Consider the following 66,291-nt stretch of genomic DNA (forward strand, 5'->3'; position numbering starts at 1 on the left):
GAGGCCACCCTTCCTGGCTGTCTGTCCTTGGGCACGTCACTTTCTAAGGTCAGCCTCACCTGCAGGAGCGGGTGACAGCGTCCGCCTCGCCAGGTAGAGATCAGCGGCTGCGAGCCCCGCCGGCCTCCCGCCGCCAGAGAGCGCTGCAGGCCCCGCGGACCCTCTCGCCTTCTCGCATTCCCGCCCCTGCCGCGCTGTTTTGCTGCCGGGTGTTCCGGAAGTCGGGCTCCGAGGGCGGCTTCCGGTTCCAGGGCGGCCGTGGCGGTGGCGGGGCGCTGGGGCGATGGGCTAGAGGTGATCTCGCTAGAAGTGATTGGGCAGCGGCTGCCGGCGAGACAGACCCTCCTGGGGTCCGAGGCGGGGAGGCGGAGTCGCGCGGCTCCTTCGGGAGTGGCTGCGCGCGGCGGGGCTGGCCGTTCGCCCCGAACCCCAACCCCGGACGGTGGATCCGAATGAATGGGCGAGCGGCGGACGACTGACTTAAGCTGGTCTTCTCCCAAGTGAGGCGTCGGCAGCGAGGAGCGGCGAAGGGACGGGGACAGAATGAACCGGGCCAAGCCCACCACCGTCCGCAGGCCCAGCGCTGCGGCCAAGCCTTCGGGTGCGCGGCCTCTCCCGGCGGCGCGGCTTCGGGGCTTCCGGCCCGGCTCCTCTGTCGGGTCGCGGCTTCGTTACTCCGAGCCGAACGCGGTTTCCAGGAATGGGGTCTCGAAGAGCAGCCCTTGGTCCCGGCGGCTCTGGGAGTCGCGAGCCGGGAGGAGGGGGCAGCACAAACACAGTGGTTAAAAGCAGGCTGGAGCTAGACTGGCCTCCGCCCCGCGCTTTGCCGCTCCCAGCTGTGTGGCGTTGGGCACGTTGCTTAACCTCTCTGTGCCTGGTTGTCCTCACCTGTAAAGTGAGAGTAATGCTGCCTGTTCCAGAACCTCGTTGAGGATTAAGGGGACTGACACTTGTCAACTAGAGGTGGCCTGGTCGGTAGTAAGCTCCGTGTGGCCGCTGTTGCTCCCGTCGTACGGTCCCAGCTCTGCCGTGGACTTGCTGGGTGACTGGTTTCTTGCCTCCCCCAGCCCTTGTTTAATCCCCTCGGAAATCACAGGAGGTTGGAGTTGGTCTCGGACACCCTCTCCACCTCGGCTGCTGTGTGAAGGTGCCCGTTTCTCCACGTCTCTTCTCTGCAGGGCACCCTCCTCCAGGAGACTTCATTGCTCTGGGCTCGAAGGGTCAGACCACTGAATCGAAAACGGCATCCACCCTGCTGAAGCCTGCCCCTTCCAGCCTGCCCTCGGAGCGCAAGCGGGACGCTGCGGCTGCTCTGGCAGGTGCCTCGGCCCTGACCGGGCTCACCAAGCGCCCGAAACTCTCCTCCACACCCCCTCTGAGTGCCCTGGGACGCCTGGCTGAGGCCGCAGTGGCAGAGAAACGTGCCATCTCTCCCTCGATTAAGGAACCGTCTGTGGTCCCGATTGAAGGTAAGGTCAGCCCCTGACGTCCCCCAGAGAATGTAGCCCACGCCTTGTCTGTGCACCAGGGGTTCGGAACGGCCACTTCCGGCTTAGCACTGTAGGTGGACTTTGGAGAATGGAGGGCAGGAGTCCTCTGTGAGTTTGTTTTTCAAAGCACCTCTCATAAGGGTGCCTTCGCCCCGCTTGTGCTTCAGACTCTGTGACAGTGATGGGAAGTGCTTGTGTCACTCAGGGCAAGGTGGCACAGGTAGGTCTGGGGCCCGAACGGGCTGCTGCCACGTAGGCACCTCAGTGGCCTTCTCTGTGAGGTAGACGGAGCGTGCGCCAGGGCCTCCTGGGTTGGAAAGCCTTGTACGGATTTCCGTTGTCCCAGCTCCAGGGGCGGAGCTGGTGTGAGGCTGATGCGCTCCTGGGGGCCGCCAGAGCCTGCCCTCTGGGAACGGGCTCGTTCCACTGTGACAGGCTCTGCTCCGAGCATGGCGGGTACAGGGCAGCGCACAGACAGGTGCTGTTCTCGGGGGCTGTGCGTCTCGTGAGGACCCCTCTCCCCCCGGGACGAGGAGGCTTGTGCTGCCTCCTCCTTTCTCCCGGCTCCTGACAGCGAAGGGCTTGGAAAGGTAACACGGCAGCATTGAAGACAGGTTATAGCTGATCCACAAGCCCGCTGTTTACACGAAAGCTTTTAATTTTGTGTGCACCTCACGTTCCCTTACTTCTCTGTACCATCTTTCCGTGGATTATTTCTGGTGGCCCCACGATGCCCTGTAGATCAGGTCTGTTAAACATCACACCGGTCGCAGGTGTTGTGCGTACAGGTGCTCACGGGACAGCCTCGGGCGAGGGAAGGCCCATCAGGGAACCGCAGCGTGAAATTGAGCCTGAAAGGCTGGATGGGATCTTAACAGGCAGTGCAGGCTGTTGGAGGAGAAACCACTGAGTGGAGGCCCGCGTCCTGGAGCGGGGACCTGTGCTTGGGGAACAGGGCACGTGGTGGCCAGAGCCGAGGCGGAGGACGGGGCTGGAGCAGTGCTTTGGGAGCCGAGTCAGACCCTCGGTTCAGGGCCCTCCGCTGGCAGCTGGTGCCGGTCAGGAGTGGAAGCGCTTGCGGGGCCGAGTCCTGACTCAGGCCACGGTCCTCTGCACTGATGGCTGTGCTTCGGTATTGTTTTACCATCGCGTGACTCCCAGAAAGGGTGGCTTTGAAGGTTGGATGGAATATGATTGTGAAAAGCACGTCCAGAATAATAACGTATTTTACAAACACCTTTAACAAAACGGAGAAAAGGCTGACTTGAGCTACTTATAGCGTCTGGTGTTTGGAACATCTCCACAGCCAGGACCTTCCGTAGCTCTGGTCCATCCTTCCTGCCTATTTGTCATTTTCCCCGGCACGTAGACGGCACTCAGGGGCTACTGCTGAATCCTCTGTTTTCAGTGCAGTTAAGTTAGAAATCAGTAACAATGCCTCCTTCCGTCGTTTGGGTATCTAAAAACACAATCCTAAAAAAAGCCTTGGGTCAGAGAAAATATCGTAATGGAAGTGAGAGAATAGGTAAAATGGAACAATCACAAACGCAGCACGAAGCAAACATGGGATGGAGCCGAAGCCCGGCCGAGAGGGACCCTCAGAGGAGCGGGGACTCAAGTACGGGTGGGGGGGCGGGGGGTTGTGCCGGAGCTGCGGTTCCCGTCGAGAAGGAAGGTGGGGGACAGAGGACGCACAAGGAAGTGGAGAGCAGAGCAGAGCAGCGGGCAGCCGTGCAGGGAGAGGGGTGAAACCCCCGGTGGGTTCCCTGCAAAGATGGAGCAGAAAAGCCTCTGCGGGACAGACCCGGGAGGGACAGCAAAGAAGCGGCCACGACAGAAGAGAAGGAAGGCTGCAGGTACATTGTGCCGGCTAACTGAAAAGCTTAGAAAAAATGTCCAACTTGTAGGAAAATAGGTGTTTCAAGAACAGATCACCCTGGAGTAGCCGTGTGGTGTGGCGAGAGGGCTCTGGTGGCACCTGGCTAACGCCGACCCTTCGTGGTCTTGGTCGTTCCCGAGGGTCGGGGCAGCATCTGCCCGGCGGCGTCCTCCCGGGAGACCGGCTCAGCCCTGAGACCCTCGCTGGCCAGTCTCTGGTGGTTGGCCCAGTCAGCCCGTGGCCTGGGGCCCCCACGAGGCAGCCTCTGCTCGGAGCTGCCCGCCTGACAGGGCCCCGTCTCCCCGGCCAGTCCCGCCCGCGGTGCTGCTGGACGAGATCGAGGCGGCCGAGCTGGAGGGCAATGACGACAGGCTGGAGGGAGTGCTGTGCGGGGCCGTGAAGCAGCTGAAGGTCACGCGGGCCAAGCCGGACAGCACCCTGTACCTGAGCCTCATGTACCTGGCCAAGATCAAGCCCAACATCTTTGCCACGGAGGGGGTCATCGAGGTGAGGGCCGGGCGTCCCCTCCTCCGTCCTGGGAAGGGGCAGGTGGAGGCGAGACGGGCCTCCCCGGCCACCACGCCGTCTCTTGCAGGCTCTGTGCAGTCTCCTGCGGCGGGACGCCTCCATCAACTTCAAGGCCAAGGGGAACAGCCTGGTGTCCGTGCTGGCCTGCAACCTCCTCATGGCCGCGTACGAGGAGGATGAGAACTGGCCCGAGATCTTTGTCAAGGTGAGTGGGCCTCTCCCGGGAGATCGCTGTTTTGGTGAAGGGGGCAGAGGGCCGTGGGAGGTGGGGTGCGCCGCTGGACCCCCAGGGCGAAACAGGGGCAACTGAATGCGTTCTTTCCGGAGGGCTGTGTCTGGCGGCCCCGCTCCTGTCCGCTGGGGCCCTGGGGAGGCACCCGGCTCGCTCCTCCCGCGGCGCCGCTGGACGTGGCAGAGGCCTTGTGCTCGCAGGTGTACATTGAAGACTCCCTGGGGGAGCGGATCTGGGTGGACAGCCCGCACTGCAGGACCTTCGTGGACAACGTCCAGACGGCCTTCAACACCAAGATGCCCCCCAAGAGCGCGCTCCTGCAGGGGGAGGCGGGGCGCAGCGGAGGGGAGCTCAGTGCCGGTGAGAGATGCTGGGCGGCCAGGCCGGGCTTCCCCGCGGGGGGTGGGGGGGGCCGGGGCGGGCCGTCTCCCTCCACGGAGCCAGGTACCGCCGGGGGCGTGGGTGCCCGAGGGCCGGCTGGGCGCGCGTATCCACAAGGCACTCGTGTGCAGGGAGCAGCCCTCACCCGTCCCTCACCGAGGAGGAGGACAGCCAGACGGAGCTGCTGATTGCGGAGGAGAAGCTCAGCCCCGAGCAGGAGGGCCAGCTCATGCCCAGGTAGGTGCGCCGCGCAGCCCCCGGCCCGGCCCCGCGAGAGCCCGCCCGCCTCCCCGGCCGCCCGCCTTCCCGCCCGCCTGCCTCCCCCCTCTGGCCTAGGTACGAGGAGCTGGCGGAGAGCGTGGAGGAGTACGTCCTGGACGTGCTGCGCGACCAGCTCAACCGGCGGCAGCCCATCGACAGCGTCTCGCGGAACCTGCTGCGGCTCCTCACCTCCGCCTGCGGCTACAAGGAGGTGCGGCTGATGGCGGTGCAGAAGCTGGAGATGTGGCTGCAGAACCCCAAGGTGAGGGGTGCCGTGCGCGTGGGGTGCCCCTTGGCGGGCGAGGCGGCGGGGCTGACGGCGCTGCCCCCGCCCCGGCCACCCCGCAGCTGACCCGGCCGGCCCAGGACCTGCTCATGTCCGTGTGCATGAACTGCGGCACGCACGGCCCCGAGGACATGGACGTCATCTCCCACCTGATCAAGATCCGCCTCAAGCCCAAGGTCCTGCTCAACCACTACATGCTCTGCATCAGGTGCGCCCGGTGGGGAGGAGCGGGCGGGGGTGGGCTGCAGGCGGGGGCAGCCCAGCCACTCCAGCGCCGCCTGCTTGGCCCACGTCCAGGGAGCTGCTGAACGCGCACAAGGACAACCTGGGCACCACCATCAAGTTCGTGATCTTCAACGAGCTCTCCAACGCGCGGAACCCCAACAACATGCAGACCCTCTACGCCGTGCTGCAGCACAGCCCCGCGCTGGCACCCAAGGTGGGAGCCCGGCGTGGCCTCACACCTGCGACCCCCACCCCGCGCCCGGGCTGGAGACGAGGGCACGGCGGCGGCCGGCGTGGTGCCAGGCCGTGTGTGAGAGGCTCGGGGGTGGGGGGGCAAGGGGCCGGGCCTGGGCGTGCAGCAAGAGCTGGCAGGGGCCTCGTCTGGGGGCTCTGGGAAGACCTCCTGCAGCCTGGTGAGGACGGAAGCTGACGGGCGGCCCCGGCAGCTGCTGGCACTCTCTCTCCCCCAGTTCCTGGCCATGGTGTTCCAGGACCTGCTGACCAACAAGGATGACTACCTGCGGGCCTCGCGGGCCCTGCTGCGCGAAATCATCAAGCAGACCAAGCACGAGATCAACTTCCAGGCCTTCTGCCTCGGGCTCATGCAGGAGCGCAAGGAGCCCCAGTACCTGGACATGGAGTTCAAGGTGGGCAGCCCCCCCTCCCCTGCCCCCCATGCCCCCCATGCCCCAAGCCCGGGCAGGCTACCTACTGCTTGGGTCTTGCCCAGCGGTTTCCCCGGTGCCGTTCGGAGTGCACCAGTCTGTGATGGGTGTCCCGCGTGCACGGTGGCCCGTCCCGGAGGCAGCGGAGGCTCCATCCTGCGAGGTCCAAGGAGGGGCTGGCCGGGTGCCCCCAGGGGAGCCGGTGACCTCGGGGCTGGGTGTGGAGGTGGGAAGAGCTGTAGCCGGCGGGGCTGGGGAGGCCAGGGGACGGCGTGAGCAGGCAGGGCGACGCAGACGGTGCACAGAGGGCCGTAGATTTTGGGGTGTTTGGGGGCAGTGGGAGGTGCCGCTGGAGAGCAGGACTTGGGGCCGGGGGTGGAGGATCTTGAGTGCCGCGCGGGCAGGTCGGCAGACAGCCCACAGGGCGGCCCTCTTCTCGGGAGGGCGGGCTTAGTCCAGCCCTGTTGGCTGAGCCGCCTCGCTGTGGCCCGGCCTGGCCCTGCTGCCGGCCGCTTCTTGGTCCCAAGGCCTCCTTCCGTCCAGCGTCCTCCTGTCCCGGCGGCTCGTGTGCCCAGGGCCTGGGCAGGGGGTGCAGAGCCCGCTGAGCTGGGCTGTGCTTGCAGGAGCGCTTTGTGGTGCACATCACAGACGTGCTGGCCGTGTCCATGATGCTGGGCATCACGGCCCAGGTGAAGGAGGCCGGCGTCGCCTGGGACAAAGGAGAGAAAAAGAGTAAGGCTCCGGGCCTGGCAGTGGTGGGTGCTTCCGTGGCTGTAGGCCGTCCCCGAGGCCCAGGCAGGGGGCGGGAAGGGGCGCTCCCACGGCACAGCTCCTAGAGACCGAGGGAGCTTCCGGAAGCTGCTGGTTCCTGTTCCTCCCGTCTGGGCTGAGAACACCAGCTCCTGGTCCAGGCCCGTTCTCTGCCTGGACGGTTTGCTCACGCGGATCCTGGTGCCGTTGTGAAGGCGTTTCGGGCTCGCTGCCCTTGGGCCAAGGGTAGGTGGGGAAGCAGGGCGGTGGTGTTTGGGTCAGCCGGCTTTGGTTCGTGGCTGACCCTGGGCAGGCCTGGCTGCGTAGGCCCCGTAAGCGATGGGCTGGAAGGACACTTGGAACCTGCGGGTTTCAGCTCCCCGAGCTGCCCTGGGTACGTGAGGATGGTCAGGCGTTCGCTGAACCTGATCCTAGCCGAGTTCCCCGCTCCATCTCAGGTCTGCCTTTCTAGCCTGCAGACACTGCAGGAGGCTCGTGCCGCCCAGGCCTCCTTCCTGCACCTGGCCTCGAGCTGGACCCTCCGGCTGCCGTGCGGGCTCTGTAACTCTCTCGTCCCCCGCAGACCTGGAGGCGCTGCGCTCCTTCCAGAACCAGATGGCCGCAATCCAGCGCGACGCCGTCTGGTGGCTGCACACCGTCGTCCCGTCCGTCAGCAAGCTCGCCCCCAGGGACTACGCGCACTGGTACGGCCCGCGCGCTCCTGCTCGGGGCGCGGCCGCTGCCTGGCCTGCCTGAAGGCCAATGACGGCGCTCACCACAGAGGTGACAGGCCGCCGGCTGGCCCCAGCCTCTCAGGAACCAGCGGGGCCGGCCCTCGTGTGGCGTCAGGGCCTCGGGCAGAGCCTTCTCTTACAGGGGAGGTGGGGTCCTGTCTGACCGGGGTTGGGAGCCCCCTGCTGGGGGGCTCTGTCACCTGCCAGCCCCCCAGGCCTTATTGGGGGTGGCTGGAGGCCCTCCAGAAGTGCCGTGGGGTTGCCAAGCTCAGGAATCGGGCGGTCCCTCTGCACGTGCGGCTTCGCAGCCAGTGGGGGCTGACGGGGTTGGCGGGGGGCCCGTCTACTCCAACCCTGATGGCTCTCTCCCCCCTGCAGCCTTCACAAGGTGCTCTTCACGGAGCAGCCCGAGACCTACTACAAATGGGACAACTGGCCACCCGAGAGTGACCGCAAGTGAGCGTGCCTTCCGGCCCTGGGCCGCGAGGGCTGCCCAGGCCAGGCTCGCTGAAGCCAGCCCAGGGGCTCTGTCTGGTCTTGGTCAGGGTCACCGTCCCTGTCCCACCCTGCACACCCTGTGCCGCATTTCCCAAGGGCGCGGTGTCTCTGCAAAGTCACCTGCACCCTCCCGGGGACTCAGCCAGTGCCTGTGCCCCGGGGCCCCCCAGCTCAGCACCCCCGGGATATTTCCAGCTCCCTGCCCCTCCTCGCTTCCGAGCAGCTGCACACACGTTTTTCCTCCCTCAGCCAGTGTCGTGCTCTGTCCCCTGAGCCTGGGGACACCCTGCCCTGTGCTTCTGAGCGGTCGCTCCCGTCCGTCCCCACTGTGGGCCCGGTCAGCGTGCTCGTCTCACACCCGCCTGTGCTCCACACCCGTCTCGTGTCACAGTCCGGGGGCTGCGGGACGAGGCTGGGCTCCCCTCACGTTCCTCCTCGGGATGGCGGGGCATGGTCCACGGGGCATCGGGCACAAGTGGCCACGGGGAGGGTGGGCGGCCCTGCGGGTTCGGGGTGGGCTCCCGCCAGCCCGGCCTCTCCCTGCCGCGCCCGCAGCTTCTTCCTCCGCCTCTGCTCGGAGGTGCCCATCCTGGAGGACACGCTGATGCGCGTCCTGGTCATCGGGCTGTCGCGGGAGCTTCCGCTGGGCCCCGCCGACGCCATGGAGCTGGCCGACCACCTGGTGAAGCGGGCCGCAGCCGTGCAGGCCGACGGTGAGGGCCTGGCGCTTTGTCCTGCCCGCTGTGGGCGACGGCCCCCCGCCGCTGGGCTCCTCCCTCCCCGCTGCTGACCTCACGGGCATCGGGCATCAGGCCGTGCGTGTGTCTCGGACGGCAACCTAGTCCTTAGGCTGATTCTGGAGCTCACCCTGGACTCGTGCCCATTCTCCACATGGTTGAACTTTGGCAGGAGTGTGTGTCTCTCGCCTCTTTAACGGGCCACCGCGGTGGCCTTACGCAGAGCGGTCCCCGTCCTAGAGCGTGCGTATGTCCCGTTGCCGATGGGCCTGGAGCCGACACCTCGGTGTGGCGGGGCTCGCTGCCTCCCCGGGGGCTCTGCCCTGGCGCTTCTGCTCCAGACACGGGTGTGGTCACGTCTCGGCCCTGCCCTGAGCCCAGCTGCGCTGTGCTGCCCACGGTCCGGTCCTGCCTGCTCCCCGGCCAGCTCAGGTGCCACGTGGTGGAGACGTGCCCCGGCTCCCCAGGCCAGCTCGCGCTGGCTGCGTGTCATTGCATCCTGCCCTGTGCCCGTGTCGTCCCCGGCCCCCCCGCCCCGTCTCCTCGCTCTCTGATGTCCACAGCCTGAGTCTGGGCCGGGACATCCACCGAGTGAGCCATGTGTGGTTTCTGGGTTTCAGACATGGAAGTGCTGAAGGTGGAGAGGATCCAGCTGATCGACGCTGTTCTCAACCTGTGCACCTACCATCACCCGGAGAACATCCAGCTCCCGCCCGGGTGAGGCGCCAGGGGCCCATCCACAGACACCCGTGAGGCTGGGCCGTGCGGCGAACGACCCAGGGCCTGCTTGACTGCCGTCGCCTGGCTCTCTTGACCTGCTCCCTTGTTCTCTCCTTTTGGTCTTCGTCACTTAGATGCTTGCTTCCCGTGTGTGTGAACACATTCACAGTGTTTTCTGGACGACAGTGAGCTCGCGCTCTGTTTCCTTAAGCCACTTGACTGAGATACAGTTCTCGTTTCTCATATGCTTCACTCATTTAAAGTTTGTGATTTGGTGCTTTTAGTACATTCGTGGGGTTATGCAGCCATTGCCATGTCCCCTTAAGGAACCTGTTCCCGCTAGCTGTTGCCCCCCCTCCCCCCTCCCCCAAACACACAGCCCTTAGACCCCACGAATCAGCTCTGTCCCTGTGGATTGGACATTCTTGGACACTTCGTGTAAACAGAATCATAAAGCGCGTGGTCCGGTGTGGCAGGCTCCTTCCACTGAGCGTCACGTGTCCAGGGCCCCTCCGAGTCTTAGCTTGCGCCTGTACTCTGTCCCTCTCCGTGGCCAAGTGCAGGCACTGCGTTTTGTGGATCTGTTTGCTGGTTGACGCACACTTAGGTGGTTTCCGCTGTTGTTAACCGTGCTGCTGGGAACTCCACGGATACGTTTTTGTGAGGATGTATGTTTTCAGTTCTCGCGAGGATACCCAGGGGTAGAATTGCTGGGTCATGTGTTTAACCTTTTGTGGAACCACCAGACTTTCCCGCAGTGGCTGCGCCGTTTCACTTTGCCAGCAGAGGGTCCGAAGGTTCCTGTTTCTCCACATCTTTGCCGAGACTGATGGTCCATCTTTTTATTTTAGTCGTCTTAGTGGGTGTGAAGTGGCATCTCACTTTGGCTTTTTTTTTTTTTTGGCCGCAGCATGTGGGATCTTGGTTCCCTGACCACGGATCAGACCTGTGCCCCCTGCAGTGGAGGTGCAGAGCCCTAACCACTGGACCGCCAGGGAAGTCCCTCATTTTGGCTTTGATTTCCATTTCTGTAATCGCTAGTGACACTGAGCAGCTTTTCACATGCTTGTGGGCCATTTGAACACCTTCTTTGGAGAAATGTCTATCTGAGTCCTTTGCCCAGTTTTAAACTGGATTGTTTGAATATTGTTGTTGAATTGTGAGGGCTCTTTATAGGTTCTGGAGTGAGACCCTTAACATACCTATAATTTGTAGATATATCCCTTCTTAGTGCCGTTTGAGACACAGAAGCTTTTAATCTTGATAAGGTCCAGTTTATTTTTCTTTGGTTTCTTGGGTCTTCGTGTCACGCGTAAGAAACCATTGCCTCATCTGAGGTGTCAAAGATCTATTCCTGTGTTTTCTCCTAAGAGTTTTATATAGTTTTAGCCTTAATGTTTAGGTTTGTTATCCATTTTGAATTTATTTTTGTATACGGTGTGAGGTGCGGCTCTGACTTCATTCTGTTTCATGCGGATGCATCATGGTCCTTCATGGGTAATCAGTTGACCTTAAACATATGGGTTTATTTCTGGATCCTCAGTTCTGTTCCACTGACCTATATGCCTGTCCTCACGCCCACACTTCTGTCTTCATTACTGTGACTTTGTGCTGGGTTTTGAAATTGGGAAGTGTGAGTCCTCCAATTTTATTCTTTTTCAACATTATTTTGGCTTTTCTGGGTCCTCGCATTTCCACGTGAATTTTAGGGTCCTCTGGTCAATTTCCACAAAAAAGCCAACTGGAATTGTGGTGGGATTGCGTCCAAGCTATAGATGAGTTTGGGGAGTGTTGCCAAGACATCATATCAGGTTTATTTCATTTTTCCTAACGGCTTCTTAGCTGCTTTCTGTTGCGTCATCTGAAAGGACTGTAATCACGATAGCATGATGCGTGACTTTTGAAAGTTATTATGGTTACACGTCAATGGATACTGGGGTGTTTTCTGGTTTTCTGATGCAAAGAATAACAACAGTAGTTAGCATTATCGAGTGTTTATTACCTTTCCCATGTTCCCGTGCTATAGGGTGGGAGGCCAAGGCTGAGGGAAGTGGGGCACGTGTCCCGGAGCCCGGGGCTGGGGTGTGGGCCCGAGGGGTGTGCTGGGTACAGCCATGCACATCCTGGGGGCGCAAGTCCCAGAGAGGAGTGACTGGGGCTCCAGTACTGACGTTCGGGTCTGTGAGGCGGTTGCCGCCCTGGCCTGGACCCGTTCCCGTCGGGACCTCGTGGCCCGAGGCTGAGCCATCGGCACCTTGCGTCCCAGGTACCAGCCTCCGAACCTCGCCATCTCCACCCTCTACTGGAAGGCGTGGCCCCTCCTGCTGGTCGTCGCCGCGTTCAACCCAGAGAACATCGGTGAGCCCCCTCTGGCCAGCCGTGGTCCCCTGGGCCGATGTTGACCTTTCCCCCTTCTGGGCTTCCTGCCTGTCAGGGCCTGGAGCAGAGCCTGGCTGGGGACTGGAGGATGGGCGGGGGAGGGGGTGGGTCTTCCGCCGGGAGTCCCAGCTACCACCTGCTGTCGCCTTGCTCCCTAGGCCTGGCCGCCTGGGAGGAGTACCCCACGCTGAAGATGCTCATGGAGATGGTGATGACCAAGTAAGTGGCTTGCCGCGCTGGGAGCGGGGGGGCGGGCCCACCGGTGCCGCGCTGGGAGCGGGAGGGCGCGCTGGGGCTCCCGCTGCTCTGCGGTCTCCCTGCTCTGCGGGGCTGCCCCCTCGCTGGGCTGGGGGCAGTGGCATCAGGCGGCGCCCTGGGCCCTCCTGGGCAGCACTCGTGTTGCCGTGGGCGTGGGGACGGTCAGGCTGGTGACGCTGTGACATCGCGTAGAGCGGAGGGGAGCCAGAGGCTGCGGCGGGATGGGGACGGGGCCAGGTGCGGCGTGAGCGCTGCCGGGGTCAGCAGCAGGGAACTGCCTCGGGACGCGGCGGGCGCCAGATGCCAGGGCCGCTGTGACTGTGCTCGCTGCGAGCCATGAGCTGAGGAAGCGGCGTGGGCGCCTGGGCGGGTGGCGTGTGTGTGCTGTGCTCCTGCGGCGGGGGTGGGCGCGGCCTGCCGGCGCACTCGGGGGCAGCGAGGGTCGCTGCGGGACACTGGCTGAGGTGGAGTGGAGCCTGAGGCCGTAGCGTGTGGGAACCGGGCGCGCGGGGTCTGGGTGCGGCCCGAGGCTGCACGCGGCAGGGCCATCCTGTGGTGTCACGGGAAGCTAGGTTAGATTCAGGACACGTGACAGGAGTGCAGCTGCTCGTGCCCCCAGAAAGCCGCGTGTGTCTTTGAAGCCGTGAGTCGGTCTGGGGTGCCCTGTACGCCCTGGGCCACCTGGCCTGTTGGAAAGGGTCCAGGGGTCCCGTGTGGCCATCCCGGACAGACGCCACTCGGGTCCAGGATCCTGACACACGTGGGCCGATTTTGGAGGCGCCAGCACTCGGCTGTGTGGGAGGAGAGGGTGGCCGGCTGTGGGCTCTGAGGGCTGCCCAGCTCTCTCATGGGGGTCTGACTGTGACCATGTTGCTGACGCCCTCCCCCCCCACCCCCCCGGGTCCCTTCCACAGCCTGACGGCTCGAGCTGGGCCCGGGCGAGGGACGCCGTCCTAAGTTATGACCCCCCACCCTGAGCGCCGCCTGGTGGCAGCCAGCCTCTGGTGGCCCGGCGACAGGTTCCTCCCGCTTGGTCCCCAGCAATTACTCGTACCCGCCGTGTACCCTGACGGACGAGGAGACCCGGACTGAGATGGTCACCCGGGAGCTGCAGGTCTCGCAGCGGGAGAAGCAGGAGATCCTGGCGTTCGAGGGGCACCTGGCCGCTGCATCCACCAAGCAGACCATCACTGAGAGCAGCAGCTTGCTCCTGTCCCAGCTCACCAGCCTTGAGCCCCAGTATGCGCTGCGCGGAGCTCGGGGCCGGGCCTGGGCTGGCAGGGGCGGGCGGGGGCGCCGTGTCCTGGCCGCTGTCCTGGCTCTCCGCGCGGCCGGGCCGTGGTGAAGCCGAGAGCCCCCGTGGCTGGGCTGGGAGGGGAGGGACCGTGGGCCTTGGGGAAGACGGGCAGCTGCCCACAGGTGGGAGGCAGGCAGCCCCGCCCTCACCCGCCACTGTCGCCTGGGGAGCCCTGCGCTTGCGGCTTCGACACGCTTGGGTCTTGTGGAACTTTCAGAGGGCCGCCCCGGAGGCCTCCCCCTCACGTCCTGGAGCAGGTGAAAGGCCTCAACCAGTCCCTCCGCCTCGGGCACCTGCTGTGTCGGAGCCGGAACCCGGACTTCCTCCTCAACATCATCCAGAGGCAGGTGAGTCCCGCTGGGGTCTGGAAGGAGGAGGCTGGCTGCAGGCGGGCGGGCGGGGAACCTTCTAGGGGCGTCAGCGGGCTGTGGCGTTAGATGAGACCGTGGCCAGAAGAGGGCACACCCAGAGACAGGGCTACGTGGCGACGGGCTCCTGGGCGTGCACATCGCTCCCAGCACAGCTGGCGGCCGTGGCACGTTGCCGGCGGGGCGCACACAGGGCCGCCTCGGGAGTCCCCGCTGGATGGCGGGCAGGTGGGTCGGGAGGGGCCGCGGCAGGATTAACCGGAAAGAGCCGCGTGGCTGCCGCCCTGCCCAGGCCTCCTCCCAGTCCATGCCCTGGCTGGCCGACCTGGTGCAGTCCAGCGAGGGCTCCCTGGACGTGCTGCCCGTGCAGTGCCTGTGCGAGTTCCTGCTGCACGACGCTGCCGACGAGCCCGCCTCCGGGGAGGAGGAGGAGGAGGGCGAGAGCAAAGAGCAGAAGGCCAAGAAGCGGCAGGTCGGCCCCCGGCCCCGCCCCCGGCCCCGCCCCCCGGCCCCGCCCCAGCCCCGGCCCCGGCCCCAGCCCCAGCCCAGCCGGGTCCCCACCGGCCCTGGAGGCCCACCCTGAGGCCCCCTGTCCCTGCAGAGGCAGCAGAAGCAGCGGCAGCTGCTGGGCCGCCTGCAGGACCTGCTGCTGGGCCCCAGGGCCGACGAGCAGACCACGTGCGAGGTGCTGGACTACTTTCTGCGGCGCCTCGGCTCCTCCCAGCTGGCGTCCCGGGTGCTGGCCATGAAGGTGCGACGGCCGGCCTCGGCCCGCTCTCCCCGCGCTCCCCTGCTCGCCCCGGCACGGTTCTGTCCTCTTTCGTTACGATGAGCATCTCTACTCACCCAGACTTTTATCCTAGCTGACTTCCGGACACAGAAAGGGCGCGGTCATAAACCGTGCAGGGCTCAGAGCCCTTTTCCCCTATCTGGGCCCCCTCCCTCGGTGGTAATGGGAAACGTCCCGAGAGCAGTTCAGTCGCCGTCCTGCCGTGCTTCCCAAGGTGCTGGCGACGGTTTTCCAGGGGAGCCGGTAGCGCTCCTTCCGCCCCAGTCGTGGCAGCTCTGACCGCACCACGTCTCTGCCGGGAAGCGGCCCCCTCGCGCGGGTTTGAGAGGGACTGGGTGGCCCCGAGACAGGGCGCATGTCTGCTTGCAGGGCCTGTCCCTGGTGCTCTCGGAGGGCAGCCTGCGGGACGGGGAGGAGAAGGAGCCCCCCATGGAGGAGGACTCGGGCGACTCGGACGCGCTGCAGGGCTACCAGTGGCTGCTGCGAGACCTGCCCAGGTTGCCTCTGTTCGACAGCGTCAGGACCACCACCGCCCTGGCGCTGCAGCAGGTGAGGGGCCGCAGGGCGGGCGGCGGGCAGCCCTGCGGGGCGTGCGCTCACACGCCCTCCTTACCCCACTCCCCAGGCCATCCACATGGAGACAGACCCGCAGACCATCAGCGCCTACCTGGTCTACCTGTCCCAGCACACGCCCGTGGAGGAGCAGAGCCAGCACAGCGATCTGGCCCTGGTGAGGGGGGCGGGGCGGGGCTGGGGGCGGGGCGGAGCGGGACGGGGGGACCCTGGCCAGCCCAGCTGGGATGCGGGGCCAGCGGGGCCACCCCTTGGCTGTGGGCTCTGAGCACCCAGCTGCCTTGCCGGTGACCTTCTGTCCGGAGCAGGGGTCGAGGGCAGGAGCCCCCAGTGCCCTTGTGATCATCCAGGCCTGGTTGCCTCTGTGGCTCTGGGCTGGGGGAGGCGTGGCTTGGCCAACCCAGGAGGCCAAGGGGCAGGAGGCCAGCCCAGGAGTCCGGGGCTGGGGCTGGGGCCTGCATCCCGCCCCCTGCCGGGGAGGCCCTGGGAGCTGAGCACGTGCCCGTTTTCTACTTCGTCTTGCTCTTTTCCGGCCGTCTTTCTTCTGACCTTGCTGCTCCGCTAGCGGGTCAGCTGACAGTGACAGAGGTTCTGGAGGCCCTGGGTCTTTGTAGAATGCGTGAGTGGAGGGAGTGAGGGAACGGGCTGAAGACAGAGGTCGGTGGGCAGGGGGATTCTGTCCAAACCTGGGCTCCTCGTCAAGGGGCTGGACAGTAATAAAAGTCCGGGCTGGAGGCCTCGCCCTTCTGAGTCTGGTCCAGGGGCCAGCCTGCCCCGCGTCACTGCTGCAGGTTTCAAGTAAACGTGGTGTCCGGCTGTTTGCAGACGGCCTTTCCCTTCGGGTCTCGAGAAGCGTGTGTTACTGTCGCTTGAGGGCAGATGGCGCCTTGCCCCATGGCTCGCTCTCCTCTCCGTGCGGGGCCGGCCCTCTCCAGGGAGCCTGTCACTTCTTGCTGCTCCTCCCGCCCGCTTGGCAGTTGACAGCCCTGCGCGGCTGCAGGGCTCTGCGTGTGGGGCCCTTCTGTCCGTCATCGGCCTGCTGCCCGGTGTCGGGGGGTGGTGGTTGTGCAGAGCGGACGTGGCGTCGGGGCGGCCTTCCGAGGGGACGGGGCCGTCGGCCAGGCACGACTGGAGGAGGGCCCCGCGCCCTCTGACGCCGTGCTCCCCCAGGACGTGGCCCGGCTCATCGTGGAGCGCTCCACCATCATGTCCCACCTCTTCTCCAAGCGCTCCTGCAGCGCCGAGTCGGACGCCGTGCTGGCCGCCCTGCTCTCCATCTTCTCCCGCTACGTGCAGCGCATGCGCAAGAGCAAGGAGGGCGAGGAGGTCTACAGCTGGGTAAGGCGGGCGGGCGCCCTGGGCCGGCCCCCGTGGCCCTCACCTCGGCCCGCTCACCCCCTTCCTCCCCCTCCAGTCGGAGTCGCAAGACCAGGTCTTCCTGCGCTGGACCAGCGGGGAGACGGCCACCATGCACATCCTGGTGGTCCACGCCATGGTCATCCTCCTGACGCTGGGCCCGCCCCGCGGTGAGCAGCCCGCGGGCGGTGGGGCCTGGGTCTCCCGTGGGGGTAGGTACCCTTCCCTGCCCGTCCTGGGGGCACGCGCGCGAGCCTCCACATGGCGGGACCCCGGGCACCGCCGGCCCTTCCGATCCATGGGCTGGGGGTTTCCAAACTCCGTGCCGCCTCGGCCCCACGCTGTCCTGTCGTCGTGAGGCGCACGTGGGTGTTGCTGGCACCGCGGGGCCTGCTCCTCTTTGCACTGTGGCTTCTGGAGGTGGAGGTGTCCAAGTGGGGCTGCCCAGCTGAGGGGACACTGGTGCCCAGAGCAGTGAGCTCCAGGTCCTCCCCACAGGCCTGGGGTGTGGCCCTCGACTCGCTGGCCGTGGGCTGTGTCCAGAGCCGGCTGATCCTCCGGCCTCCTGAGACCTCTCTGCCCGGCAGCCCCTCCTTCCCTCCCCGTGGCTGACGCCGTGGGCTGCTCTGCCACTTACTTGTGTCCAGGGCAGGCTGGCCTCGTGCCGGCCTGGCCTACTGGCTGCCCGGGGCTTTGTGCAGCCTGAGCCCTGGAAGGAGCCGGTTTGGCCAAGCCCACAGAGCCCAGGGAGCGTGCTGGCCCCAGCCTCACACCGTCCCCTGGGCGGCCTGGCCAGCTCTGCACCTCCGTTTCCTCGACTGAGACGGGGCAATGCCGCGATTGTGAGGATTACACAAGTCAACTGCACAAAGCCTCTGCCGCTGGGCCGCGCTCAGCTCTTGGTAGATTCTTCTCCATCCTCTGAAGCCCCAGTTCGCACCTATAAACCGAGGACGCGCTGGCCTCAGCCTTCAGCCTTCGGTGCAGCCGGAGCTCCTAGGGTGGCGAGGTCTGGGAAGGCCTCACTGAGCCGGCCCTGGTGCTTGCCCTGTTGTCTCTCCCAAAGCTGGTGACGGTGAGTTCCAGGCGCTGCTGGACATCTGGTTCCCAGAGAAGAAGCCCCTGCCCACGGCCTTCCTGGTGGACACGTCGGAAGAGGCGCTGCTGCTGCCCGACTGGCTGAAGTTGCGCATGATCCGCTCGGAGGTCCCGCGCCTGGTGGACGCTGGTATGGCCTGGGCGGGGCTTGGGCGGGGAGGACCAGGTCTTGCCTCCTGCTGCAGGCCTGGGCGTGTGTTCTAGCTGTTGCCGATGAGAGAGGACGGCTCGGGGGCCTCTGGTGGGTTCCGGGGCGTCTGTTATTCAGCAGATGTTTGTGGATCTGTCAGTGCGCTGACAGCTGCCCACAAGCCCTTGTGGTCCGGCGGGGAGGCCAAGGGCCTCCAGTGAGAAGCGGTGCTGGAGGAGGAACGAAGACCAAGTGGTCCAGGAATTCGGAGGGGAGGAGGAGGGGCTGGGGCCTCGGAGCTGGTTCTGGGACGCAGAGTGGCCTTGGGCAGCCTGTGGCAAGGAGGAAGGGCATCCGGTGGTGGTCAGCGTGGTATCCAGCGGGGGTGGCAGGCCGGGCAGTTTGGGGGGTGGCTTGGCTGGAGGGTGGGTTGGCTTGGGAAGCGCAGCAGGACACGCTCAGGGGAGCCTTGACTCTGAGCTGGAGGGAGCGCAGGGCTGGCCCGCAGCCTCAGGATGCAGGGTGGGGGGCCTGAGGACCCACCAGCCACACTTGGAGCTGCCCTCTGGGCCCGGGGCCCCACCAGGCCCCGCGGGCCAGGGTCACCAGCGGCGGTCACTGAGTGAGAGCCGCCCTCAGCCCTGCAGGACCTGGAGCCCCAGCAGCTGCTGCTGTTCGTGCAGTCCTTCGGCATCCCTGTGTCCAGCATGAGCAAACTTCTCCAGTATCTGGACCAGGCGGTGGCCCACGACCCCCAGACCCTGGAGCAGAACATCATGGACAAGAGTGAGAGCCGGGGTCCTCGGCCGAGCAGCCAGGCTGTGGGTGGAGTGGAACAGCCCCGGGGCAGGGGCTGCGAGCAGGAAGGTGGAGCTGCGTCCACCCCTCGGGTTGGAGGGTGGAGGGAGCTGTGGGCGCTGCCTGATTCTCTGCGGAAAGACCCTGTCGCCCAGCTTCCCGGGTCCTGGGGAGGCTTGGAGCTCTGCGGGCACTGTGCGGAGGGCTTCCCTCCTCCCTGGGGGCCCGTGTTTACCCGTGGCTGCCCCCCCGCAGATTACATGGCTCACCTGGTCGAGGTCCAGCACGAGCGAGGGGCGTCCGGAGGCCAGACTTTCCACTCCCTGCTCACAGCCTCCCTGCCCGCCCGGCGAGGTACCCACCCATCCCGGCTCGCACGGCCACTCGGGAACGGTTGCTTCTGGCCGGCGTCCGGGTTTCTGTTTACGGGCCCTGTTCCTCGTGGGCCTCGGCAGGCCTGGCGAGGCTGGGGGTCCCGGGGTGAGAGCCCTCTGCAGGGCCTGTGAGCCAGCTCCTGTCGGGGCGGTGGGCTGCCGGGCGAGCCTGGCCTTGGTTGGCAAGGTCCCCGCCACAGCTGGCCGTGATGGCTTCTCAGCCGACCTGCTCCTCCTTGCCTGCAGACAGCACGGAGGCGCCGAAACCCAAAAGCAGCCCAGAGCAGCCACCGGGCCAGGGCAGGACCCGGGCCGTGACACAGGTGCGGGTTCTGGGCCCCGAGGACGACCTGGCCGGCATGCTCCTGCAGGTACGGGACACCCTCCCTCCCCGGTCCCTCCTCCCGCCTGGAATCCACGGCCAGGGGTTCCCTGGGCACGTGTGTTCTCGCCCGCTCCTCACAGTGACAGGCGCTGCAGAGCAGCTGTGCGCAGTTTCCGTCTTCACGCTTACACACCTGTATGCGCACGTGTGTGCACAGGTCCACGCGCTCTTTCCTGGGCCTGTTGCCACGGGCCTCGTCCCAGTCCTTGGCCCCCACCCCACGCCCCTCTGGAGAGTCTGCTGGGGACCGGGCACACCAGTGCCAACTGCCGGCAGCCTCCGTGGGGTCGGGGTGTGGGGTGAGAGGAGGGCTCTTCGGGGAAGGCCCCATCTGCCAGCCGCGCGGTCCTGATGGCTGCCTTTCACCAGATCTTCCCGCTGAGCCCGAGCCCGCGGTGGCAGAGCTCCAGCGCGCGCCCTGTAGCCCTGGCGCTGCAGCAGGCCCTGGGCCGGGAGCTGGCGCGAGTCCGCCAGGGGAGCCCCGAGGTGCCGGGCGTCGCGGTGCGCCTCCTGCAGGCCCTCGCCACCCTGCTGAACTCCCCGCACGGCGGCGCCCTGGTCATGGTCATGCACCAGAACCACTTCCTCGCCTGCCCTCTGATGCGCCAGCTCTGCCAGTACCAGGTAGGCCCTGGCACAGCCCTGCGCCTCGCTCCCCGAGTCCCCGCGCCCGGGCTCTGCCTCGTGCGGCCAAGGCCTCAAGTCCCCTGTCCCGTCCCCCCAGGCTCGGGGCTTCTGTGGCCAGGCCTGCTTGGGCCCCGGCTGACTGGGTGTCCTGACGTTGTCCTGTGGGCCTCGTCTCTTGCTCCTAAGTGAAGAGATGCAGCTTTTGCTGCGGATCTGGGGACAGACGCCCTGCGTGGGTGACACAAACTTCCCACGAGCAGGGCGGGAGCGTGTTGGGCTTTCCCGCATCCACCACCTGGGTCCAGTAGTTCTGCCACGTTCACCTTACCTGCCCCTGTCTGTGCCCACGTGCGTGCTACCTCCTCGATCGTTTTCTCTCTGTGCCCCATGGGGACGGGCGGCAGCAGACCCCTCGCGGGCTGCGGGTACGGGCGGTGGAGGGGCCCCCGCTGTGGCAGGCGGGACGGCCCCGCCCGGCCCTGGCTGTGTCTGAGCCGTGCTGCGCTGTCCCCAGCGCTGCGTGCCCCAGGACACCGGCTTCTCGTCGCGCTTCCTCAAAGTGCTCGTGCAGACCCTGCAGTGGCTGGACAGCCCCGCCGTGGAGGCCGGGCCCCTGCAGGCCCAGCTCAAGCTGTTTGCCGCCCAGTACTCGGCACGACGCCGGATCAGCGATGGTGAGATGGGGTCGATGGTGCCGGCGGGGGTCCTGGGCTCTCTGCCGTCGCATCAAGGGGACCAGGGCCTTGTTCCCAGAGGGGTCCCAGGTGGCGTCGGGGTGAGTGGGGCCCAGCGGTTTGGGGGTCGGGGCACTGGGGAGGCCCCCCAGAGGGGAGCGTACGTGTGGGAGCCGAGGGGAGTCGCCTGCCCGGCACCCCGGCAGGAGTCCCATGGGTCACACGGCGCTCTCCTGCAGTGCGGAGCGGGTTCCTGCACCTGGCGGAGGCCCTGACGTTCCGCGGGGACCCGGAAGTGGTCAGCTCCACCATCCGCGCCATCGCCGCCACCCTCAAGTCTGGGGAGGGGTGTGACGTGGAGCCCGAGCTTATCAGCAAAGGTACTCGGGCCCCAGGCGCCACAAAGACCCCGCCTCGCCACCCCGCACACAGGTCCCTCTCCTGGGCGCCCCCAGAACAGGGCCCGGGGGCGGGGCTGTCTGTCCTGGAGTCCGGTGGCCCCCTGAGCTGGAGTGACACAGGTGCCCTCTCTGCCCCCCTCAGTCCTCCGGGGTCTGGTCGCCGTGAGGTCGCCTCACCTGGAGGAGCTGCTGGCCGCGCTCTTCTCCGCGGCCTCCGCCTTCCCGGCCTCGGGGCCCGTGGCCGTGGTGAGCTCACTGCTGCTGCAGGAGAAGGGGGAGCCCCCGGCCCTGGGGAAGCAGGACTCTGACGGCTGCAGGTGAGCCGGCGGGGCGGTGGCCGGCTGGGAGCGGGAGCGGGGGCGGGGTGCGGCCCTGGCCGGCCGCGTCTGAGCCCACCCCACCTGCCCTGCAGCCTGGAGGCTGTGCGGCTGGGACCCTGCTCGGGGCTCCTCGTCGACTGGCTGGAGATGCTGGACCCCGAGGTGATCAGCAGCTGCCCTGACCTGCAGCAGCGGCTGCTGTTCTCCCAGAGCAAGGTGGGCCTCGCGCGGACCCGGCACCCTGGGCCACAGTCCATGCGGCGGCCCCAGGCGGGGGGGGCTGCCTCTCTCTCGCTTCCAGCAGATCCGAGGCCTGGGTCTCAGTGGCCAGACAGGTCCCACGTTTCCTCTGAGCGGGTCACCACAACTGGCCAGATCTGGTCACGGAGGCGGGCGGGGGGTGGGTTGGTCCTTTGTGGGCTCAGGTCCTCACAGGGCACGAGACGGTAGGGGGAGTGGAGCTCAGCACCCCCTGACGAGGGGTGGGGTCCTCTGAGGGGTCGGAGCCCACGTCAGGGCTCTGCGGGGGTGGCGGAGTCCCCCAGCTCATCTGGCCGTGGGGAAGGTGAGGATACACTGACCAGGTCGCGGGGGAGGGGCTGGGCAACCCCTGCCCGTGATCCCGCCGCGTGCTGGCGGGTCTGCGCTTCTGACCGCGGCGGTCATGCTTCCGCGCCCCCCGCCTGCCCAGGCGTTCCCACGCCCAGGGTTTTGTTCGCGTGTCTCCTGGTCTCTGAGGAGTGGATTCAGCTCAACCCGTGTTTAATCTGCGGAGTGACCGGCCGGGCTGGGTGGCTTCCCGGGCGGGAGCCTCGGATCTGCCTCAAAACGGACGCTTTCCTCTGCTCTGTGCCGGCACACGTGGGCTGTCATCTGCTGACGCTACCCGGCGGAGCTATCAGCCCGGCGGGGACCATCCCAGGTTTCCTCCCTCCCCAGGGCAAAGGCCCTCCCGGGCCGCAGGTGCCGTCTTTCCGACCCTACCTCTTAGCCCTGCTCACGCACCAGTCCGGCTGGCCCACGCTGCACCAGTGTATCCACGTCCTGCTGGGCAAGAGCCGGGAGGAGAGGTGAGTCCCCCAGATCCCTGTCCCCCACCGGCAGGTCTGTTCCTGCCGCAGGCAGTGTGGGCCTTGGGGTGCCATGTGGCGGCCGCCCTGCCCAGACTCCTCCGGGAGCCGCGTTCAGAGGGCAGCGTCGGGGGCCTTGCGGGGATCTGATCCAGCACCCTTCCCTGCCGGCTTCCTCAGGAACCGGGGCTCTCTTGCCTGGCCCCGTGTCCCTTCTCTGGGTGACCAGCAGGCAGACAGTCGGGTTCACTGTCCTCCGGTCGTGTGAATGGCTGGCGTCCGTGCTGTGCTGCGGGGGCACCAGAGGCCCCTGTGCGCGGCTGCAAGCGTGGGGTGGGGCGGGGCCGACCTTAGCTTTGCCACCGTGAGCTGCAGAGAGGCCAGGTGGGGCAGCCCGCGTCCCCTGACAGCTGACCTGGGCCCTCGGCTGGCAGGGAGCGTCCCGCCCCATCCCCCTCCTCCCTCCGCCTGGAGACGTGCCTCGCGCTCAGCCAAGCCGCCTCGCGTCCTCCAGGTTTGACCCCTCGGCCTCCCTGGACTTCCTCTGGGCCTGCATCCACATTCCTCGAATCTGGCAGGGCAGGGACCAGCGTACCCCTCAGGCAGGTTTTGGGGTGTCCCCTGCCCGCAGGGTGGGGTGGCGGGTGGACATGGCGAGATGCGGGCACGCCCGTCACGCCCGGGCCTGACTGGCGGTGCCCGGCTGCAGAAGCGGCGGGAGGAGTTGGTGCTGCGGGTCCAGGCCCCAGAGCTCATCGGCCTGGTGGAGCTGATCCTGGCGGAGGCAGAGACCAGGAGCCAGGACGGGGACGCCAGTGCCTGCAGCCTTCTCCAGGCCCGGCTGCCCCTGCTGCTCAGCTGCTGCCGCGGTGACGACGAGGGCATCAGGAAGGTGGCGGTGCACCTGACGAGCTGCATCCAGCAGTGGGCTGACAGGTGAGGGTGCTGGACCCCGGGCTCCGGAGCCCCCCGCCTGTCCCCTTGCCTGTGTGATGGGAGGCCGTGGCTCAGATGTGAGCACCGTGGGAATGAGCCCAGGCCACCAGTGGGGGTGGGGTAGGGGTGAGGGGCCTGGCACACCAGCTCTGCACGCAGCCCGCAGTGGGAACAGCGGCTCCCTGGTCCCACGGCCACCCCGAGTCTGGTCTCTGGTCTCTCGCAGCGTGTTGGGCAGGCGTTGCCGAGACCTGCTCGTGTACCTCTACCTGCAGCGGCCAGACCTCCGGGTGCCTGTGCCTGACGTCTTGCTGCACAGCGAAGGGGCCGCCGGCAGCAGCGTTTGCAAGGTAAAGCCCTGTGGGGTCATCGGGCCGCCTTTGTCCTTCACTTGGAGGTAGAAACGCCAACTGGGAGGTAGAGAAATGCCTTTTCTCAGATCTAAAGACAAAAAAGGCACCGGGTGAGTGTCGATGGCATGTCTGAGGGCAGAGCCTGCCCTGCCACCCTCGCCTGTCCGACCTCTCGAAGGGTCTGGAAACGATCTTTCTCTCCTCCAAGAAGTCCTCTGGGTGTGGAGCAGAGGAGAGTGGGTGTCTCCCTCGTTCCCTGATAAGGGACCGTTGACTACAACAGGCTGCGTGGTGCGTGTGTGACGGTGTCGCATGCGTCCCAGCACCCCCATCCCTTCCTGGCTGCCTGCCGTGGCACTGGCCTTTGGCCCAGCGTGGGGCCTCCGTGTGCGGGTCTGCGTGGCATCTGCCTTCACCTCCCTTGGGTGATGGTGGGGGGAGGGGTGTCTGGTGGGCCCCCTGCCCATGTTCCCTGGGCTGGACCCTGGAGTCAGATCTGCCGCCTGCCCTGCTTCTCGGGACGGGGAGGGAAGTTGATGTTTTTCCAGTTGTGCTTCCTTCCGGTTTTGTGTGTTATGTGTTTTACACACCTGAAATTATGCTTTATTTGTAAGGTTGGTTTTTCTCACTCGAGCTAATGTAGGGCTTTTATTCTGTTTGTGCGGAGAGGGTGACCTCACACACCAAGTGCTGAGATTGGCTGGGAGCTCTGGCCACTGTTTGACCCCCAGGAGCATCAGAAAGCACTGGGGGAACAGGTTTCTCTGGGTCGCTGCATAGGTCCTTAGGGACCATGCCAGGGCCTTGGGGTCTGGGGACCTTGGAGCAGGGGTGCACACGCCGCCCGGTGAGCCCCATCGTAGCCCCTGCAGTGGCGGACAACGGACTCGGCAGGGGGCGGGCGGCCCCGGCTCTGACCACCCCCGTCCCTCTCAGCTGGACGCCCTCATTCACCGCTTCATCACCCTCCTCGCGGACACCAGCGACTCCCGGGCGGCCGAGAACCGCGTGGCCGACGCCAACATGGCCTGTCGGAAGCTGGCTGTGGCCCACCCCATCCTGCTGCTCAGGTACCACCTGGCCTGTCCCACCTGCAGCCTGAGTGGGCAGAGCTCGCCGGCAGGGTGCCCTCCCCGCCCCAGCCTGGAGCGGCCCCCACACCCGGCGTTCCTTTGAGGCGGGCTCTGCGGCTAAGAGCGGGTGGACGGACACTGCTGGTGCCGTCACGGGCAGCCGGGGCCTCGGCTGCTTCCTGGCTACGCGGAGTCTCGGGGGCAGGGGCCTGGTGGACGCGGGAGAGGGCGGGTCAGGTGAGTGGCCCGCGACACCACGGCGGGGGTTAGCGGGCTCCGGGCGGTCTCCCCGTGCAAGTTGATGTCGGCCCACGGGGGGCGGGGGGAGACGGGCCAGGACCACCGAGCGCACGCGTCGCCCGCAGGCACCTGCCCATGATCGCCGCCCTGCTGCACGGCCGCAACCACCTCAACTTCCAGGAGTTCCGGCAGCAGAACCACCTGACCTTCTTCCTGCACGTGCTGGGCATCCTGGAGCTGCTGCAGCCGCGCGTGTTCCAGAGCGAGCACCAGGGGGCGCTGTGGGACTGCCTGCTCTCCTTTCTCCGCCTGCTGCTGGTGGGTGCCCCGCCCACCCTCCGGACCCTGGGCCCCGGGAGTCCCCAGGGCTCAGGTGCCCTGGTCCCTCTCCCTGCGCCCTTCTCAGCCGGTGACCCTGCTCGCCCTGCCTGCTCCTTCCACCATTCTGAATTCTCTCCCCATTCGGCTCGTCCCCCTCCTGCTCCCACGACTCTGGCAGCCCCGGTCTTTCTGACCAGGACCGAGGGTCCGTCCCCTTGTCCACCTGAGGCGGCTGGGTGAGGGCACAGCCCCTTGGCTGCATCAGGGGCAGGGCCAGGCCACCTGCCTGCCTGATAGCTTCACCCGGGGGAGGCCCCCAGCTGCTCACGTGCCTGGGGAGACCCCACGCTCCTCAGGGTTCATGAGGGACAAGGTCACTCCTGACCCTCAGGGACCTTAACATGCTGCCCGGCAGAGGGCAGCGTGTTGGTGGTGTCCAGGCTCTGTACTGTGAGGCCCCAGGGGGAACGATGCGGGCAAGACGGGATGCTTCAGGCCCTGAATGCTCCCCCCCTTGCGCTTCCCTTTGCAGAACTACAGGAAGTCCTCCCGCCACCTGGCCCCCTTCATCAGCAAGTTCGTGCAGTTCACCCACAAGTATATCACCTGCAACGCCCCGGCCGCCGTCGCCTTCCTGCAGAAACACTCTGACGCGCTCCAGTGAGTGTGCGCGTCTGGCACGGCTCCTCTCCGGCCGGGGTCCCGTCGTGGTGGCGCTCAGGGCTGGGAGCTCCCAAGGGGCGTGGTGGCGGGGATGGACACTGCCCACGGCGCCGGGGCCCGGGGCGGCAGGGCTGTAGATGCTGGGTCTGCGCCGGGGCCATGCTGAGCTGGCGTCCTCCTCCCTCGGCCCCCGGGGCACCTCTTGAGCCCCTGCTCACGGGGCCCTGCTTGCCTCCCACCTGTGGCATGGTCCTCACGGAGAACCTTGCTCCCCCAGTGACCTATCCTTCGACAGCAGTGACCTGGTGATGCTCAAGTCGTTGCTGGCGGGGCTGAGCCTTCCCAGCAGGGACGGCAGGGCCGACCGAGGCCTGGACGAGGAGGGCGAGGGTGAGTGGGGCCGGGGCTGCAGGCTGGACTGCCCTGGGCGTCCCTCGGGCATCGTTGGCCCCGGGTCCGTGACACGCGCACAGCACCGAGTCGTGTTGTGGCCAGCGTGACCTACAGCACCTGCCCTCTGTGGGGCCAACCAGTCCCTCTGTTCTCTGTCCTCGTCCCCGTCTCCATCCTGTGGCCCCTACGGTGGGGCGACCCGGCACCTGCAGCATTGTGTCTAGCGGGCACGCGGTGGATTTGTGAACGGGCCGAGTGCCCCGGGGCCCAGGTCCGATGCTGGCCCTTCACGGCCATTCTGCCCTGGTTTTGCCAAGTCGCTGGTGTTGAGTGTGACTCTCGGCCGCCCACGGGCGCGCCTAGCACAGTGCTTTGCACGCAGGCGCGTTTATTGGGCGCCTGCTGTGTGCCGGGGGCGGCAGGGCAGGCCACGTGCTGCACGGTGTGGTGGGTGAGAGGCTGGAGAGAGAGGCGCCGCGTCTCCCAGGCAGCTCCCAGCAGGTTCATCGTTTCAGCGCATCTATTGGGCGCCTGCTGTGTGCCGGGGGCGGCAGGGCAGGCCACGTGCACGGTCTGGTGGGTGAGAGGCTGGAGAGAGAGGCGCCGCGTCTCCCAGGCAGCTCCCAGCAGGTTCATCGTTTCAGCGCATCTATTGGGCGCCTGTTGTGTACCAGGCACCGTGCTCAGCCCAGGGCAGGGGCCGCATCTTTGGGGGTCTGGTGTGATTCCGGGCGCTGCTCAGCAAGGCTGCCCCTCGCTTACGCACATGGATCCTGCGGCCTCGGTGTCGAGTGTTTCCGGGGCTCTCAGGCCCTCTGGACAGTGGCCTGGGGCAGGCTGTCCACGTCTCCACCTGACAGCGCTGGCCTCCTGTCTTGCAGACGAGAGCTCGGCTGGCCCCCTGCCTCTGGTCAGCATCTCCCTCTTCACCCCTCTGACTGCAGCTGAAATGGCCCCCTATGTGAAGAGGCTTTCCCGGGGCCAGACGGTCGAGGGTAAGTTTGGGGGTTTGACTCCCCCAGGCCCAGTCGGCCCCGCGGCGGGTGGTGGCCTCCCTTTCTGTCCCTCCGGCATCCTGGGTCCCACAGCGGCCCTTGGCCGTCCAGGCTTCTCCTGGGTGGGGCATCCAGAAGACAGCAGGGCCCCTGCCAGGTCCCGGGAGGGGCTGGGCTCTTTCCTCAGAGTGGGAATAGGGGTGGGTAGAGGGGGGGTCGGGGGGAGAAGCGGGGCTGGAGACTGGGGGCGGCTCCTCTGCTGGCCAGTGGCACTGGGGAGCCCCCTGGAGTCTCCATGGGTACCGAGGAAGAGGGGCCTGGCGGGGAGCTGGCCGACAGCCCCTGGTCCCCTACGGGGGAGCCGAGGGCCTGGGTGGCCACCTGCGGGGAGGGGCAGGGCCGTGTTTCCGCAGCGTGGCCTCGGGGCAGCCAGGGCAGACATCTGGGGAGCGTGGTGCCGATGCAGATGCCTGGGCCCCTCAGAAACCTCTGAAAGCCTGGTCGACCAGCACCTCCGGTTTGGGGTCGCTGGCTCGGTAGTTGGGAAGGCAGCGGCACCCCCAGTGCTTTCCGTCCCAAGGGGCTGGGGGCCCCCTGGCCTGAGCAAGCGCTAGAGGTGCTATGGGAGCTCCAGGAGGCACTGGTGCTGATGTTGTGCGCAGCCGTGCTGCACCTGTAGACCCAGGTTCCTCCGCCAGAGCCTGTGCTGAGGCCGGGCCAGGGTCCCTGCCCGGCAGGTGCGCTGTGGGGCAGCGGGCTCTGGCCCCGGGACTCCACCCCTCCTGCCTCTGGGCTGCGTGGGGGACAGGTTCGCCCCCGAGCCCAGCAGCTGCAGCCTGGCCCTCACAGCACGCTTTCTACCCATTTTAGATCTGTTGGAGGTTCTGAGCGACCTGGACGAGATGTCCCGGCGGAGACCCGAGATCCTGGGCTTCTTCTCGGTGCGGGAGCTGCCACGTGCCCGGAGGAACTGGGACACATGTCAGAGGCTGGGGCAGGAGGGCAAAACCACGCTGGGCCCTGGACAGGGACGCCGCCCCCACCCTCCTTCCTGCTGTGCCCCCCGCTCAGCCCTCAGCGGCTGGGCTTCGGGGGCGGGCACCACGTCAGACCCCGGCCTCGCCCCAGATGCCCACAGTCCCGCCCAGAACGGAGGCGGCCGCTCCTCCACTCTGTGCTGGAGCTCCTGTGTGCTTCATGGGGCCTGAGGTCCCAGGGCCCAGCGACGGGGGTGTTGAGGGGGCTGGGGGCTTAGGGAGTGGGGTCCCCGGCACGGGAGGGTGGCCCTGCTGACCCCGCCCCGCCCCCGCAGACGAGCCTGCAGCGGCTCATGAGCTCGGCTGAGGAGTCCTGCCGCGACCTGGCCTCCAGCCTGGCCCTGCGCTCCATCCAGAACAACCCCAGGTGAGCCGGCGTCACCCGCCGCCGCGGCCCGCCCGGTGCCCTGGGCCAGGCCTCCCGCTGCTCCTGTCCGGTGGGACCTGGCACGGGGCTCTGGGGAGGCGTCGGGGCCTTGGCCGTCTTGGCACGGGGGGAGGTGCCAACCTGAGCACGTGGCTCTTTCAGCATCGCAGCCGACTTCCTGCCCACGTTCATGTACTGCCTGGGCAGCCGGGACTTTGAAGTGGCGCAGACGGCCCTCCGGAACCTGCCGGAGTACACCCTCCTCTGCCAGGGTGAGTCTGCCCCGACCCCACCCGCCCAGGCCCTGGTGCCCCTGGAGGCCTCGGTACCCGGGCCCGGGCTCTCGGGGAAAGACCAGAGGCTCCACTTCTGAGAGCTGCCTGATGACCTGGCCCCCGCGGCCAGGATGTCAGGGCAGCGCATCCTGACAGGGTCTTCGTCTGTCCCCAGAGCATGCAGCCGCGCTGCTGCACCGGGCCTTCCTGGTGGGCATGTACGGCCAGATGGACACCAGCGCCCAGGTCTCCGAGGCCCTGAGGATCCTGCACATGGAGGCTGTGATGTGAGCCCGGGCCGCAGCCCGACTGCACGCCTGGTCCCCTGGTGGTCTCCGGGAGCGCCAAGGCAGGCAGGGCCAGCACTCAGCCGACGCCCAGCCACCCCTGGCCAGCAGTGGGGGGGCCGTCTGCCCCGGAGGCTGTCCCGCCTGCGGAGTGGCGGGGGCACGGCCCAGCTGGGAGGGATGCTGACCTCCTAGACAGTCGAGGCGAGGGGCTGGGTTCAAATGAAATGTTTTGAACTCCCCGATACTGCTGCCTGTGTGGTTTGCCTCCTTGGAGACCCCGGGAGTGAGTGGGACCTGGGAGCTTGGAGCCCTGCCCCCGGGGCCCGGCCAGCCTGCCTGCTCCTGGTGGGCACGTGGCGGTGTCCGTCTGGAGACAGGAGGGCGCCTGCCTGCTGGGCACAGTCTCGGCCCTTCCTCCCTGCCCTCCACCCAGCTCCCCGCTTTCAGGCAGCATCGGGGTTGGGGGAGAGCTGACAGTGCCCAGGCGCCCCCTGCCCCTGAGCTCTCTGCCCACGGGCTTGGCCTCGTCAGCTCCTGGAGGGAGCGGGGCTCGCTGGGGGTCGGCAGAGCAGTCTTCTCTCCCACCCCAAAAAGGACCTCAGTTCCCCGAGACCCTCAGCTTCGGGCATCGCTCCAGGAAGCTTCCGCGTGCTGGCCGCGGGGTGAGGGCTGGCACAGTGCAGCCACTGAGGGGCACATTCCCCGTGGAGCTGCGGTGCTGGGGCAGGGGACGGGGGCGGGGCTCCGCCCGAGAACTTGGCCCTGGGACTCTGAGGGCAGGGGGCAGTGCTCCCTCTAGTGAGGGCCCCGGGGTCCCCCCAGGCGGCACTGGCTTCTCCAGGCCAGTGTCCTCATCTGAGGGCAATGCCGTCCCAACCCCATCCAGGCTCGACGCAGATGGCGTCCCACTCCTCCCTCCCATTGCTCCCGTGACCGCCCAGCACTTGACAGAGCCCCAGTCTCCCTGATGGCCCCTAGGTTCTGGTGCCCCCCCCAAAAGGGTCCCCGTCTGCCCGGCTCCTGCTCAGCTGGGGCCACCAGGGGGCGCTGAGGCTAAAGACAGACCCAGGCTCTTCAGTCCGGCCTGCTTGAGGCTGGACAGACCCTCGTGGGGTGGGGGGCAGTCACTGCTTCCGTGCCCACCAGGGACAGGGCTGTGCCCCTAGCCCCACAGGCCCCTGGCCAGCCACGGCCTTGCCAGCCTCCCTTCTCCCCGTGCTTGCTTCTCACCAGCCTCCCTTCGCCCCTGAGCCCCTGACGGGTCAGCCAGCACGCCGCTGCCCGTACGACAGCCCGTCAGTGTCCAGGTCCTGCCCGGTCCTTGGTGGAGCCCCGGGACCCCCCGTCCCGTCTGGCTTGTTTCTTGGCCCCCGTTGTGTGGCTCTTGCTCAGGGGCACGTGGAACTGGCCTTTCGCCACTCCTGGCAGCTCCTGCCCCACTGCAGTCCCTGCAGAGAGGGACATGGAGCTGAAGGGCCCCCTCCTGCCTCCTGCCCTGGGTGCCCTACCAGGAAGTGCCATGCCACTTGCAGGATGCCACGGCCCTGCCCATCTGGGCTTGGGTGACAGCTGTTGGGACACCTGCATGCCCCAAAGTGCCACCGCCTCACCCAGAGCCAGGGGAGCACAGGCCCCCTGGGGTTTGGGAGGATGGGGGCTGGGGCAGTTCACCCATGACGCTGGGCTGTGTGAGGGCCCAGCAGGCAGAGGCAGGCTCTGGGGGAGCCCTTGGACCACCTTCCTGCCCAGTCCCACCAATGTCAGGGCCGAGGCCTGGGGGAGCCTGAGGGTGGGACGCGGCCTGGCTCTGGGGGAGCCAGGATTCTGACTACCCTCCACCTTCACCTTTCTGCGGGCAAAGGCAGACATCCTGGCGGGGCTGCGGGCAGGTGGCTGGTGCACGGGCGGTACCCACGGAACCCGTGCTTGCCAGCCTGGGCGCTGCAGCATTGCCTGGCAAGTGGGGGGCAGCGGGACCCTTGGGGACGGCCCATGGGAACGGGCGGTGGGGCGTGGAGGGTGCCGGCAGAGCGGGCGCGCAGGGCAGCACTCCTTGGACGGTCCGCGTTGCCAGGGACACCGTCCCGCCAGCTCGTTTCACACAGCTGCGCCCTGCCCAGGGCCTCGGGGAGAAGGGGCCCAGGGGGCCCAGTGGGTGGCGGGCAGGGGCGTGGCTGTGCATGTGTGTGGGCTGAGTGTGGGCTTTTGGAGGCCGGGTGAGCCCCCTTGGGGTCAAGGCCACCTGACCTACTCCTGTCTACACAGCGTGAGTGGGGAGCTGGAGTGCCAGCTCCCTGTGTGGGCCTGAACCCGGAGCCCGTGCCCCGCAGAGCACAATGGGGCTTGGGTGCTGCGCGGGGAGGTCCAAGGTACAGGAGCACAGCCAGGCAGAACCTTCTGGGTCCCAACTCTTCTGCCTCAGCTCAGCACCCAGCCACGTCCACTGTGAAGCCCAAGCTTGCCACGTTCCCTCCTGCCACAGGGCCTTTGCACGGGCCGCTCTCCCCCGTCACGGCCCACTGTGCCAGCTCCCACTCCATCAGCTCTCAGCTCCTGCGGCACCTTCTCCAGGAAGGCTTCTTGCACCCAAGGTCAGGTGCCTTCTCCCCGCAGGTGCTGTGTGTTCTCTGTCGCTCTATGCCACACTGGGAGGTGGGGATCTGGCTGGGTGGTTGGAGTTGTCAATCCAGCCAGGGTCTGCCTGGCCTGGGGTGTGCAGAGCAGGTGAGGGAGGAAGTGAAGTCCAGTCTCCTCCAAGATCCCAAAGACCCGGACCTGGCGGGAGCCGGGGTGGGGTCGGGCCGGGGGGGCTGGGGCAAAGACGTGAGGTCAGCCCGGGTGTCCCACCCCAGCCCCCAGCCCCGGGCTCTCCACAGGGCTGCTCTCGCCTGGCTCACAGCCTGCGAGTCCTGGGAAGTTGACCCGTCCAAGGTCAGGTTGGGGAAGGGGCTCCTTGAGCGTCAGGAAGGAGGAGAGGTGGAGGGGGCGGGGCGGAGCCCACCTGGGCTCCTGTCCTGGCACATGACCCTGGCAGCTGAGCTCCCCTCTCTGGGCCTCAGCCTCCCTCTTGTTAAGAGGGGCTGCGCTCACCCACTGACAAGAAAACGAGGCGTCCCGCTCAGACCCCACAGTCCCCTTCGCTCTGGGGGAGGGGAGGCCCCCCAGGGAGGATCAAAGGGCACCCCATCAACCAGCTTCAGCAGGTGGGGAAGGGTGGGACCGGGTGCGGCGTTGCCATGGTGATGAGCTCACCTGTTTCCTTCATGTTCAGTCCTGGGAAGGGGTGAACCCTGACCTTCAAACAGGCCAGACAGCCAGCAGCCGGGCAGAGGGCCAGAGAGGCGTGGGCAGCTGGGGCCCCAGGGCCCCCAGGTCTCCCCCCGAGGGTTCCCAGCACCAGGGCCCCCACGTTCGCACTGGGAGGGCTGGCTTATGGCCCCAATTCACAGATGAGGGCAGTAAGGCACAGTTAGTTGTCCAAGGTCACATGGGGTAGAACTGCCCCGGGGTCCTGAACCAGGACCCTCCCCTCTCCCCTGTTTCCTTCCTCAGAGCCACTTAAAACTCTGACCCAGGCCGTGGTGGGGTTACTTCAGGTGTCTTGGCAGGGAGGGGTGTGGCTTGAGGGCTCTCCCAGGGCCTGCCCGCCCCATCTCTCCCTGGGGAAGGAGGACAGGCAGACAGAACTGGAGTCCAGGTCTCACCCTGTAGCCGTCTCCCCAGTCCAGGCCCAGGCTGGGCCCCCAGGGGGACCAGAGGTCAGACCCCACAAGGCTCGTGCCTGGGGGAGTTGGGAAGGGCTATTTCAAGAAGGTGGAGGGTTGAGTAGGAGCTGGAGGATGAGCAGGGGTTTTCCAGGTGAGGACTCGGCTTGTCAGCTTGCATCGGGGCACAGAGCTCTCATCACGTGTGGGTGGTGAGCCCACAGCCCTGGTCTCCTGTGTCTGCCCTCCGGGTATAAAGTGTGGCCTGGAGGGGACTGTGGGGCTCAGTGGCCGTTTGTCCAGTGAGTGGCCACAGGCCACACGCGGGGAGAGGAGTGGGATGGGGCGGGACTTCTGGCTGCAGAGCCCAGGCCCCCACTGACCCCTGTGATGGAGGAAGCAGCTGCTGACTGCCACCTGCTTGGCACACCTGGGCCAGCTTCCTGGGGGCCTCCCGAGACGCTGGGTCCCAAAGACCCCTTGGACCCCTTCATCCCGGGTCCACATCACAGACGGCACCCCAGGCGCCCACAGGCCAGAGCGTGGCCAGGAGAGCCTTTGGGATGGCAAAGCACATGGCGGCAGGAGCTGGGGGGCTGCCAGGTCAGAGGCCAGAGTGCAGGTCCCCCCGCCCCAGGCCACCCACCCTGGGTCCCCCCACTCTGGGCACCCTCACCCTGAGTCTCTGTGTTCCACCCCTGGAGTCCACCAGTCCTCCTTTCAAGGCCAGGGGCAGCCTTGACTGACCTCTCACCCCCAGACCTGGGGCAGGTAACTCTGGAGGCACCCCAGGGCTCTGAGGCCAGCTCAGCGCTCCCTGACTATGGCCTTGGGCAAACCACTCGCCTCTGCTTCCATATCTATAAAAGGGGTGTGAAAATAACGCCTGAGTCTCAGGGCACTGTGAGCATGGAGGAAGTGCTCAGTGAAGGGTGTCTGTCACTGTGACCTGCTTTATGAACAGAGAGGTGCTGTGATCTGGCCAAGGACACACAGCCATTGGAGGCAGGGCCAGGCTTCCTTCAGCCCTGGTCCTGCTCCCTGGTGCCCCTGCCAGCCCCTGCGCGCTGGTAATGGGACAGGAGGGCCAGTCCCCATTACAAGGGGTTCCTATAAATGGCGTGAGAAGGATTAATAATGTATTTGTAACACATCGTCGTGGTAGCCAAAAATGATCTATAAATGTGCGGTAAATGTTTTATAATGTTTTTGTAACCCGTTATAAATGATAAATGGCAGACTATAGATGCCAGATAAAATATTTATAACGCATCGTGTGCAGCGTTGGGCTGCTACAGTTCGGGAAAGCCATTAATAATAAAGTGGATGGAAATGTAAAAGTTACCAACATGCCCAGCAAAGCCATTTATAATGAAATGTAAAATTTGGCTGTTGGAAGCAACCCACGAGCCCCAGCCGAAGCACTGGCCAGGTTCCCCCGGAGCCTGGGAAGGAGTGGGTTGTGAATTATTTGTGAGGTGTTCGGACTAGGACGTATACTATCCGTAGCACGCTGTATAAATATGCTATTAATATACACAAGGCAGCATGCATTATTCATTGGGCCTAATTAATTAATGGGTGGCCCCTTAAAATGGGGTGTCACAGCTTCCAGCTCCCTCCTGCCTGGGGTGCGGGCATCCACAGCCGCCTGCGTGAGCCGTTGGCTGACCCAACCGTGGCCTTGGGAACTGGGGAATGAGGGGACACCCCTTGGATGCTCTGCTGTGAAGCCAACGTGACCCCCCAAGGTGGTTCCGCTGCAGGCGGCAAGGGGCTGGCATCCCTCTGGGGGGCTCTGCTTACCACCCTCCAGCATCCATCTCTCACAACCACAGTGGCCATGAAAATTAATTGTTTTTCATGGATCGAGCTTGAGGAAAGCCAAACCTAGATAGCGCTATTTGCCTTTTTCACTTACGTATTAAAGGTGAGGTGAGATGGTGATGCACCATCAGGGTGCGATTGTGACGTGAATGATATCCTTAACTAGTCCAAACCAATCAATGTAAAGACGGGCGGCATCGATCACAATTACCTGGCTAGGTAATACTGTTACCGGGGCAGGGAGCCGCATTTCCACAGCTCAGCCTGGTGCTACTGGGGATGAGGGCCCCCAGCTTGCTGTGAAGGCTCAGAGAAGTGAGGGTGACAGGGCAAAGCTGCTGAGCGAGGCTGCCAACCCAGACCTGCCCGCTGGAGTCCAAGCATGTCTTTTGCACAAGCCAGGGCTCCCAGTTCTGTTCTGTGTGGCACTCGTTTCCTGAGACACCCCTGCAGCAGAGGTTCTGTGGGCAAGTCAGTTTGGGAACCCCTGTGTGGTGTGGCCGCTCCCTTGGGGGTCACGGTGCACGGCAGGGGATGAAGGCTCTGAGAAGTCCTGGGGGAAGGGCCGCATGGGTGGATGCCTCCCCCCTTCTTTCTCTCGCACCCCCCCCCCCGCCTCTCCTGGTTTCCCCGCTCTGCCTTGAAGGCTCAGGGCACCGCCAGATCTGCTGTGTTTGGACAGGCGCCCCCGATTATGTTCCAGCTCAGGCCATCAGCCTTGGTCAAATCTGTTACTTGGGGCTCAATCTACCAGTTAAAGGGTCTACAGATCCCACCCCACCACTCCAAGGTGTCGTGCCCATTCCCACCACCAAGGACCGTCCTAGGGGCCCAGTGGGCGGTGCATCCTCTAGGAGCTGGCTTTTTGGATGCAAATTAGTGCTGCCCTGGTCCGGATTGACCCTGGGTCCCCAGCAATGTCCTTGCCAGCCTTCCTCCCGGGGAGGGGCCCCCATCATCACCGAGGGGTCTGAACACGTGCTGGAAAGCAGGAGGGGGGGGGAATTGAGACACCTGGCCTGGAAGTTCTGACCCAGACAAGGGCAGCCGCTCGGGCAGGGCAGCGGCCTGGGTTGACCCGGGTTCCTTGGGCCCTCCACCATGCTGGGTCCTAGGTCCCAGCTCTGCCTGGCTGATCCACTGGTCTCCTCTCTCCTCAGAACCTAATTTTCTTGAGCTGCAGAATGGGTAGGGTCAACCCACTTTTAAAGAGTGGCTTTAAGCATTAAGTGAGAAAATGGGCGTGAAAATGCTAGAAGCCCTCCCCGACCCTTTCTCCAGCCGCACCCCGCCTCCTGCCCAGTTCCTCCATTCCTCGGGTACTCCTCTGTGACTTTGTTCCTGCTGCAGGGCCTCTGCCTGGGACACTCTTCCCTTTCCTCTGTGACAAGCCAATTCCCACTTACCCTTCAGGTCTCAGTTCTCATGTCCCCTCCCCAGGGAAGCCATCTCCGGCCTCTGAACCAAGACAAGGGCCCCTTCTTCACCACCTAATGGCATCGTGTGTCCCTTGGAGCACTGTCACAGGGGCAATTTTGCGTTTATCTGTGTATGTGTCTCAGTCAGGGTAAGAATGCTAGCTGCTGTAACAAACAGGTCCCAAAGTTCCAGCAACTGGACCCGGCCTGCATTTCTCACCCAGAGGCCAATCTGGATGTCCCGGGTCAGTGATGACCTTCTGCCTGACCCTGCAGTGTCCAAGCTCGTCCACCTGTGGCCCCAACATCTAGTAGGTCCTTTGCCTCTGGCCAGCAGACCGGGGAAGATTTAGAGTGTGAGGTGCATCCATCACCTCCATTGGCCAGAACTCAGCCACAACAGCCCCCCTGACCTGAAAGGGAGGCTGGAAACATCGGACCAGGCATAGGAAATGGCGAGTGCTGAGGTCCTGGGGCGGTCGTAGGAGGGGAGATGGGAGAGGTAACAATGGCCCATGCTGAGGACCGTGCTTTCCTTGTGAGGAGGAGGGGCTGGAGAAGTGGCAGGGGCAAGTTCTGGCTCCCGTGGTCATCAAAGATTTTGTGTTGAGAATAGACTGCAGGTGGCAAGCCAGAAGCAGAGCCATGGTTAGAAGATTCCTGTAGAAACCCAGGCTCACACCAGCTGGTGGCCGTGGAGGTGGTGGCAGTGGTCAGCTTCCTGCAGGACAGGATGTGGGCAGTGAGAGGACAGGGGCCAAGGAGCTTGCCCAGGCTTGTGTTCCCAGCAGCTGGCAGGACGCCGTGGGCTGGCTGTGGGTGGGGCTGGCTGGGGGTCTGGGAGGACCAGGAGTGGCTGAGTGCAGGAGGCAAGAGGGGTGGAGGCTCTGAGGCCAGCAGGGCAGGGCAGGCCAGGGAGCAGCTGGAGATGTGATAAGGGGCCCCGACTTCATTCAGAGCGCTACAGAGGCCAAGCAAGGAAGGGCTTGTCCAACTGGCCTTCTCGAAAGATCCCTTGGCTGCTGGGGAGGGGTGGACTATGGTGGCCAGAGGGCAGGAGGGAGCCGAGGGAGACTGACCAGTGGTCAGGGGCAAGACGTTGGTGGCCGCAGTGGGGAGAAGTGGGTAGGCTGGGGGTGTCCTGGACTGGGGGGCCCTGGAGAGGAGCAGGGCCGGCAGAAGGACGTGCTGTGTGTGAGGTGCTGATGGGGACACCCCCACAAATGCCGCCTCCCAAGTCACTGTCCCCAGAGGCGGCCACGTGGTGGCCAGTGGGGGCAAGAGTGCAGCTTAAACTCCTCAAAATCAGAGCTCTGGCCACCTCCTCCTCTTCCTTCTGAGCCCCCAGCCCTGTCTGCCTCTCGTCCAGCCCTGTGACCACCGCCCCCCGCCCCCCCCCCCCCGCCCCCGACCTTGGCTTTACCCGACCTCACCGGCTTTTCCACTTCTCCTAAATGCTGCCCTGGGGGTCAGGAAAACCCACTTGGCTCCTGGTTCTGGGACTAGCCACCAGGCCAACGGAACTGGCAGGACATTGCCCCTTGTCCTCTAGCTGGGAAACCTCAGGGCAGGGCAGCCTCCACAGCCAGCGACAGTCCCAGGTCACAGGGGCTCCCTGTCTAGCGCCTGCTTGCCCCCCGTGACGGGGAGCTTGCCACCACAGGGTCCAGCTGCAGGGAAGAGCTGGCTCTGGACTGGAAGACTGTCTCCGCTCCTGCAAGTGGGCGCAGAAGCCACCCTGCCCCTCTGCCAGGCCTATCTCAGGAAAACACCTTCCCTCCTGCCAGGCCCTGTCTGGACAAGCCCTGGGCCTGGGGCCGGGTGGGCGGGGCCACTTCACTTGTCTGGTGTCAGTGTTTCTGGCTGTCTGTCCCCATGCCCACAGACAGGTTTCCCCGAGAATGTGGAGGGGAGCAGCCCAATAACTGAGGTCCCCACAAGAGGTACTTTTCCTTAATGACTTGGGTCACAGATGCTCAAAGTGGAAAACTGGGAAGCAGATCAGGACACCAAGACCCCCGAGGGGTCTCAGGCCCAAGGAGCAGCCCGTGCGCACAGGCCGCAGGCGGGGAGACTCCTGGAGGGAGTCGCCCCCCCTCCGCCCCCCGCAGGGCCACCTCGGGCACCATGCCCCTTCCCCAGCCTCCGCTGCCTCTTCCGGGAATCCGGGAGATTCACATGCCCGCCGGCAAGAGAGGGCGGATGGGAAAATCCTTTCAAAGCCCAGAAATGCGACGGGCGTTCCTGCTTCGCTCCGGGCGGGGGTGGGGGCCACCAGCCGGCCTGCCCGGCTGCACCTCGGGCAGATCTGTTTCCCCTTCTGTAAAGTGGCCTTGACCGCACTGCTCCAGGAGGGTGGTGGCGGAGGCGTTGAAAAGAAAGACAGTCTCGAAGCCTCCCGCGGACCCCTGGGAGGGAGGGAGGCGAGTGGCGGGCGGGGCCTTGGGCGTGGTCTATAGGGGGCGGGGCCTGTTCGAGGCCGGAGCCTTGCCCCTGGCCTGGTGGGGCCGGGGCCGGTCCCGGCTCGGGGGCGGGGCCTTTCCGGGGCGGAGCCTGGCCGGGAGGAGTGGGACCTGATGGGGCGTGGCCTTGTGCGGCGGGGGCGTGGCCGGGAGGAGCGGCGCCTGGAAGGCGGGGCCTTGTGGTGGCGGAGGCGTGGCCTTGCCGGGGACAGGGGCTGGCGGGCTGAGTCCCGCCGCGCTCCCGCCGGCTCCTAGTCCTCCCGGCGCTCTGGGGCGGGCTCCTCGTCTGCCCCGGGCTCGGGCCGGGCCGCAGCCCCCGGGAGCGCTCTCGGAGCCCCGGCGCCGGCCGGGCGGACGCCGCTGCCCTCATGGCGGCCATCACAGCGCTGCAGCAGTGGTGCCGGCAGCAGTGCGAGGGCTACCGGGACGTGAGCATCACCAACATGACCACGTCGTTCCGCGACGGCCTGGCCTTCTGCGCCATCCTGCACCGCCACCGGCCCGACCTCATGTGAGTGCGCCCGCTCCCCGCGTGCCGGCCTCCGGCGGGGAAACTGAGGCCGGGCTGCTCGGACTGCGGACGGGGCAATGGGCCGCGGTCAGAACTCCCGGCCCAGGGCCTGGTGGGACGCTCTGGGGCCGAGCGGAGCCGGACCCTGCAGGCACGCCCGCCCCGTGGCCCCTGCAGCGCCTCAGTTTGCCCGACCACCAAGTGGAGCTGGGCCGGAGCCAGGACGTCCGGCCGCCCCCGCTGGCTTAGTCAGTCAGTCCGTGACTCAGGCCAGCGTCCTGGGCTCCGGCCACAGCCAGCCCTCCCCGTCGGTCTCCCTGGGAAAGGGCCGGCATAGCTGCCCTTCTGGGCCCTCTGAGACCCCCACTGTCCTGGGACCTACCTACCAGATCAGGGGGTGTGGGGCACTCGGGTCTTACTGTGTGGTACTGGCCGTCCCCCAGCCTGTTCCGGCACCTTTAGGAATGCAGCCCAGGGTCACTGTGGGGGAGGGGCCAATGCAGAGCAGGAAGCTTGAGACACCCACCCCCCAGGTCCCCTTGGCCGGGCCTCCTTACCCTAGGGTGATGGGGCATAAGATGGGAGCCTTGGGAGGTGGGGAGGGGAGGGGGCTAGGTCGTCTCCCTCCAGGAGGGTCTAGGGGTCGAGGCTGGGAGGTTGGCCCAGCCTTGTTGCCAGATCTTGTCCCCGCCCTGGACCCGCTCCGTCTGTTATTCACTCAGCAAACGCTCTTTGGCTGTGACTGGGACCTGGCTTGCTGGGACAGCTCTGTGCTGTGAGGCCCTGGCCCCCCTGCCTCGTGAGAATTCACAATGAGTACAGCTGCCAGGGAGGGTGCCTGGGCTGGGCGGTTGGAGGCTCAGGAAGGGTGTCCTTGGAAGACGCCTCCTGGAAAAAGCATGCTGTTTGTCAAATGTTAAAAGTGTTCTCCTGAGAAGTCATGGCTGGAACCAGGGGTGGGTGGAGCGTGTTTGCCAGGGAGGGCTCGGGCTGGGAGCAGCCAGAGGCAGCACCTTCTCAGTGCTGCCCTTGGGCCTCTTGCTGTACAGACGGGGAAACTGAGGCCCAGAGAGGAGACAGCCTTGTTCAGGACACAGAGCATGTCAGGCAGAACCAGGGCGGGCACATGGGGCTCCTTCCCTGCACCCAGATGTCCGCTGTACGCCCAGGGACTGTCCCCAAGCACCGCCCTCTATGGGGAAGCTAGTCTTAAGAAAGAGGCCTGCACGGATTTCCTCCTCCCCCTGGGGTTGTGAAACGCATCTGTGGGGCGGCGTGGGGAGCCCTCTCTGCTCGCTGCCCGCGGATTTGCCCTAGTTGCCCTCAGAGCCAGATGTCGGGGCAGCATGCGCTTCCACTCTGAACACCCGGAGCTGAGCTTTGATTGTGGGGGGCCGGGGCGCGGGGTCGTGGAGACTGGGAGACTGGGAGACGGACTGGCAGTGGAGCCTGGGCCAGGCAGGGTCCCCGGGAGGCTGGCTGGTGGCTGACCCCAGGGAGCCCGGACCGGGTCAGCGGGAGAAGTCCGCCATTGGCGGGAAAGAGGGTGCCGCCCTCTGCCAGCCCAGCAACCTCAGGACGCCGCGCGGGAGTAAATGGAGATTTGGGGCCTTTCCGAGCCCTGGGAGCTTCCATCTGTTCCCAGCTGTGCTGGGGTTAGAGACCTCTGTGTGTGCGTGTGTGTGTGTGTGTGTGTGTGTGTGTGTGTGTGTGTGTGCACCTGTCCCAGCACGCACTGCCCGCGGGTGATCACAGGCGTGCACATGTGGGTGTGTCCACGTGCTGGCACAAGCTGGTGTCTTACAGCAGTTCACATAGCCATTACTGAGTGCCTGCTGTATACACAGCACTGTGTACTGTACCAGGTGGCCTTGGCCCCTGCCTCAGGGAGTGACGGTTTAGGTACAGAGCCAGAAAGCAAACAGATAAATGAACAGAAGCTCAAGGCAGCTCCAGAGGGTGGTGAAGGCTGTGCACGGAGGACGCTGGGAGGAGGAGGAGGAGGCCGCACCCTCGCACACGGGAGTGAGTTATCTCACTTACTGCTGGCTTGGTCACTGGCCACCTGCCTCCACTGGACTTTCAGCTCCAGAGGGTGGGGATGTCTGTCTGCTTTGTTCACTGCTGTGTCCCCGGTGCCTGGACGACGTCTGGCACGTGACACGCGCTCAGTAGTTAACAGCACGCAGTCGGAGGTCAGTGGATGAGGGAGGTCCGCTTGGGGCCCAGCAAGTATGGCCGTTGCTGCCAGGTGAGGGCTCTGCAGGTGCCTGGGAGGAGGAGGCCACGGGGGCAGAGATGGAGGCACGTGGCCACAGACAGGGAAGGCCACCAGCGGCTGGGAGGGACAAGGAACAGAATCTCCCCCTGAGCTTCCGGAGGGAGCTTGGCCCTGCTGACACCTTGATGTCAGACTTCTGGTCTCCAGACTGGGAGGGACAGAATAAATGTCTGTTATTCTAAGGCGCCCAGTTTGCGGACAGTCGTTGAGGCAGCAGTGGAGAACCAGTCAGGCTCCCATACGTGGCGGGGCCCAGAAGGGGCTCCACAGGTACCGGCTGATCGAATCCCGTGCGTGTGGGCCCATGTGTGTCACGGGCCTGTGTCTGTGCCTTAAATACCCCTCCGCCACCTCTGGTCCCCGCGATGCCTCTGGGCAAGTTGGTGGCTGGGGGAGGGGTAGTCTCACCAAGAAGCCCTGAGCCACCCCACCGGCTCCCCGTGGTGCACGAAGGGGAGGAAACACGCAGGAACCTCGTGGGGTGGCCGTCCTCCCGGGGGAGCCCCCGAGCTCAGACTCGGTGACACTCACCCCCACCCTCCCCATCCTGTGAAGACCCTCCGGCAGCAGGAAAGTGGACATCCTGTCTCCCTGTCTCCTAGCTTTGCCACCAAGAAGTCCTTCCCTTTATCTCATCCCTGACCTTCCTGCTCCCGTGAGCCTGCTTCCTCCTGGCCCCCAGCGGAGGAGAGCAGCTGTGAAAGGAGGAGCCGGGCGCTGAGCCCGCCGGCTGGGGACTCCGGCCGCCTGGCTGTCCTCGCGCTGGCGCTGTCCACCGGGGTCTGCGAGTTCACCTGTGCCCTGCAGTGGCCGCCCCCTGGGGACACGGACAGCTGTGGGGGTCTCAGGCTCACCCAGAGATCCGCCCGGCCCATCCCCGCACCTGGCCGGCCACCGGGCCCACCCCATAGCTGAAGGTGCCCACCCCATAGCTGTAGGTGCCCACCCCATAGCTGAAGGTGCCCACCCCATAGCTGTAGGTGCCCACCCCATAGCTGAAGGTGCCCACCCCATAGCTGTAGGTGCCCACCCCATAGCTGAAGGTGCCCACCCCATAGCTGTAGGTGCCCACCCCATAGCTGTAGTTTTTGCAGGTGGGCCTGGAGGTGCCCGCCGCCCGCAGGGTCTGTTTCCCCAGTGACGCCACATCCGCCCGCCGCCCGCCAGCCGAGGAGCGGCCAGGTGAGCGCAGGAACCGCTCAAAACAAACACACCCTTCCTGCCTCCGGGCTGTAAACCTGTGGGGCTGGAGTGTTCCTTCCCCTCTAGCCGGACCAGGAGGGACTGAAGCTCCAGGAGGCCGGGAGGGTGGGCGGAGGGGGGGCAGGCAAGACGCCAGGGCTGCAGCCCTTCCCAGAGGCAGGGGCTGGGCTTCCTTCTCCGGGGCCGTTGGGGCGGGAGGGGTGCTGGCGGCCGGCCCTCTGGGAGCCGCGGAGGGGTCGGGGGTCAGGGAGTGGGTTCTGTGTAAACTCGCCGGGCCTCCCCCGCTCCTCAGTCCCGTGGGGGGCGACCTGACCTTTCCCTGCAGCTCTTGGGCCCCCGCCAGGCTGGGCCAGAAGTGGGGGCGGCTCCCTGACTGCTCTTGGAGATGCACCGTCGTGGGGTGTCAGGAGACTCACCCCCGGAGGCCGGCACCCGGAAGCCGCTTCCTGGGCCGGAGCAGAGGGGGCTGGGCCCCGGGTCCGCGCCGGCCTCCCCTCCCACGCCGGCTTCGTGGTCAGCAGGAAGCCGCCTGGGGACAGCGGCCTCTGTTCTTGGCCTGGGGGCCTGCGGCTGAGAAGGGGCTCGGCCCGACGCCCCCCTGACTCCCCCTTAGGCCGCTGCAGGAGCCCCGGGCTGGCCCCTCCTGGCTGGGCCCTGGTCGGGGTCGGGGTCGGGGTCTGCGCCAGCCTGAGGAAGGCCTGCAGCAGGGGGGACCCGTTCTCCCCGTCCCGCCTCGGGCGCTTCCTCCGTCCACCCTCTCCCCTGGCCTCTTCCAGGGTGTCTGCCTTGGTGTCTCTGTCCCTGAACCCTGCCTCCCCGCCGCTTCTGCCCTGTGGGCTCTCCTGTCTCATCTCTGGGCACTTTGGTACCCATGTCTCCCTCCATCTGTATTTCAGCCTCTCTGTCTGTCTGTCTGTCTCTCACTCTCCCTCTCTGCTCCCCTTCCCGGTGGGATTAACTCCAGATGTGCTGGGGATGCCCGGAAAAAAGGCTGGGCCTCTGTCATCTGCCCCCGCACCCCACTCCGCCCCCAGTCCCAGCGCCCACCCCTGTGCCGTTGCATTTAGTTCCAGGAAATAAACAGCGTGAGGTCAGCTCTCCAGGAATTTGGAAGGGGGTACACATTCCCAAGAGCCCCTGAGGCGTTGGGGGCAGGAGGAGGTCAGCAGCCCTGGTCAGCTGTGGCCGGCGGGAAGCAGGCCGGGAGGGGCCGTGCGTGCCTCGGGCTCTCTCAGCCAGGCCCGGCGCCGGCCAGGGCAGGGCACGGCACACAGACCCAGTGAGCTCATTCATTAGGCCGGTGCTGAAAGAGTAAACAAATGCCACCGAAGGCCCCTCACTCAGCAAGCACTGGACAAACTAACTCATCAGCACCGTTCACAGAGTGCCAGCTGTGTGCCTGGCCCCAGTCAGGTACCTTGGAGTCATAGCAGAACATACCTGATTTTTATTTTTTTATTTTTATTTTTGGCCATACCAAGCGGCTTGTGGGATCTTAGTTCCCCGACCAGGGATCGAACCTGTGCCCCCTGCAGTGGAAGCGCGGAGTTCTAACCACTGGACCACTGGGAATTTCCAGAACATCCCCGATTTTAAATACAGGAGTTCACCTAAAAAAATGATCTACCTGGGGAGGGTGCCCTCGGTCCCCGCCCGCCGGTGCGCAGGTTCTCGGATGAAGATGCTGATGCAGTTTGATCCTGCAAGGCCTTAAACGCAAGCCGGCCGCCTCCCTGAGGCCAGCCCAAGGTATCAGCCCGTGAGGCCTGCTGATCAAGGTCCTGCAAATGGGCAGCTGAGACCACAGAAAGGAGCCGTCCACCCGTTCCGTCCAGGAGCCCAGGGCGGGTGTCAGCAGGGCTGGTTCCTTCTGGGGCCTCCGCTCTGGGTGTGCAGATGCTGTCTGCTCCCCAGGCCTCCTCCTCGTCCTCCCTCTCTGCACATCTCTGCGTCCAAATTTCCCCTGTTTGTGAGGACACCAGTCATTTTGGATTAGGGCCCCCAGTGGCCCACTTTAACTTGATTCTGTAAAGTCCCTGTTTCCAAATAAGGTCACGTCCTGAGGTCGTGGGGGTTAGGACTCCATCGGGCCTCTTTTGGGGGACAATTCAGCCCATCCCACCAGGGGTTCGCCTGCTGGCAGAAACCTGGTCCCGTTGGACTTCCTGACGGGGACGGGCGGGCCTCTCCTTGGCGCTCTCTGAAGGGATTTGCGAGGCAGTTCTGACCCCTCGCCCGTCTTTGCCAGCCCGCTGGCCTCAGAGCTCCGGCCCCGCAGCTCTCAGGGACCCAGTTGATGCTGGCGGAACCCCCTGCTGAGGGGACGTGAGCTCAGGCCTCGGGAGATGGGCAGGGGCACTCTGGGCACGGGCAGCAGCGTGAGCCAAGGCCCTGGGGTGCTTGGAGGGAGCTCAGTCTGGGAGGGGCGTGGTAGTCATGGGACTGGCCAGGGTGGTCCGGCCCAGCCGTGGAGGCTTGTGGGTCCAGGGAGGCAGCTTGGCTTTGGTGCTGAGGGTGGTGGTCCTTGAACTTGAGTGGAAGGGCAATTCTGCACCCTCTGGCCAGCATGCCTTTGACTCTGCTCAGGGGGGCTGGCACCGCGTCGTGGGTGCCCTGATTTACGCTGAGCTCTGAGACCCTCACTCTGGGTCTGCAGGCAGAGAGGGCGCTGGGGGCAGCTGGCTGCCCCAGATTGCAAGACGGAGCCGTTGCAGCCCCCCAGGGGGACCGAGGCCAATGCAGGGGGCAGAGGGCTTCCTTCTCCTTCTTGTTTGGAGACAAAACAGACCTTGTTATCCTGCCCTCCAGCACCGGGCATCTTGCTGAGGACACGGCCGTTTCGGTCAGTGACCCTGGGCAGGTCTGGAGAAGAGATTGAGCTTTCAAAGGGGTGGTGGGGGGAGGGAGGGAGAGGCGCTCCCAAGACCCCAGTCGCTGAGGATGGAGGGGCCTGCACGGCTGAGAGCCCCCGGGGCGGCGGACGGAGCCCGGCCACTCCACGTGCCGTGGACATCGCTGGGTGTCGGGCTGCCACGCCCACCCTCCCACTCCTCCGGCCATTTGTCCCCCACAGACAGGTCTGTCCGCCGTCCTGTCCTGGGCACAAAGCACCCTCTGTTCTCCTGGGGTGGTCTCACATCTGGAACATGTTACCTGGGAGGTGGTCCAGGCGGAAACTGGGAGGCTTCCCGAAGAGCCGGGCAGGTTGATGAACGGCAGCTGGAGGCCGATGGGGCCCCTGAGGCGGGAGGTGGGCCAACCGCAGCCCCTGTCCTCCTCCCACCCCCGAAGTGTGGCCCAGGGCCAGCCGCTGCCCCAGCCTCAGTTTCCTCATCTGTGTAATAGGCCTCCCGGGGATGTCACAGGGTCAGGGAGGTGGGGTCAGTGCACGGTCAGGTCTGGGAGCCAGGCCATCCTAGGCCAGGTGGCCGCAGGGTCTCCCCTGCCCCCTCTGTCTGCCACCTGCCCGACCTTGAGCCAACGCCCTCAAATTCACCATGAGAAGCTGTGGTCACCCTCTTAGACGGGGACCCTGAGGCCCCAAGAGAAGAGGGGGGCCCGCCCGGGTCAGACAGCACGGCCGGGATGAGTCGGGATGGGGCCCCCCTGCCCTGCCCCCAGCTCTCTCCTGTGCCACGAGGCTTCCGGAACAAGCCAGTTGACCTCAGAGTGGCAAGGCTGCCGCCCAGCACACGGACAGACAGACAGATCTGTATTTAACCAGCCCTCCCGAAGGCGCTGGGCCGCGTGGCCGAACATCCCGTGCTGGGCCGGCCGCCTGCTGGGGTCTGGCTGTGTTTTCCGGTCGGAGCTCCCTCCCAGGTGTGCTGTGCCGGGCGTGTGTGTGGAGTGCCGGGCCCGGCCTGGAGCTGGCGCTGGGCTTCTCCTCCTTTCGGAACGATCGCTGTGCTCCTGGCCTCTCCGGGGAGGCCTACCATTCTGGCCGGGCCTGGGGCCCCTGCACCCCTATGGTCAAGTGTGTGTGGGAGGCAGCGGGGGCTCTAATATTCTCAGCCTTGAGGGTGTGCCCCCTCGGGAGGACGGCTGGGCACCTGGTGGGTGCGTTCGAACCCCAAACACCTGGACGCTGGGGCCGAGGCCCTGCTCTGGTCCTGCTTTCCCGCTGTGTGACCTCAGGCAAGTCACGGAGCCTCTCTGTGCCACATCGCCTCATCTGTGAGAGGCGGGCATTGATGGCGTCTGCAGGTGCGAGTTGATATTTTTAAAGAGCTGAGAACAGCTGCGCTCATGGGAGGCGCTGGGTAAATAAAGCAAATGGTGGGAACCGGGAGGTGGAACGAGGGCCCGGCTTGCCCTGACCAGTGGGCAGCGTGGAGCTCCGCCCACAGGAGCCCTTCAACCCCAGGACATCGGCCTCCCGTGACCCACCAGGCCCGTGAGCTGCCCAGGGGGAAGCAGCCCACCCTGAGCTGGGCCCTGGCTGGGCCGCCCGCTCGGCCACCCAGGGCCTGCTTCCAGCTACACCTAACTGGGCGGTGCGGAGGTGGGGCTCAACCTCTGCAGGGCGAGGGGTGGAGTCTGCAGCTGGGGGCCCGTGTGGGCCGTTGGGCCCCAGGTCACGGGAGGTGCTGGACGGCATCCCCGGGCCCAGGGCAGGGCCAGAACCTGAGGCCTGGTGCCCAGCCCTCCTCTTGGTCGCTGTGTGACCTCGCTCCTTCACTGCCCCACCCCTGGCCTCGGTTTCCCCCTTTGGGCAAGATGACCTTTGAGGCCCTTGTGGCCCCTCCCTTTTTGGACCCTGAGCTACTTTGAACACTTGTGTTTTAATTTTCCAGAAACTTCGATGCCCTCAGGAAGGAAAACATTTACGAGAACAACAAACTGGTGAGTGCCTTCTCAGCCCGGTTTGCGCCGTCCCCAGCCCGTGTCCCAGGGACCCGAGTGGGCACAGCCTCCCACGGGGTAGCCGCGGAGTCACTGCTGCCCACAGGTGGGCAGGGGGAGGCCGGGCACTCGCCGCCGGGCTCTACAGCCTGTCCCGAGCTGGGCAACCGCAGCTCCCCAGAATAGCCCCTGATCTCGTAGCCAGGCCTCCTGGTCCCTCTTTTTCTTGGTGGGGAGGGGAGGGGAGGGGAGGGGAGGGCCGGACCCTCCTTCCCACCCAAGGCAGAGCAGGGTCAGAGGTGGCTCTGTGGGGCAGGGCCCCCAGGTGGGTCCGGGGATGGACCCGCTCTCAGGCTGGCTGGGTTCACGTCCTGTCCAGCCATCCTGCTGTGGGACCCCACCCCGTGCCGGCCAGCCTCAGCTTCCCTGCTGCAAAATGAGCTCCGTGACCCCATGGGGCTGATGCCCAGAAACTTGGCCCGTGTCCTCTGCGCTTCCGTTGTGGCCCCTGCCGGGGTGCAGCCGCGAGCAGGACGCCCGCCCCCGTCAGGTCTGCGAGTCTGGGGGCAGCACCCCCGGTGCTGGCGATTGGAATTTAAATTTAACTTAACTGAGATGAAAGAAAATGACACATTCAGTTCCTCAGCTGCACTGGCCACGTTTCAGGCACTCACTAGCCACACGTGGATGGCTGAGAGTAGGATGTGTCCACCGTGACAGGGTCGTTGGGCCACGCTGACCACAGATAGCGTGCGGGCGGGAACGGGAGCCGCAGGGAAGAGGTGGGGTGGGGGCGTGGTGAGGGGCAGGGACGCTGGGCGAAGACGAAGGAGAGGGGGCTGCAGGGGTGAAGGCTCTGGGGCTGGAGGGCACCAAGCTTGTGGGAAGCAGCAAGGGGGGTGCGGCGGGAACAGAGGGACGGGTGGGCGGTGGGGAGGCTGGGACAGAGAGGAGGCTGGGGTGTGGGGGGACTTGGCTTCTTCTCTGAAGGCTGCTGCGCCATAGGAGCTGCTCGCTTCCGCAGGCTCTGTGCAGACAGCAGGGTGGGGTTAGGGGGCCGGCGCTGGCAGCCGGAGTGGCCAGCTTCTGGGTATATAGGGTTGGCCGAAAAGTTCGTTCAGGTTTTACTATAAGATCCTACGGAAAAACCCAAACGAACTTTTTGGCCAAGTCAATATTTTGAAGGAGTCAGAGGCAATAGGAGGCCTTTGTTCCTAGTGTGGCGGGGTGGTCACTGCTGGAGCCTGCGGGTCTGGGAGCCCAGGGGCCTCGTCTTAGACGCACAAAGATTGAGGTGGGGGTCGTGGTAGTTTAGGGGAGGGCTAGAGTGTGAAGGCAGGAGCCCCGCTGGGCTGGCAGGGCAGGGGAAGGGAGGGAGGAGAGGGAGAGGAAGCAGGGAGGGAGGGGAGAGGAGGGAGGGAAGGAGGGAGGGGAGAGGAGGGAGGGGAGGGGAGGGAAGGGAGGGGACAGGGGAGGGAGGGGACAGGGGAGGGAGGGGAGGGAGGGGAGGGGGGGAGGGAGGGGATGGGGAGGAAGGGGAGGGAGGGGAGGGAGGGGAGAGGAGGGAGGGAAGGAGGGAGGGGAGAGGAGGGAGGGGAGGGGAGGGAAGGGAGGGGACAGGGGAGGGAGGGGACAGGGGAGGGAGGGGAGGGAGGGGAGAGGAGGGGAGGGAGGGGAGAGGAGGGAGGGAAGGAGGGAGGGGAGAGGAGGGAGGGAGGGGAGAGGAGGGAGGGGAGGGGAGGGAAGGGAGGGAGGGCAGGGGAGGGAGAGGGCAGGGGAGAGGAGGAGAGGGAGGGGAGAGGAGGGGAGGGAAGGGAGGGAGGGCAGGGGAGGAAGGGGATGGGGGAGGGAGGGAGGGGAGGAGCCCCCACCGGCTACTGCAGAGTCAGGGCAGAGGAAGCAACTGTGGCGGGGGCGGGGAAGAAGCAGCAGCAGAGATCTGCGTCCCCCAGGGCGGGGAGCCCACCCCCACCCCCGCCCAGTGAGTGTCCCTTGCCCGGCTTTGTCTCCTAGGACACAGGTGTTCCCCCTGGCCTGGGGAAGGCTCCTCCCATGGAGAAAGAAAGCTGCCCCCTGACCTGTAAGGTCGGTGCTGGCCAGGGGCGTACAGATTTAGGGGTGTGGGGGCTGTTGAGGGGGTCTCCACGGTGACCTGGGGCTGAAGTCCCAGAGCAAATAGCCCGAGCTGGGCAGGGCCCCCTCAGGACCGGGCCATGGCCTCAGCTGCTGTTACCGAGGACCCGCCGGGACGGGCCCCAGAGCTCCTTCGGTCCTGTGACTGGGCTGTGCTCTCCGTGGTACAGACGGGTAAACCGAGGCCGGGGAGGCCGTGCAGGCTGATTGAGTCCAGACCTTTCCGGGCTGCAAGCGGCTCTGTCGCCTCGGGCCCCTCCCGCCTTCCCTCCGGGGGGAGCTGGCGGCCTGGCCGAGGCGGGGGAGGGGCCTCCCAGCCCCCCCACTGACCGCCCCCCCACCCCAGGCCTTCCGTGTGGCTGAGGAGCAGCTCGGCATCCCGGCCTTGCTGGACGCCGAGGACATGGTGGCCCTGAAGGTGCCCGACCGGCTGAGCGTCCTGACCTACGTGTCCCAGTACTACAACTACTTCCACGGGCGCTCCCCCAGTGAGTGCCCGCAGGGCCCTCCCTCTCGGGTCCTCGCCCGGCCCCCCAGCCCGCAGCCAGCACCGCCGTGGGTGCTGCCACCTCCTCCACGTCCTGCTGCAAGTGACGAGCCGGGTCCAGGCCCCCAGGCCTCCCGTTGCCCCTGCTGGAGCCGGCTCAGCCGTCCCCCTCCCTGTCCACCGGGCGACACACCCAGCTCCGCGCCTTTCCCTCCCTGGGCCTGGGTTTGCCCGTCTGCTCGCCTGGGATCTGTGCGCACAGCTCTTGCCTCGGGCGGCGTGGCTGGCCCGTGTGGGCTCCCAGGCCCTGCTGCAGAGGCCCCCACGTGGTGCTGGGGGTCAGCTGGCCCTGGCAGGGTGGCTGAGGGCAGGCCGGGCAGGGGAGGGGCCGGCCTGGGTTCATCATTCCAGCCACTTGGTGCACCAGCAGCTCAGCACCAGCCCCCCGCCCCGCCCCGCCTCACCCGGGCTTAGAAATCCCCGGAATCGCTCTGGGCGCACGGCCAGCCTGCCTTAGAGCCCTACTTGGTGGAGAAACAGAAAGTCCCTTTTCCCTGACCTCAGATCGGGCTCTCGGAGGGGAGGGGAGGGGCGTGGGGGAGGCCAGGCCCCTGCTGGGAATGGATGCTCGCTGGGGCTACCCCTCCCCGGCCCCCAGAGAGCAGGGGCCGCCCATCCCCACCCCCCGCTCCAGGTCTCGGGCTGGGCACTGGCACCCCCAGGGAACCCGGACCAGGGGTGGCCCCAGAGTCTTTCAGAGCCAGCATGTGGGGCCGGGGCCCCTGACCCTGTATGTCTCGTGCCAGTTGGGGGCATGGCCGGCGTGAAGAGGCCCCTGTCGGACGCCAGTGAGGAACCCTCTGGAAAGAAGGCCCCGTCCCAACCTGCCAGGCCCTCGGCCACCCCAGCCCGGGGGCAGCCGCTGTCTCCGGTCAGCACAAACCCCACTGTCCAGCGGAAGGCTGTAAGCGCCCTGGCCCGCCCTCCCTCTGGTTCTTGGGTTTTCCACCAGCTTCCACTGAGTGAGGCTCTTGGGCCTGAGTGTGTCCCTCACCCACAGTGCCCAGGGTGGGGTGGGATCCCCTCGGGTCCCAGACACGGCCTCAGCTGCCCCCTGGACTGGCTCCCCGAGTGGTGGTCGGGATATGATCCCCGTTGTACAGACTGGTAAACCGAGGCCAGGGAGGCCCCAAAGGCCAAGTAGGGCCCCGAGCGGGTGTCTTGCCTAGGCCGTCCCCCCACCCCGTAGGGCCAGGAGAGCATGTGGGCATGTCCTTCACTCCCAGGCCAGCCCTGCAAAGTGAGGTAGGCTTGCCCCACTTTTCAGAGGTGGAGACAGGACAGGGTGATGACTTGGGGCGGGGCACTGGGGATTGGGTAGGATTTCTGCACCTTGGGGTGGGAATAGGAGGTGCCAGAATCTGCCTCCTGGCCCCCGGAGACCCCCAAAGTCAGCCCCCAGCCCGCTCCCCTTGGGCCAGGCTGGAGACCCTGAACGCAGAGTCCGGCGGCCTGGGCACGAGCCTTCTCCGGGACCTCCGCTCTCCGGTCTGTACAGTGGGATCTTCTGGCCGCTGACGGGGTGGCTGTGAGGAGGGGAGGTGGGGCAGGCCCGTCAATGGCTTCCCCCCCCAGGGCCAGGCTGCAGGTGGCTCTGTCAGCAGCACCTGTGGCGTCTGCGGGCAGCACGTGCACCTTGTGCAGCGGCACTTGGCAGATGGGAAGCTGTACCACCGGAGCTGCTTCAGGTGGGCCCGTGTGCGTGTGTGCGCGAGTGTGCACCCGTGTGCGTGCCGGTGGGACGAGCGGCCCGGATGAGGGCCCTGGGGGAGCCTGGGAGAAGAGGTGTTTGCTGAGTGAGCCGCCACCCGCACGAGGGGACCCGGGATCCACGTGTGCCTGCTCTGGGGAGGCGCGAGTGAACGCGCCTGTGGCTGGAGCCCCCTCCGGTTTCCCCGCCCACCGCAGGTGTAAGCAGTGCTCCAACACGCTGCACTCGGGGGCCTACAAGGCCACGGCAGAGCCCGGCGTCTTCGTCTGCTCCGGCCACCACCCTGAAACCGCCTCTGCCGGCCCCACGTTGCCGGGCTTGACCCCCAGGCGGCCTGGAGCCATGTCCATGGACCCCAAGACCCCTGGCTCCCCGAAGAAGGCCCAGGAGGCGAGCGGGCAGAGAGACGCAGGGCCAAAGGCCAGGCCGCCGGCGTGGGGGCCCGCGGCGGGCAGCTCGACTGCCAAAGGTTCCCCTCCAGCTGCAGCTGACCCTCCGGCCACCGCCTGCTCCCACGTCCACGCGGGGAGCCCAGCCGGGGCCAGGCTCTCGGTGGGCCCCGTGGGTGGCAAGGCCAGCACTCACGTGACCAACAGCTCTCCGACGGGGTGGTCGTCGCCGGCAGGCAGCCCTCGTTCCGCCGTGACCCCGAGTGCCCGGAACTCTCGCCCGGCCACCCCACAAGGCCGGGTAACCCCCCGAGGGGCAGCCCCTCAGACCAAGCTCAGTTCAAGGCCAGCGTCTCCGGTCCCGGCGAGCGCCCCGGCCTGGACCCCATCGTCCTCCAGGACGCAGCAGGCCCGGGAGAGCTTCTTCCAGACGCCCGGCGCCGGCCCGGCTGCCGCGGACGCTCCCCGCAGGGATGGCAGCAGGGGGCAGGCGTTGAGTTTCCTCCGGAAGGCGCTCCCCGAGCTGGGGGCGGCTGGCGCTCAGGCACCCGGCAGGTGGGTGGAGGAGGAGGGGCAGGGGCTGCGGCCCCAGGAGGCCCGCGGGGCTGGGGCGGCCGGGGAGGGCTTCTGGGCTCTGGCCCTGCGGGGCTGCACGTCCCCTGCCTCAGTTTCCCCGTCTGGGAAATGTGGCGACGTAGACGAGGGAGCAGAGTGCCAGGTGGCCGGCAGGACGGGGACACGGCTGTACGCTGTAGAGCCGGTCTGACGTGCTTGGGGGCACGGGTGCAGTGACGCTGCCGCCCGGGGCCTGGCCGCACCCAGTCCTACGTGAGGACACATTTCACAGATGAGGAAACTGAGGCCGGGGGTGGTCCGAGCGTTGGCTGGTCTGACCCGAGCGGGGCTGCCCAGGGCCTCGTGCCTTCTGCACAATGGACACGGAGCAGCCGGGGTGACGGGGTGAAGGAGGGTCGCCGTGCTGCTGCCCTGGGGCTGCTGGACACAGCACCGAGCCTGGGTGGCTGGAACAGCGGACGTTATTCCTTCACAGAGCTGGAGGCCCAAAGTCGGAACTCCAGGTGTGGGCAGGGCCACTCCCTCCGCAGGCTCGCGGGGGCTCCCTCTGCCTCCTCCAGCTCCGGGGGGCGCCCGCCGCCCTCGACTCGTGTCTCCTCTGTCTTCACGGCCTCCTCTCTGTGCGTCTGTCCTCTCCTTTTCGCGCTTGTTTTCGGTGTCAGGGCCTCCGTAGTCCAGGATGACCTCGTCCTAACTTGATTTTACCTGCCAAGAGCCTGCTTCCAAGTCAGGTCACACCCTGAGCTTCCGGGGGGCGGGGATCTGGGGGGACACCGCTTGCCCCACTACGGTCACCCAGCAAGTCTCCACACCACGCTGGCGACGGCTGTGCCCACTGCCTCGTGCTGCCTCTCCTGTGGGGGGCCTTCCCCGCTTGGAGCTGCTCACCCCCGCTGGGCCAGCTGGTGGTGCCAGGGGCTCCCAGGGAGGGCACGGGGTGGGGAGAGCGGGCCCGCCTGCCGCCCCAGCGCTGAGCGGTGTCCGAGGCTGTCGGGGGTGAGGGTGTGTAAGGGCTCTCCCGGGAGTGCTCCCTGGGGCGCACCTGGCCCGGCTCCTCCTGGGAGTCCAGCCCGGGATGGGGGAGGAGCAGGGGGGGAGGACCTGGTCGCATAAGGGGCCCGGGGCACACGGAGCAGCTTCCCTGGCTTGCGGGGGTGCCCGGGGACCCTGCCGGCGGCCTTACTTCCTGCACGTGTGCACGTGGGGGGGGATGCAGGGTGGCCGCGTACGGGCCTCCTGGATGTGGCTCAGGATGGAGCTCGGCCTCCACGCTGAAGGCCCAGCTGCTCCTGAGCGGGCGGGTGGGTGGAGGAGGGAGGCACCGGGGGGCAGACCCCACGGCAGCGCCCTAGGCGCGGTGCGTCTGGGGGTGTGTTAATGTCAGCTGATGCCGGGGTTGAACAGGAGGGTGACGTCTGCCTACGGCCCGCCTCATCCCTCGGGAGGGGAGGGTGGGCACTGGGGAGCAGCTGCCAGGGGAGGCCGAGGGGCTTCTGCCTGGGGGTCGTGGCGGGGGGCTTCCGGATGCACCCATGCGCGACACCTGCGCCCTCACCCACAGGCCCTCCCTCGCCACCAGCCCTGCTCCCGGTTCCCATCCCAGATCCGAAGGGCCAGGAGCAAGTCCATCAGCCAAGCGGTCCCAGTCGGCGTCTCTGCAGGCCCTTAGCCCCGCTGAGAAGACCGCGCCGCCGGCCCCCCTGAGCGTGGGCAGCACCTCGCGGGTGTCCGCGCCGCCCCAGGCGGGCAGGAAAGGCTCGGCTGCACCCTCAGGGGCCGTCGGGGCGGGCGCTGGCTCCAGGCTGAAGCCGGAGGCCCCGCGGGCCAAGGGTAAGGGCCCCCACATCATGGGTGGAGCTGGGGTCACCGCGCCCAGGCTGTCGCCGTGTGTCGCGGCCGCTCTGCTCCCGGCCTGTGGTTCTGCCGCGGTTTGCTGTTGCACAGTCTGGCTCCCGGGGTCCGGCCTGGGGATCCGTCACCCTGTGTCACCATCGCCCGCCTGCCGGACGCCGCGTGGCCCAGTCCCTGCAGCGCCGCTGTCCCCTGGTGACAGCGCCCGGCGGGCAGCCACGCTGCTCTCCCGCTTTGCCGCACTCTGGGGGGTCTCCCCGCTCCTGTGGGGTTGGCCGCCGCTGTCCGCGTGCGTCTGTCATCACTGCCCTGTCCTGGCGACGGTGGCCCTGTGCTCTGAAGGCCCTGAAGCCCCCCCTGACTGCCCTGGCCTTGGGCTCTGGGCTGTTTTGGACACTTTCTGCGGAACTGCAGGGTTGGTCCCTTCTGGGTGCTGGGCTGTCTCTTAGGGGCACCCGTGGTATCACTGAGCTGGCTCAGAGCACGCACCACACGAAGCATTCTTCCCACTCCGTCCCGGGAGCCAGACCGGCCGCAGGGGTACCTGAGGGTGGGGTGGCAGCAGGAAGAAGGGGTGGGGGGGTGCAGCCTTTCCCAGCAGACCACCCCCCCTCACCCCCACCCAGGCCCGAGTGCCAGCCCCCAGGAGGCCCAGGAGGACGGGCCGGCAGGATGGAGGGCCCGCCTGAAGCCCGTGGAGAAGAAGAGCCCCGCTGAGAGGTGAGGGGTGGATGGGCTGGGGGCGCTGGACCTATGCCCGTGCCGTGGGTTTGTGCGCACAGGAGCCTGTGTCCGGGGCACGCACAGGGCCTGGCACACAGTAGGCGCTTCACACGTGCCTGCAGGTGAATGACAGCACACACACACACCGGGAGGATGTGAACTGACATCCACAGCAGGGCTGTGTGCACGTCTCACCGTGCGTGTCAGCTGTAGAAGCAGAAACCAGCTCGTGCCAGCCTGAGTGACACAGGCCAAGTGCCCTCGGGTAGCTGGACTTGGAAGGTCAGGGAGGGTCCATCAGGACCCTCGGTATCCTCGCTCTGAACCAGTCTGGAGGCCCTGGTGAATGAGGGCACGTTCGCTGGTGTGCGCCCACCAGGCCTGACCCTGGTGCTGGGCTGGGACCCCCGTTCACTATGGGGAGGGGGCGGCCCCCCCGGAAAGCTCAGTTAGGATGGAGAGGGAGAGAAGGCCACTGCAGCCTTCCGTGGATGAGGTCACAGCCGCTGGGGTCACACAGGAGACTGAGCCCATGTTGGTCCGGGTCCGCTGTGCGTGGCAGCTGCCCCGTGTGCCCCGCGGGGGTCCGTCACACATGCTCGGGGTCCCAGGTAGGGGTGGGGCCGGTGCCCATGTGTGCATCGGCTGTGGGTACCTGAACACATGCTCACACCTGTGACGTAGGTGCACCTGTCCACATGCACCTGTGTTCCAGGAGGGGGGAGAGTCGGGGACGCGAGCCCGAGGGGCACCGCGAGGCCCCGCTTCGGGCCGGCTTGCTCCCCCCAGGCTTGTCTGCACAGGGCTGCTGGACAGCCTCCCGGCCCCACCGACCTCTTGCCTCCCATTCAGGGCTCTGGAGCTGAAGGAGCCTCAGGTCCTGGGAGAGCCGAGGGCGGGTGACGCACCCCAGAAGGTCTCTGGGAGCTCCCAGGGGGGTGTCCACATCACCCTGACCCCTGTGCGAGTGGACAGGACACCAGGCCCGGCCGGGACCAGCCTCCTAGGTAATGCCAGACAAAAGCCCCCCCCGGCTGTCCCCAGCCAGGCAACCCGGGTCTAGGTGGTCCCCTCCTTGGGGGCAGTGGCCCTGCTTGGCCAGGGGAGCGGGTGGTTCTGGCGGGTGTGTGTGTGTGTGTGTGTAATGCGCGTGTGCATGCCTGTGCACGTGCGTGACTGTGCGTGTCTGTTCTTAGCACTCAGCCGTCCTTGCACAGGTCACCAACCCACTGGGCTCGTTTCCCCGTGTGCTGTCGGGGGTCAGGATTCTGCCCCTTCCCCCTCCCGTGGACGTGACCCCTCCCGTCAGGCAGGACGTGGCCCCTCCCGTCAGGCAGGACGTGGCTGTGAGGGCTGACTCCCGTGTTGGTGCCCCTCTGGGGGGGCCCAGCTCAGGGAAGCGGTGGGGGGAGGGCGCCGGGCCTGCTGACCTGACATGTGACTCTGTCCCCCACCCGTGGGCAGCTGCATCCCCCTCCCCGTTGCAATCCCCGTCCCGCCGCAGGAAGCTGGCGGTCCCTGCCAGCCTGGACGTTTCTGGCAACTGGCTTCAGCCGGAGCCCTTGGGGAAGGAAGCCCCTGCCTGGAGCCGGAAGAAGGAGGAGAAAGCCCCTCCCCAGGGCAAACCAGGTCAGCCCAGGGACGCCGCCTGGTTCCTGCTTGGGGTGCAGATGAAGGGGGCTCCTCTAGGAGGATGTGCCCGGCGGGGGTTTGGAGGATGTATAGGAGCCCACGGAGCCTAGAATGGAGGGAAGACGAGCCTGGGGGCCAGCAGCCTCGCGCACCTGGAGGAGGCTGGGCGAGGAGGCGGGGCGGGGGCGGGAGGCCCGGAGGGGGCCTCACCTGCCTCCTGGTGCCTGAGTCCGCAGACGCTCGGTGACGATGGAGCGTTTGCTCCTGGCAGCTGGTGAGAAGGGTGGCCGGGGTGCTGGCAGCGTGTCCGATGCTGCTGACCTGGAGGAGGGCAGGGGCTCGGGTGGGCACGGGGACTTCGGGGACGGGGCCTGGGTCTGTCCGTGAGCTCTCGCCCTTTGGACACCAGCCGGGGCTGCCCAGGGGCCTGCTGGGTGCAGCAGGGAAGCCGGGGTGTAGGGGGTGTCCCGGGAGGATGGGGCTGGGTGGGGGGTCAGGCCCCCTTCCAGACCACGCCTGGGTCACGTTGGGCCCGGTGCCTGAAGAGGTCTGTCCTGCCCCTTCTCCAGGGAGGCCCTCGGGCCCAGCCGGCATCCCTGTTCCGCCTGGCGAGTCAGTGCCTTCCCCGGTCAGGGTGAGTAGGCTAGGGTGCAGGTGGGTGAGGGGCTCAGCCCCGGGGGGCCCCCCGCCCCCACCCCCTCACCACGTCCTCATCCCCAGCTGCACCCTGACTACGTGCCCCAGGAGGAGATCCAGCGGCAGGTGCAGGACATCGAGAAGCAGCTGGACGCCCTGGAGCTCCGGGGCGTGGAGCTGGAGAAGCGCCTGCGTGCGGCCGAGGAGGGTGAGCCCCGGGCCGACCCCCTCCCCAACCCCCTCCGCCAGCTCGACCCTGGGCCCCGGCCCCGCCCCCGCGCAGGCCCCGCCCGCCCCGCGCCCAGCCAGCGCCTCTCCGCAGACGCCGCCGCGGAGGACGCCCTCATGGTGGACTGGTTCCGGCTCATCCACGAGAAGCAGCTGCTGCTGAGGCTGGAGTCCGAGCTGATGTACAAGTGCGTGGTCCCCCCGAGGCCTCCCGGAAAGCCCTCCTCTCCGCACGGGCCTGTCTGGTGCGGGGAGGCCAGTGGCCGGGCCGGGCTCACATCCGTGTCACCTCGGCAGGGCCAGGGACCAGCGCCTGGAGGAACAGCAGCTGGACATCGAGGGGGAGCTGCGCCGGCTGATGGCCAAGCCGGGTGCGTCCCCCGCGCCCAGCGTGGAGCCCAGGCCGGCGGGGGTGGGAGGGGGTGGGAGGGGGTCTCAGTCCCAGGAGGTGGGTACGGGTGTGGGCTTTCCAAGGCCCTCTCATGGCTGGCTGCCAGGAGGAGGCGATCATGGCACACTCTCTCTCGAGCCGCAGTGGAGTTCCAGCTCCTCCCCTTCCTGGCTGTGTGTCCTTGGCTGAGTCACTCAACCTCTCTGTGCTTGGGTTTCATCCCTGGAAAGTGGCGGCAGTTCTAGTGCCACCTCCTTCAGCTGTTGTGAGGACTGAGTTAATGTGTGCAGGGGGCGGGTAGTGAGTGCCCAGTCTCTGATACGGCTGGTCGTTTGTGCACTCATTCACTCATTCATTCATTCATTCATCCACTCACTTATTCATACGTTCACTTATTCATTCAACCGGCGTTGCCAAGAGCCCACCATAGGCCCCAAGACCCCACCCCCTCCTCCAGTGGAGGAGCCTGACCCTTGGGGAGTGGGGTCACTGTGTCCCTGACCAGGGTGGAGACAGCAGGGCTCCGGCTGATCCAGCTGTCCCTGCAGAGGGTCTGAAGTCCCCCCAGGACCGGCAGCGGGAGCAGGACCTGCTGAGCCAGTACGTGAACACCGTCAACGACCGCAGTGACATCATCGACTTCCTGGATGAGGACCGGCTCAGGTGAGGGCGGGGCCCAGGGGAGGGTAGAGCCCAGGGGAGGGCAGGGCCTTGGGGCCCAGGTGAGGGCGGAGCCCAGGGGAGGGTAGAGCCCAGGGGAGGGTAGAGCCCAGGGGAGGGCAGGGCCTTGGGGCCCAGGGGAGGGCGGAGCCCAGGGGAGGGTAGAGCCCAGGGGAGGGTAGAGCCCAGGGGAGGGCAGGGCCTTGGGGCCCAGTGAGGGTGGAGCCCAGGGGAGGGGGGCCCAGGTTCTCACCTCGCGCTCAGAACCTCCCCCTCCCGATCATGATCATCGGGAGGAGGAGACCCGCCAGGTGCTTTGTGCAGGTGAGGCCGAGGCCGAGGGCAGGCCCTGCCAGGCAGCCTGTCTTCGAGTTTCTCCCCCATGAGGCCTCTTGTGCACCCAGGCCCCTCCTGTCCCCAGGTCACTGCTGAGGGGCTGGGCCCCGAGGGGGCAGGCACCTGCCCTGGGAGGGGAGAGGGTGGTGCCAGGGTGTGGCTTACAGGCAGGTGAGAGGGCAGGTGCCCCTGGTGTTGGGTGGGCTCAGGGCCCTGGTGTGACGACGGCCCAGGCGGTCCCACCGCGGGCGTGGTCCTCACAGCCCGTTCTGTTTCAGGGAGCAGGAGGAGGACGAGATGCTGCAGAACATGATCCGGAAGCTGGGTGACTGGGTGGCGTGGGAGGTCGGGGCTGGGCTGGACCCAGGGGGAGTTGGGCCTCCTGTAGGAGTGGGTGCTGGGACCCACATGGCAGGCTCACCCTAAGGGAGTGAGTTCCCCATCGCTTGAGGGATCCAAGAAGCACGGATGGCCCTGTGGTCAGGGTGAGGGGAGTGCTTTGCCCTCCAGCCGTGCCCAGCCCAGTGGACACTCTAAGGGCAGGTGCACGGTGGTTCCCCAGGGGAGGGCAGCCGGTTGGGCTCTGCTGGGGCCCGGGAGGCTCTGCGGGTGGCAGGGAAGGCCGCAGGGCACTGGCCATCAGGTGGGCGAGTGACCCCTCTGTGTCTGTCCCCCAGACCTGCAGAGGAGTGGTGGGGACCAGAGGAAGAAGCCCAGGTTCCGCTTGTCCAATATCTGGTCCCCGAAGAGCAGAAGCAGGACCCCCGAGTAGCTGCCTGGCGGGGCTCCAGACCTTCACCCGCGGGTGGGGTAGGAATGTGGGCGGCGGGAGCTGCACCGCCCTCTCTGTGGGGTCTGGGCAGCCTCAATAAAGAAACTGACCATGTGGCCTGGGTTCCCTGTCCTGTGTGGTCACGCGCTCCTGGGCAGCCCAGGGGTCTTGGCCACGTTCCGTTTCTGCACCAGCGTGGATGTGCCCATGGCCTTGAGAAGACGCTGACCCTCTGGGCTTGGCTCGGGCCCTCTGAGACGGGCATTTGAGCCACTTCCTGACCTGGCTGCGTGGACAGGCTGGACACGAGCCTTACAGGAACTGGGACAGGACGGGTCTCGAAGCTGCACTCGGTGCTGGCCCCACCCCCACGTGGGGGTCGCAGTCAAGATCTTTGACCTTGACCTTTAGGACGGAGGCCGGCTGGGCCCTGGGACCGAGTTCCTGGCGTCCAGCAAGGGAATGGGGCCCACCGCCCTTCCCGACTTCTGGTGGGGGGCCACGGCCGTGCAGGGAAGGACTGAGGGAGCAGAGCCTGCTTGCGGCCCAGCCCCGAGGCCTCAGCAGCGCTGCCCCCCACCCTCGGGAGACCTGCAGCGTAACCTCCCCTCCGGGCGCCAGCTTCCTCACCTGTGTACGGCGGCTGTAGCTGTGTCTTCCTGTGCTGTCTGCAGCCACCGCAGAGCCCTTCATGGTGGTCCTGGTGGACCCTCAGCGATGGCAAAGTGCCAGTCCTCCCCCACCTGGTGGCAGGCCGGGTCAGGACCCCGTGAGTCCTGGTGGGGACAGAGCTGGGAGACCCTGGCTGAGTGTGTTGGGCCCCAGGAGGTCTCGCCGCTCCTTGCTGCCTTTACGGGGTGGTGGAGGGTCTCAGGTGGGGATTTTTGGAACTTGAGGTCAGGATGTGATCTGGGACGAGGAAGGCAGCTGCCTGGCCTGGAGACGGATTCACAGTCACGCCTGTGCCGCTCAGCTGTGTGGCCTTGGGCTAGGGCCCTGCCCTCTCTGAGCCTTTGGTGACCGATGGGTTGCTTGTTGCCTATGAGGTCGATGGGGTCACATGGTTGTGTCTGGACCAGCAGTGATGGTGGAGGAGCTCAGAAACTGCCTGCTGCCCTCCATCACAGCGAGCCCCCCACTGGAGGGTGGGGTGATAGAGGAAGATGGGTGGCCCTGAGTGGTCAGTGGGGCCTGGACCGTGCAGGGACTTGGCCAGGTGGGGCAGCTTGGCTTCCTTCCTCAGGCGCTGGGCGCCATGGGCGGTTCTGAGCAGAGGCCCTGGTGGGACTTGCGTGTTAGGAGGAGGGCCGTGGAGGGCGGCCTGCACCAGCCTGCCTGACCCTTTAGCTGAGACCACCCCCCCCCACCCCCCGCAAGCTGTCCTTCCAGGCATGCCCTACCTGGGACCTGCGGCAATGTGGCCTCTTCACCACCAGGGGGAAGCAGAGGGCCACTCAGGAAAGGAGCTCCATTTTACTGATAAGGAAACTGAGGCTCAGAGAGGCAAGGCGACCCCCCTGGAGTCACACAGCAAGTTAGCTGTGGCCTGGGACTGGAGCATGAGGCCCGCCTCCAGCACTCCCAGGGCTGTGCCCTCCACGTGGTCCTGGGAGTCCGGGTGGGCTGGGGTGTATGAGGCATCTTTAGGACAGGGCAGGGAGGATTCCGCCGATGGTGTATTGTCCAGCCCATTAGGCTGTGGGCAACTGGGGCTGGTCCTGCTGGGGACACGCACGCTGCCCTCCGTCACGGCTGCTCCCTGGGAGCCCAGAGGCCGCCCCGGGGGCGCTGGGTGGGCTTCGGGTAGCAGAGCCCCTTCTGGTGGTCACGTCCCCAGGCCCCAAGCCGCCAGCAGGCCCCGTACAACCCGGTCACGGCAGGACAGGCACGGAGGTGTCCTCAGGGGCAGGGGAGTTACCAGGTCATGCAACGTCCATTCAGCCAGGGGGCAGGGCAGGGGGGGCCATGGGACCACACTTGAGGGTACAGGCGGGGCCTGGCTGCACTGCTGCCCCCCAGCTTGGAAGAGAATCAGCCAGTGCTCACCCGCCCCAGGGACCCCGACAGCCGCAAGGGGGTCCACACCCCAGAGGGGAGCCGGGCATGGCAGGGCACGGCAGGGCATGGCACCGAGTGGGAGGCCCAGCTGGACGCAAGCCCCTGTCTGCTGAGTGGTTCCTGGGGCTTTGAGATCCCGTCTGTGCATACAGGAGGTGCTTAATACGTATCAGGGCCTTTCCCCAGACGTGGCCCAGAGGAACCATGTTCCCATCCGTGGACGGGGTCCGGGGCGGGTGGTTCAGGGAGGGCTGTTCCCTGGGCAGCACCCCTCACGCCCACACACACCCCGCAGCCCTGAGGGCCTGGGGCCTGAACTGAAGGACATTCAGGGCCGAGGCGACCCTCGGACTAAGGCCTGGCCGTGTGGAGGGTCTGGGCTGTTGGGAACTCAGGGTGGGGAGTGGGCCGGCGTGGCTGCAGCAGGAAGGGTGGGGGGAGCGACCCAGCAGGGGCTCCTGCCTGCCCCGGGGAAGCTGGCCGGCCTCCCGCCGTCCCTCCACCCTGGCCTCCTCCCACTGCTGCCTCTGCTTCATGGCGCGCCCCGGCCTCCAGGAAGGCCTCCAGGAAGACGTACCGCAGGGCCCTGCCCTTGCGGCCCCTCCGCCTGGAGCCCCGCCGTCCACAAGCCTGGCCCCTTACGACAGGTCTCCCCTCGGAGAGGCTCCCCTGAGCCCCTGACTCTGCCCATCGCCCGGGCCCGTTTTCAGCACTTGGAGGTCACCTTTGGAATTTGGGTGTTTTGTCTTCTGAGATGGAGCTCCACGTCCCCTAGTCAGGGAGCTGGGCTGTGTCCCCAGCACGCGGGACGGTGTCTGGCACGTGGTGGAGCTCAGCGCACTTTGTCCGGTGAGTGATTGAGTGAATGAATGAAACCTGCATCTCAAGCTGTGACGCTGGACCACTCGGCCGGCCTTTCCGGCCTCAGTTTTCTCACCTGGGAAGGGGGATAGCGAAGCTGCTGGGTGCCCATAGCCCCCCGGGGACAGCGCCTGCCTCAACCCCGGGCCGGGCACAGACCTGCTGTGGTTGGGGCCCACCGGGGCTGGAGAAGTACGTGGGCTCAGGTGGGCAGAGCGCCACGGGGTGTGGGAGGGCACACAGCAGGCCCCTCCCACCCCGCTTGGACCTGAGAGAGACGGGAATGATGCAGGAAGGGGTTCAAGAGCTCGGGCGCTTTCTGGGGCATCTCAAAGCTGGTGGCCCTGCCTCCCAGGCCCAGAGGGAGCTTGGCCCACGGGACGCTGCGACCCCGTCCCCAGCCTCAGTTTCCACCTGCTGTTGCCCCCGCACCTGTGCAGGGGTCTGCACAGCCTGCGGGCCCCCACCCCCGGAGCGTCAGAGAGAGGGGCTCCCTTCGGCAACCCCCATCCGACGCGGCCCCTGGCCAGGAGTGGGGGATTAGCAGGCACATGAGGCCCCAGCGGCTGTAAATAATTGTGAGACCCCAGGGGGTGTCCCCACCTGCCTCCCTCACCCCTGCATCCCCCACTGGCTGGTCCCAGCCTCCCCCCTCAGCCAGGGCCTGGGTGGAGGCCAGTGGGTGTGCACAGGGCAGTGGTCTCGGTCTGTGACAACTGAGGCTGGCCTGGCCCTTCCCATGGATGGCACCTGAGCTCCCTGTGCCCACCCCCCAGCCAACTCCCCTCCTTTCCCAGAGGAAAGGGTTGAGGCCCAGGGAGGGGAAGGGCCTTCCCTGGGTCACACAGCACAAAGGACAGATGCAGGCGGAGGAGGGGACAGCAGGGCTGTCCTTGTGGGCAGAGCTGGCAGAGGGGGACCACTGGGATGGGGAGGCAGGGGTTGGCCCCCCGGAAGCAGGTGCATGGCCGGGGCCTGGGTTTTGGTGTCATTGGCCTCCGTCTGGGAGGTGCGGGGAGCACAGCCTGGACTCCCCCGGCCAGGGCCCCCTCCCGTTTGGGAGCTCCCCACGGGAGGAGCCCTGTTTGGCTAAGCGCGGGCGGGAGCCACAGTCGCCCCACAAACAGAATCTCTGTGTGGTCTTGTGTCTTCACATCCCAGCATCTCTCGGGGTCCCGGAAAGAAAGGGCTGCTCAGGTCTCTACGTGACACATCGAGGTGTGACCAGGCTTCCTCACACCCACCAGGTCCCTCCTGGGCCACTGACCCCAGGGCTGGCTGTGCCTTCATCGCGGAATCACTGAGAAGGCGCCCAGGGGTCGAGCCGGGCCTGCTCAGGGGAGGGGCCTCCCCGGGGCCCACGGGCCACCCCGTTCGCTTCCCACCGGGGTCTGTCCTGCCCTGGGAGGGGCTTCCCTGCCTGTGGTGGACGCGGGGTAGGCCTAGGGGCGTGCACACGAGTGGCTGGGGGCTCATGAAGTCCCAAAGGGGGCGTTGGGGCCGTGAGGTCAGGTCACGGCATTCTGGAGCCCGCGTACCCGGAGCTGTGCTGTGGGTGGTGGACGTGAGCTTGGGGTGGTTGCATCCCCTCGGCCCAGCAGGCCCCCAAACCCCCGGGAGGGGTGCAGCCAGAGGACAGGGGTCCCAGCCCCTCCTCCTACCAGACATGCGCTGCCGACCCCGCCCTTCTGCACACTGCCTCTGCAAACTGGGACCTCCCTCCCCCCCGAGGGTGCTTTGGCTCCCGTTCACCCCCAAGTCAGGAGCTCTGACTTCTGGGCTCCCCCCACCCTGGGCCTCCACCCCCTACCTCCCCTCCCAGCAGAGGCCTGTGCCCAGGTGGCTAGGGCAGGTCCTGAGGGCCCCTCTGCGGGTCCACCTAGGTGCCTCCCCAGGCCCTCCCGTCCCAGGCCGGAGTTCCAGGTTCTGAGCTAACGAGGTCTCTCAGGTGGGCCCAGGAGATGCTGCTGAAGGCAGATGGCATGAACGCTGGCCCATTACGTTGTTAATAACGAACATCCCCCGCACCTTCACCTGCAGCTGACACTTCACAAAGTCCGCGAGGATGTAATCCAATCGAAACGCAGTCTTGAGAACATCTTATCACAAATTGAAATTATATCATATTCCTCTTTCCTTAAATTAAAGTTAAAACCTTTTCATTTGCTCTCGCACTGGTTGTGTAAAACTTAATCAGTGGTTTTGACAACAATATTTCCATATGGGCCATTTCTATTCTCATTTATTGATGAGGGAGAACTTTCTGGAAAGAGGTGATAGGACGGGTGCGCGGAGGCGTCAGGCTCTGGGGCCGGCGCCTGGGGTGGACCCGCCCCCTCTGTGAGCACGTGGTGGGGGTGAGGGGGGCTGGGGTCAGGGCCCGCGGCTCCACTCGGGACGGGGGCAGTTCTAGCTGTAAAATGCTGTGTCTAGGACGGGGCGGGGGGGACGATGCAGGAATTGGTGGCACGGTGAGGGACAAGCCGAGGGGCCAGCGAGGGCACGGGGAGGGGGGCAGAAGTCCAGGAAGGAAGGTCCCCAGGGCTGGGGGACAGAGGGTGGGCTGGTGGGCGAACAGAGGTGTGGCCTTGAGGACGGGGCCTGGTCTGCTGGGCTTCCTGGGAGCAAAAGGTGCTCTGCCGCAGCCTTGAGTTCCGACAGAGCCCCTGCCTGTCAGTCCGCGGAAGGGGGGCGTTCAGATGGCCCCGGGGGACGGTGACAGCGGGCGCAACACGTGTGGCCATCGGGCACCTGCGGCGCGGCCGGTCCGAGGTAAGACGCGCCCTCAGAGTGAGAGACACGCGGGATTTCCAACACTGAGCCCCCAGAAAGGATATGACAGCTCGCTTACAGAATTACATACTGATCACATGTTGAGATGGACACATTTCGTATATATCGGGTTCACTAAGATATGTTATCAAAACCAATCTCGTCTCTTACTTTTTTTTTTTTAATATTTATTTCTTTATTTGGCTGCACGCAGGATCTTTAGTTGCGGCATGCGGGATCTAGTTCCCCGACCAGGGATCCAACCCGGGCCCCCTGCATGGGGAGCGTAGAGTCTTAGCTACTGGACCACCAGGGAAGTCCCTCTTACTTTTTTTATAAATGCAACGACTAGAAAATTCAAAATCACACACACGGCCCTTGCAGTCGTGGCTTGCGTTCTCCCTCTGGTGGGCGGGGCTACTGACCATGTCAGTGGCTCATCACGATCTCGTTTGCCAGTTCTGGGGTGTCCGCCTGTGCCAGCTCTGTGTCCCTTCATTCCTCATCGCCTCTGGGGTGTGGGCACTGCCATCGCCC

The 66,291-nt window shown here is 66.2% G+C and overlaps 2 protein-coding genes and 1 long non-coding RNA gene across 10 annotated transcripts; all 3 read left to right on the forward strand.

Annotated features, from left to right (window-relative positions):
- The first annotated feature begins 249 nt into the window (after positions 1-249).
- Positions 250-29,469, forward strand: INTS1 (integrator complex subunit 1). Of its 4 annotated transcripts, none has more exons than XM_082360994.1 (47): positions 250-601; positions 1,179-1,469; positions 3,680-3,876; positions 3,965-4,102; positions 4,330-4,489; positions 4,642-4,746; positions 4,840-5,033; positions 5,120-5,265; positions 5,355-5,496; positions 5,753-5,929; positions 6,571-6,679; positions 7,281-7,401; positions 7,810-7,887; positions 8,485-8,642; positions 9,287-9,383; positions 11,653-11,744; positions 11,924-11,984; positions 13,065-13,262; positions 13,538-13,667; positions 13,981-14,160; positions 14,290-14,439; positions 14,848-15,027; positions 15,104-15,208; positions 16,222-16,389; positions 16,466-16,619; positions 17,474-17,635; positions 18,275-18,421; positions 18,689-18,787; positions 19,054-19,178; positions 19,562-19,816; positions 20,334-20,493; positions 20,733-20,873; positions 21,037-21,211; positions 21,307-21,430; positions 22,154-22,284; positions 22,799-22,886; positions 22,994-23,220; positions 23,447-23,570; positions 24,510-24,643; positions 25,012-25,204; positions 25,740-25,867; positions 26,148-26,260; positions 27,145-27,258; positions 28,129-28,199; positions 28,571-28,662; positions 28,825-28,934; positions 29,113-29,469. In XM_082360994.1, exons 1-47 carry the CDS (start codon positions 544-546, stop codon positions 29,226-29,228), a joined length of 6,618 nt encoding a protein of 2,205 aa, XP_082217120.1. In that variant the 5' UTR covers positions 250-543; the 3' UTR covers positions 29,229-29,469. The 4 variants fall into 4 exon arrangements, with proteins under 4 accessions (XP_082217120.1, XP_082217121.1, XP_082217123.1 ...); XM_082360995.1 differs by having other exon boundaries at positions 251-601; positions 4,642-4,747; positions 4,847-5,033; XM_082360997.1 differs by having other exon boundaries at positions 251-601; positions 4,642-4,747; positions 4,847-5,033; positions 16,466-16,577.
- Positions 29,470-38,873: 9,404 nt separating this feature from the next.
- Positions 38,874-60,179, forward strand: MICALL2 (MICAL like 2). Of its 5 annotated transcripts, none has more exons than XM_082359431.1 (17): positions 38,874-39,149; positions 47,430-47,478; positions 49,958-50,099; positions 50,905-51,062; positions 51,734-51,846; positions 52,067-52,813; positions 54,396-54,664; positions 55,312-55,405; positions 56,261-56,415; positions 56,873-57,037; positions 57,610-57,674; positions 57,761-57,884; positions 57,999-58,092; positions 58,202-58,275; positions 58,844-58,958; positions 59,570-59,616; positions 59,969-60,179. In XM_082359431.1, exons 1-17 carry the CDS (start codon positions 39,007-39,009, stop codon positions 60,061-60,063), a joined length of 2,649 nt encoding a protein of 882 aa, XP_082215557.1. In that variant the 5' UTR covers positions 38,874-39,006; the 3' UTR covers positions 60,064-60,179. The 5 variants fall into 5 exon arrangements, 3 of the variants coding, with proteins under 3 accessions (XP_082215557.1, XP_082215558.1, XP_082215559.1); XM_082359432.1 differs by having other exon boundaries at positions 57,785-57,884; XM_082359433.1 differs by having other exon boundaries at positions 50,905-51,029.
- A 168-nt stretch (positions 60,180-60,347) lies between these two features.
- Positions 60,348-65,933, forward strand: LOC309613035. Its single transcript, XR_014235474.1, has 2 exons — positions 60,348-62,970; positions 64,144-65,933. It is a non-coding gene; the product is annotated as an uncharacterized lncRNA (long non-coding RNA).
- The last annotated feature ends 358 nt before the right edge of the window (positions 65,934-66,291 follow it).

Source organism: Balaenoptera borealis (genome assembly GCF_965194805.1).
Source record: "Balaenoptera borealis genome assembly, chromosome: 16".
Lineage (NCBI taxonomy): Eukaryota > Metazoa > Chordata > Mammalia > Artiodactyla > Balaenopteridae > Balaenoptera > Balaenoptera borealis.

What these genes read in the sequence shown, in the direction of transcription:
- MICALL2 (XM_082359431.1), top strand. Translation starts at nt 39,007, where the DNA reads ATGGCGGCCATCACAGCGCTGCAGCAGTGGTGCCGGCAGCAGTGCGAG. An exon ending in CTTCCACGGGCGCTCCCCCA is followed by an intron (nt 50,100 to 50,904) that starts GTGAGTGCCCGC and finishes GTCTCGTGCCAG; the next exon opens with TTGGGGGCATGGCCGGCGTG. An exon ending in CCACTGTCCAGCGGAAGGCT is followed by an intron (nt 51,063 to 51,733) that starts GTAAGCGCCCTG and finishes TTCCCCCCCCAG; the next exon opens with GGCCAGGCTGCAGGTGGCTC.
- INTS1 (XM_082360994.1), top strand. Translation starts at nt 544, where the DNA reads ATGAACCGGGCCAAGCCCACCACCGTCCGCAGGCCCAGCGCTGCGGCC. An exon ending in CACTACATGCTCTGCATCAG is followed by an intron (nt 5,266 to 5,354) that starts GTGCGCCCGGTG and finishes GCCCACGTCCAG; the next exon opens with GGAGCTGCTGAACGCGCACA. An exon ending in TGGCCGGCATGCTCCTGCAG is followed by an intron (nt 19,179 to 19,561) that starts GTACGGGACACC and finishes GCCTTTCACCAG; the next exon opens with ATCTTCCCGCTGAGCCCGAG.